The sequence below is a fragment of the Humulus lupulus genome, chromosome 2 (assembly GCF_963169125.1).
Source record: "Humulus lupulus chromosome 2, drHumLupu1.1, whole genome shotgun sequence".
Taxonomy (NCBI): Eukaryota; Viridiplantae; Streptophyta; class Magnoliopsida; order Rosales; family Cannabaceae; genus Humulus; species Humulus lupulus.
Window position 1 is genome coordinate 22,800,864 of NC_084794.1, and position 72,089 is coordinate 22,872,952.

At 34.1% G+C, this 72,089-nt stretch overlaps 1 protein-coding gene and 2 non-coding genes across 3 annotated transcripts; all 3 read right to left on the minus strand.

The window, feature by feature from the left end:
* Window positions 1–40,828: 40,828 nt before the first annotated feature.
* On the minus strand, window positions 40,829–42,300 carry LOC133817480 (uncharacterized). The gene is made up of 3 exons (XM_062250015.1): window positions 42,000–42,300; window positions 41,686–41,908; window positions 40,829–41,600 (listed from the first exon to the last, which is right to left on the minus strand). The coding sequence occupies exons 1-3, from the start codon at window positions 42,231–42,233 to the stop codon at window positions 41,185–41,187; spliced, it is 873 nt and encodes a 290-aa protein (XP_062105999.1). The 5' UTR covers window positions 42,234–42,300; the 3' UTR covers window positions 40,829–41,184.
* A 23,386-nt stretch (window positions 42,301–65,686) lies between these two features.
* Window positions 65,687–65,759, minus strand: TRNAF-GAA (transfer RNA phenylalanine (anticodon GAA)). The gene has a single exon. It is a non-coding gene; the product is annotated as a tRNA-Phe (tRNA).
* Window positions 65,760–66,720: 961 nt separating this feature from the next.
* TRNAF-GAA (transfer RNA phenylalanine (anticodon GAA)) lies at window positions 66,721–66,793 on the minus strand. The gene has a single exon. It is a non-coding gene; the product is annotated as a tRNA-Phe (tRNA).
* Between the last annotated feature and the right edge of the window lie 5,296 nt (window positions 66,794–72,089).

Here is a 72,089-nt window from a genome sequence, read left to right on the forward strand (position 1 = left end):
CCTGGCTGACTTCATTGCAGAATTCACTGAGCTTACAGATAACAAGCGGGTTGAAGAGCCTAATGAGCCTGAGTGTCAAAACCAAGCTCCCTCGTGAAAATTATTTACAGATGGTTCTTCTAACGAGAGCCACGCTGGAGCAGGAGTTATATTGATAACGCTGGATGGGCATCGATTTCACTGCGCAATCAGGTTTGACTTCACTGCTTCTAACACAAGGCCGAGTATGACACATTACTCGATGGGTTGCGTTTAGCCAGGGATATGAATATAAAGGTTCTCGACATTTACAGTGATTCTCAGCTTGTGGTGAATCAAGTCATGGGAGAATGCCAGGCGCGAGGTTTAGAGATGGTTGCCTATCTAAACAAAACAAGACATTTATTAGCTCAATTCGACAAATACAGCCTCCAGTAAGTACCTCGCGACTAGAATTCCAATGCTGATGCTTTGGCCAAATTAGCAAGAGCGAAAAATGCTGATACTCTGAATATAGTGCCATTTGAGCGGCTATCGATGCCAAGCATCCAGGCAGAGGAGACCGCTATGGTGATCCAGATGGCGGATACGTGGATGACACCATATATAGAGTCTCTGACGCAAGGCGTGTTACCAACGGACATAAACAAAGCCAGGACCCTTCAGCGACAAGCTGCTAGGTATATCCTAGTCGATGGAATCTTGTATCGAATGGGATACTCAATACCACTCCTCAGATGTAGCCCAAAAGAAAAGGCCAAAGAATTGATGAAAGAGATACACGAAGGCCTTTGTGGAGACCACGCTGGGGGGCAAAGCTTGTCAAAAAAGATACTGAGGCAAGGATACTTTTGGCCCAGGATGAACGAAGACTCGATGGAGTTTGTGCGGAGGTGCGACAAGTGCCAGAGGTTCTCCAAAATCCCATGAGCAGCCCTTAATGAGGTTAAACAGATGCAAAGTCCATGGCCATTTACAGTTTGGGACATAGATCTAATAGGATCTTTGCCCACAGGAAAGGGCGGCGTCAAGTATGTTGTGGTTGTCGTCAACTACTTCACTAAATGGGCCAAAGATGAGCCTCTCGTAACCATAACGACCAAGAAGGTGTTGGATTTTGTGATCAAAAACATCATTTGTCGCTATGGATTGCCAAGGAAGATCGTCTCGGACACCGGCACCCAGTTCGATAGTGATTTATTCACAGATTTTTGCGGACGGTGTGGAATTATCAAGAGCATTTCTTCAATCGCTCATCCCCAAGAAAATGGACAAGTTGAAGCAGTCAGCAAAACGCTAAAGGATACACTAAAGAAAAGTCTAGAAGAAGCTAAGGGGGCGTGGCCAGAACAATTGCCTAAAGTGCTTTGGTCTTACAGAACTTCCCACCGAACAGCAACAGGCCATACTCCATTCTCTTTAGCTTATGAATATGAGGCTATTTTTCCTGTTGAGTTAGATCCGCCTTCGCATCGCAGAATAATGTACGATCAGGGCTCGAATAGCCAACTACTGATGGAATCCCTAGACTTGGTCGATGAAAAGCGTGAGCAAGCCCAACTTCGAGTAGCTGCGTACTAGAAAAAAATCGCTCGGTATTTCAATTCTAAAGTTCGAGAAAGGAAATTCAGTGTCGGAGATCTGGTACTTCGAAGAGTTTTCCTGAACACCCATGACCAAACTGCTGGAGTACTTGGACCTAATTGGGAAGGGCCATACCAGATTGAAGAAGTCCTTCACCCAGCTACCTACAAACTTGCTCGCTTAAACGGAGTCTCGTTCCTCGCTATTGGAATGGAGAACACCTGCCCAAGTACTATAATGAACAATCCTTCTTAAAGGATTGGCTTGTATTAATTTTACTTTTTACAAGTTATGAAAAAGGGTTGGTCATTTTATGTGACTAATCGCTTATAAGTGTAAGATCTTTTTTATCACTCGTATAGACACGTTTTGTCCATTTATTATGAGAAATATAAGGGACTGTGCGCAGCCAGTCATTCTTGCCAATTATTGTATTCTATACAAGTATTTGCTCATTACGTGTGTTGTTTTGCTGAATTACAATTTTAATTTTTGTGCTACGAGCAGTATTGTTCAAATAGGTTTTGGTCAAGGCAAGTGACCAAAGACATAAAGCTCCTCGATCACTTAGGGGGCATATAAGGTATCTAGTAAGCAAAGCATATCAAAAGGTATGTAAACACATGAGCAAAATAAGTGAAAGCATGCTAGGGTACTAGAGTATTTTTCAAAATTTTGTATTTTGTAAAATCAAACCAAAGTATTATGCTAAGTTCGGTAATGCGAACAGATGCTATAATAAGATGCAAATATATTATAATATCAAAATGTTCCCTTTTACACCACGAGCAGTCGCTGCTCGGGTGAATTGTTCAATTAAAAGTAAAAGCTGCCCATGCAGTAATAAATAATTAATTGGAAAATAAGTGTCTTTGTACCACGACCCGTAGGCCATGTACTTGAAAAATTAAAAAGAAAGAAAAATAGCAGACTACGAGGCCGGAGGATCTTAAGGGGTGCCCTGGTCGACGACATTTGTAGTTTCATTGTCTGCCCCGTCCACGCCAGTCGCCAAGGAGATTTCGGGCGAGGCAGGTACCCTTGCCCTCTCCTCTTCTGCCAGTGGAGCAACGCAACGGGCTATCTCGGCATGCCTTGCACGCTCGGGAAGGTAACTAAAATTATCCCCTTGGTTTTGTTTCCAGAAGTCATAAAAACACTTACTTGTGGCATTCTTGTACCCTTCTAAATTGCTGGCGTTGGCCTGTTCAAGCTTCTCGATACGACCCTCCAAGGTTGTAGTCTCTTGTCTACTCACAGCCAACTCCTGCTCGAGCTTTTTGGTCTCGCAATAATTGATACGGTTAGATTCCTTTAAGTTGTCTTTTTTCTCAATGGCCTTTTCCAAAGCATTCTGCTTCTCCCTTAGCTCCACAGCCAGTTTATTCTTCTCCTCGAGCACCGCCTCAAGCTGCTCAGCATATTTTGCTTCGGCATCTTTGAGTTCTTCAATGTGTCGTTGCTCCAAAGTCCTGAACTGCTCGGTGACGACACCCGAGTGGAGCCGACCGGCAGTTTGGGTTAGAATTTTCTGCTATCAGAGCAAAGATTACACTGACTGTGGAATATAAAGGGGGTTGTCTCCATAGAAAAAGATAAATTACACTGGCAAACGCATTCAATGTGCGAGTTAGGATCTGGTCGACGTCCATTGTCTTAGTCGAAGCCATCGCCTCTCGGAAATGATCGTGCTTCACAATTTTGGCGACCCTCTCTTTGACCGATCATAAAGCGCAACTCGTTACGTCGCCCCCTGTGGAAGCAGGACCAGCCTGCTGAGTTTGGTCGGTTGGGGTAGGAGGAGACAGTGTCGACCCGACGGGAGCAGGGGGAGTCTGCTGCTCAAGAGGAGAATAAGGTGGTGTTTCATTTTCCGAGGGTCCGTCAGCTGGAGGGCCGGCAGTGCAGGCTTTCTTGGCCAAAGGCGTTTTACTGTTTTCCCCAGGATACCTCTTGCTCGTTTTATTTTTGCTCGAGGGAGCTTCAGGAGCCTCAGGGGCACTGTATATGTCGAACACATACTCGGAGTCCATGTCTGAACAAGAAACAAATACTCGAACAGTGAGAAAGTATAAACGATTGGGTATGTTATGTCAGGAAAAAGAAACAAAGAAAAATGTAAGTGAAATACCCGAGCTATCATTACTGGTCGCTACATTATATACTCTACTAGTCTTACACTCACTCTCTGGCATGAAGAAGTCTGAATCTAAATTTGGAGCGTACTTAAAATTGTTGTCCTCGTCAAATAAGTGACGGGGAATTGGCAAGCTATCTAAGAGCGAGAGATCAGTACCGTTCTCATCTGAAGATTCGTTGAGGGGCTCGAGGGGTTCGATGGCCTTCTTTTTCCCTTTTCCCTTCGGGGCGGGGGGAGCAGCAGCCCAAGGGGTGTTGGAGGGCTCCCTGATTGTTACTCCAGTGGCCCTGCTCAGAGGGGGTTGTTCCACGTCTGGGTGCTGCTCGAGAACCTCTCTGCCAGTGGCACTCCCCGCCGTTGACTCCCTCACATCATGATGAGGGGCCAAAAGGCCGACCAGTATCAGATTGTCCTCCATGACCAGCTGTTTGACGCTTTTCTCTATGTTGGTCATGCTGGCCAGGAGGGCTGATCGCATCTCCATGTCTGGAGTAGGGTTTGGTCGCAACCGTAGGCCTGAAACACACTAAATTTCTAAGGAAAATGCAACAAAAAAATAATTGAAGAAAGATTGACGACCAGTGGTATAAAGACTATACTTCCTTGAGTGAAGGCCAAGTTGTTCGCGACCATGTCAGTCGTCAGGAAATACTCTTGATGGTACTTCCCCACATTCGAGATATGAGTGGTGTCAGACAGGAAAGTGCGACCTTTCTCCTGGTGACAAAAGTGGAAAAACCTCGTGTTTTCTTGGTTGGGGTTAGATTTGAGGTCGAACAAATAGTTGACCTCATGTGGTGCAGGGACAAGCCATTTTTTGTGGCTATAAAGGATATAGAGTGTAGCAAGCATTCTATATCTGTTAGGAGTTATTTGAAAAGGAGTGACCCCAAAGTAATTGGCCAGCCCCTGGAAAAAGGATGAAGAGGTAGGGTCGCTCCTGCCTCAATGTGATACCTCGACCAGGCGCTGAAGGCGCCTCCAGGCAAGTTCGCCCGTTGGTGTTGAGTGGGTTGAACTAATGTCACCCCAGGGAGTCCATATTTTTTGATATAATTAGTGATCATCCTGATCGTTACCCGGCTGACAGGTGCGATGTACCATTCAACATCTGGTTGAACAGCGTTTTGGGGCTGAGCATGAGTTTGAATGTTTGATTTTACTCTACCCATGGCTGGAAGGTTTGTCTGAGGTCTATTGGGTGGGGTTCGAGAAAAAGGACTCTCAGGTATCAGTTGCGACAGATGCTCCTCGTCTTCAAGTATTTGGGCAAGCAAGTCGTCGTCGATAGGCTTCTCACCTCCCCAAGGATCTTGCATGAAGAGATGTGAACAGAGAAAGGGGGAGGTGAGAACGAAAAGCCTAAAAATTTGTGTTGAAAGTTAGAACCCCACTAGTGACCAAAAGGCCCAGGTGACTGCATCGTCACATGGCTAGGGTACGGAACCCACACTAATGACTCCATGGTCACTCATTTGGTTTACGTTTGTCACTCATCTGGTTTAAGCTAGTGACTTCATGGTCACTCATTTGCGAAGGGTGCGGAACCCACATTAGTGACTTACAACAGCAGTCGCTCATTTGTTTAGAACTACAAGCTCTGTATGATTATCATAATCATCACTTAACATTATATACATGCAGTAATGAGTTTTCTTGCTGAGCCTTGGCTCACGGGTGCTATATAGTGCTGGTAAAGGGAAAGAAAAGCTGACCCAGCCTTGAGTGGAGAGCTTAGGTGGCAATGTGTACATATGCGGCTGTTTGACCACCACGCCAAGGAGTTTCTCAGAGAAACTAGGGGTTAACCCTATTTTGCCGCTTAGGTTGGCGAGTTGTAATTTTACATTGTAATGACTGTTTTGGATTGTAAATAACTTGTAAACGCTTTTATGGGCCCATGTACAAATTTATGTCTTAAATAAAATATATCCTTTCATTTTGATCAAGTTTTTTCACCTTAGACGATTAATAATACCTAGATGCACGTTTATAACCAAATGACTCGATTAGCGAGTTAAGCACGGTTCAAATCTCACAGTAACTGTCTTGGAGTAACCAGGACGTTACAGAACCCCTTAGAAACATGTCTGAAACTGCTCTGAATGGAAGACTTGATAATGCGCCCCACATCAATTGTTTTCCCCTTCAAGATAGCATATAAAAGTATAGCAGTATCCATATTCACATCACTGACATGTTTAGTGGGAAATAATTTTGCATTAGTAAACTTATGCCATACTTTTTCAATAACTCCCTTCGCCTCTCTCTTAAACTTAATAGGATGATATGTTTTAGTTAACTTCCATTGGGTATTTGGCTTACACAAAAATTGGATAATCTCATTAAAATCCGGATTATCAACGATTTGGCTATACTCATCATTGTCAATGCTAGGAAGCCCATAAAATTGCTTTATGGTTGCACTTGAGAAGTTCACATTAACCCCTCGCACTGTAGCCATAGCTGTAACTTGAGAAATTATATTAGCATAAAACTCTCTTACAGTATGGATTACTGTAGCATCAGGTTGTGAACAAAATTTCACCCAATGTCTTTTCTCAATCTGCTCCGCAGTAGATGGATACCCATGACGAATCTCCTTATCAAACCCCCACTCTTCAATCATCATTTTCTGTTTCAGTACCGCATCTTGATAGTGTTTGAATGCCTCCTCATAAATAAATTTAGTGGCATCAAATTGAACCTCAGATGAGGAAGCACATTTAGTACTCTTTCTAAATCTCTTTGGTGCCATTCTTCACTTCAAAACTCAGGGATAAGCTTCCTTTAACACAAATAGTTAAGCATTAAGAGAATAATTCAAAATACCCCAAAAATATAAAGTCAAAATCCTCTAATTATTCCCACCAAATTTCTACTAAACAAATAAATACTTTCTCTCCAAAAATACTCAATCAATTCCCCTTAAAACTGAAACATACTTCTCTTAGAACTTTCATCAAACACTTAGTAGGAAAAGACTAATCCAATAGTGAAAAAGTATGTTGTAGTGTTTCAAGCTTCCCAAAATTTGAAATTCTTACTAATATAACATCATAAACACTTAATCTAAGAAAATGATCACAATATATAAATATTTCATCCAACAAAAACCATATAATCCAAAATATCCCAAATCATATTCTTGAATACTCAAAACCCAATAATCAAAGAATCAAGAGAAGATACTTACTTGTGATTGACTATAAAAAGTCTTTGAAAGCTTGATTATGTCAATGAAGTACCTTGAAATGAGTTGATTAACTCAATTGTCAAATTTGAAATTTATGGGTCTTTAAAAAAAAATTATGAAAGTGCACAGTGGCCACGGCTTGGGCTTATTGGTGGTCACGGCCACTACCCTCTGTTCTCCAGGCCACTGTAGAGTCCAAGAACTTTACTTAGCTAGTTAGATAGTAGTAATAATAGTAATAGTAGCAGTATTTTTATGACTGTGGATTTTGGTGCAGACCAGAATTTAATCAGACACTCATAGTAACACTTGTAGATTTTCTAAGTTTAATCTATAGTTTAAGAATATTAATTTTAACCTAAGGTTTGATTAATATGACTGATATTGATGATGATATTTATTATATTATAAGGTTTAGATAGACCCAATAAGATAGTAACACTTGTCATGTTTATATTTAATGATAATTAAGTATTTTTGAGGAATAAGTTTAATAAGATTAATATTTGAATATCCTAGGGTCTGTCAGCAGCTTTGAAAATGTTAGAGGACTTAGTCAAGGTTGTTTACTCAATTCAAATTAAGCTGAAATTGTGCAAATTCGTGTTTAAATATTCAGCGTATGCTGATATATCGCAGCTATAGGGGGCGATATATCGCAGTACGGGGATACGAAAAACACGTAACTTCGCACGATCACCTCGACCAGCCTCGGGCATGCTGGCCTAGGCGATTTATCGCCTACAAGGGGCTATATACCAGCTCCTTTAGGATATTTTTGAATGTTTTTGAAAACGTTCTCATTTTAATCTTTAACCTCTTGATAAGTCCAGCATCTTTCTGACCGAGTCTTCAGCCTCTGCTGAACGATAATTCAAATATTTTTCACTCAAAAAGCCATTATTTTATTCAAGTTAAATAAAGATCTTTTCATTCTTGAACTCTATAAATAGGACCTAGTACCCAGCCATTTATTCATTCATCAAGCTAAGTTCAGAGTCTGCAAGCTGCTAGGTTATTTTTGAGAGTGTAAACACTTGGGTTGGGGATTATAAGCTTAATCATTATAAGCTTACCAAACACTTGGGAAGTAAGTTTTATAGCACATTTCGGTTCAAGGTTTAGATCAGTCATAGAAGCTTTCAAGGTATTCCAAACTCTAGTTCATTTTGGTATTGTTTTCCTTAAGTTCTTATAGTTTTCTACTCAGCACCCTAACTTTATTCTTTATTCTTGGATAGGAAATCTAAGATCTTGAACATAAGGTTTTTGGTAAGCATATTCTTGATGGTATAGTTCGCCCATTATTTTCATTCCTCTTTCTTCAGTATACTCACCCTTTCATTTATGGTTTTTAGGAGTGTTCCAAAGTCCCAAACCTGTTCTCACATCCTGGTACTTTTGGTAAGGAAAATAGGATAGGATATTATGTGTTATGCCATATGTTATCTTATGATTTATGTGTTATGTTAACTTATGATTTGTGTGTTATGTATGTTTGTAGACTTGGGCATATGACCTGTACAACTAACAAGCCCCAATAAATTTATGGGCATATGACTTGCTTAGCTAGCAAGCCCCACAAATATAATGGGCATATGACTTGTTTATTTTATGGGACCCCAAGTAATAATGGCCATTATAGTATGTGTGACATATGTTTATGATATGTTTTATTATATGCTACGTTATGAATTTTATTTATGTGTTAGATTTTCCTTGCTGGGCATTAGGCTCACTCCTTTATGTTTATATGTGCAGGAAAATAGCTTTGATGGCGGGAAAGGTTCTTGGTAGCTTGAGGATGTGTATTGAGGCGGAATGGAATCGAATGACCGAGTGTTCGATTCGAGGATGAAGTCTCTTTAATTATGGTTTTCTATTTATTTTTCCGCAATTGGTTGTAATAAGTTTAAATTAAGTTTATATTATGTCAAAGTTATGTTTTGTTTCAAACAATGGGATCCCAATGTCATACGTATGAATTTTATATAGTTTTAAGCCTTTACCTTACAGTTCTGAAATAAAGATATGTTATTTCAAATGTATGTCTTCGTAAGTTTTGTATAGAAGTTAGTAATGGTCCAAGGTCTAGAGTAGTTGGGTCATTGCAATTGGTATTAGAGAAACGGTTCATTCGCATGAAGTTCTCCTCGATACACACACTCAAAGCTCTGAATCTGACCGCCAAGTAAGTATTTTTAAATTATAGTTATTATGCTTATATGTATAGCTAACGATTTTAGCATTTATGTTTTTCAGTTAAGTATGAACGGAGCATTAACCTATGAGGATATCCTAGCCATTAAGGCTTTAAAGAGAATAAGAGAACCAAGAAACACCATAGGAACACTGGAGAGAATCACTTGAAGACTGCTTTTGTTCCACAGAGAAATAGGTCACCTTCAAGAGTCTAAGCAAATCATGATGAGTGCAACAGAACAATACGTTTTAGTAATTAGAATATTTAGAGATTTTATATCCCATAATAGCAGCCTTAGAGGAGATATGGGAAACAATGAATGATGAAGATGAACTGCCAGCAGCAATGCGATATTACTTTCTTTTAATTAGGTTCACCACAAAATCAGAATTTCAGTTCACAAATGAGCAAAATCATAGGATTTTTACGAGCCTTCCTCGAGGACATTTTGAGGCGCATGATAATGAAGATTATGAAGAATTAGATGATAATATGCTAGATGAAGGATCGGATGTAGAAGATCCTGATTTTTAGAATAGTTAGTTTCATTGTTTGTTTTATTTATTATTTGTTTTATGGTTGTAATAAGTGAAAAATTCTTTTCCAAATTAATATCATGTTATTTTGTTATCATGTATGAATTTGATTTTTATTTTCGCAATCATAATGAATAATAAATAAAATAAATAATGACTAAGTTCGGTGAGGGTTGATACAAATCAATGAACTAAGTTTCTATATTGAGAGTTAGAGGGCCATAGTAGTGGGAACGATTTTACTGATCCCAGCCCTCCCTCAATATGGTTAACTTTGGAACAAAGATGAGTTTCGAGCCTGAGAATTAAGTCATATAGGATGATTAGAAACAAACTTAGAAAATAAAGATGGCTTGTTTTTCTAAGTATAGAAACCCACTCTAAATAATAAAGAAGACTTATAAAATTTTCATAAGAAGTCATAATCAATAGGTTTGAGATATGTTTGTTTTAGAATAAGTTTTGCCTTAGAGCCTAATAGGTAAAGTTCTAACATGTTTCTTTCCACTGTTAGAACTATGTGCAATGTCGCTCTGAAGATCTACACGCACCAACGGAAATGCCTCCAGCACTGCTCCAGTGAACAATGAAGCCCCTCCAGTTCGCAGAAGGGGAGTGCGTGCTACTGCCAGCCGCAACGCGCTGGCACCACCAGCTGACAACACTGCGGAGATCGCCAGACTGCGAAAACAAGTCGAGGAACTTTTGTAACAGCAACGACAATAGGCTCAGCCTCAGACTCAGCCTTAGACTCAGCCTCCGCCTCAGCCGCAACCGCAGCCACAGCAAATGGCCTCAGCACCCCAACAAGTTAGTCCATATGGGGGATGGTCAGTGGCGAACTACGCACCGTATCCAGTACAGCACATGGAGCCAGTTTATGTCCACAAACAGCTCGCTCCAAACTTCGAAGGGACTACAGACCCCTTTGAGGCAGAAGAGTGGCTAAGGAATGTGGAGCCAATTCTGACGCACATGAATCTCAGTAATGCGGACCGTATATCCTGCGTCTCGTCATTGCTCAAGAAGGATGCCAGGATATGGTGGGACTTGGTCCAGCAATCGCATGATGTTGCAACCATGACATGGACTCGATTTGTGGAGCTATTCCACAAGAAGTATTACAATTCGGCTGTGCTCGCTTCAAGAGTTGAGGAGTTCGCCAACTTGAAGCAAGGAAATTTATCAGTGGCAGAGTATGCTCGTCAGTTCGACCGTTTAGGTAAGTTCGCATCTGAGATGGTTCCAACCGATTTTCTGAGGGTGAACAAGTTTGTTAGAGGACTTTTACCGAAGATCGAGATGGGGGTTAAGCTAGCAAACCTGGGGAATGCTACGTACGCCGACGTTCTTGAGACGGCAATAGAAGTAGAGAGGTTGCAGGCTAATGTAAGTAAAGAATAAGGCAGTAAGCCTGAACCTAGACAGCAGAGTCAACCTCAGACCAGTCGGAACAACAACCATAATAGCAACAATCAGTCAGGCAACAACAGTAACGGTCAGAAGAGAAGGCATCCTGATAACAAGCAATCTGACAGCGATAAGAGGGCACGAACAAATAATGGGGGAAATAGGCCGGGTTATGTGGAATACCCGCCATGTGCTAAGTGTCAGAAGAAACATCTTGGAGAATGTCGCGCAAACACCAAGGAATGTTTTAGCTGTGGTCGGGAAGGACACCGAAAAAGAGATTGTCCTCAGCGCAAGCTAGAAGGAAAGAAAGACGACAAGACGGTTCCTGCTAGGGATTTTACCTTAACCCAAGGAGAGGCTGATGCTAGCAATAAGATGGTTATAGGTCAGGTTTCTATCCTCAATAACATATACTCTGTATTATTTGATTCGGGAGCCACTCATTCATATATCTCATTAGGAATGATAGAAAAACTAGACAAACCTTGTGAAAGATTTAGAACTAGGTTTGTAACCGAGTTGCCTTTGGGCAAAGTAGTTCTATCATCATGGATAGTACGAGGCGTACCGATCAAGATTGAGGACGTAGAACTAGAAGGAGACCTGATAGAATTGGTGATTAAGGACTTCGACGTGATACTAGGCATGGACTGGCTAGCACGGTATGGTGCAACCATCGACTGCAAACGCAAGACGGTGATGTTTGAGACTCCTAACAGCCAGAAACTTTGCTTCATGGGACAAGCTTCAGTATTACGCACCCCGTTAGTATCATCTCTCAAAGCTCAAAGAATGCTAGAAAAAGGATGTCAAGCGTTCTTAGCCAGCATCACAGATGTGGTAAAGGAGACACCACTTAAGGTTGGAGATGTCCGCATTGTAAGAGAATTCCCAGAGGTATTTCCCGATGACTTGCCAGGATTGCCACCAACTCGGGAAATTGACTTCACGATAGAATTAGTACCGGGCACTGAGCCTATCTCTAAGGCACCGTATCGGATGGAACCTATAAAACTCAAGGAGTTAAAGACGCAACTACAAGAACTCCTAGACTTGAGTTTTATTAGGTCGAGCCGTTCGCCATGGGGAGCTCCGGTGCTATTTGTGAAGAAGAAGGACGGAAGTATGCGAATGTGCATAGACTACCGCGAGCTGAATAAAGTAATGATTAAAAATAAGTAACCACTACCCCGGATCGACGATTTGTTTGATCAACTCCGAGGTGCGACTGTATTTTCAAAGATTAATTTACGGTCCGGGTATCATCAACTCAAGGTAAAGGGAGAAGATATTCCTAAGATAGCCTTTAGAACTCTTTATGGACATTACGAGTTCTTGGTTATGTCCTTTGGTCTTACTAACACACCAGTCGGGTTTATGGACTTGATGAATAGGGTCTTCAAGGACTACTTAGATAAATTCGTCGTAGTATTCATCGACGACATCTTAGTATACTCTAAGGATGAAGTAGAGCACGAGGAACATTTGAGGTTGATTTTGTCGCGATTGAAGGAGCATCAACTCTATGCAAAGTTCAAGAAATGCGAGTTTTGGCTTTCGCAAGTGGCGTTCCTCGGGCATATTATATCAAAAGATAGAGTTGCAGTAAACCCATCAAAGGTAGAGGCTGTAAAGGATTTGGCCAAGACCAAAGAACGCATCTGAAGTAAGAAGCTTTCTAGGATTAGCAGGTTATTATAGGAGGTTCATAGAGGGCTTTTCTAAGATAGCCACTCCGCTCACCAACCTGACCCGTAAACAACAAAGATTCAACTGGAATGATAGATGTGAAGAAAGCTTCCAATTGCTTAAGGATAAGCTTTGCTCAGCACCAGTACTCTGTGTACCAACACCCAACGATAAGTTCGTAGTCTACTGCGATGCATCAAAGCAAGGATTGGGTTGCATGCTGATGCAAAATGACAAGGTGATAGCCTATGCCTCACGATAGTTGAAGGAGTACGAGCAGCGCTATCCAACTCACGAAATGGAGTTGGCAGCAGTGGTCTTTGCGTTGAAAATCTGGCGCCATTATCTTTACGGAGAATGGTGCGAGATTTATACAGACCACAAGAGTTTAAAATACTTCTTTACTTAGAAGGAGCTCAACATGAGGCAACGCAGGTGGTTCGAATTAGTGAAGGATTACGACTGCGAAATCCTATACCACCCGGGGAAGGAAAATGTAGTTGCCGATGCACTAAGTAGGAAAAGTTATGGAAATTTAGCAGCTTTAGTCGGAATAGAAAAGCCACTACAGCAGGAGCTGATCAGTGCTGGAATAGAAGTAGTTGTCGGCAAGCTGGCTAACTTGTCTATCCAGTCGAATCTGCTAGAAGATATACGGATTGATCAGGGACATGACAACACACTAGCAGCACATATGGATGTATTCATAGAAGGCAAGACCACAGATTTCTCAATATCTAGTCAAGGTTTATTGAGATATAAGGATCGGGTATGCGTGCCAAATGATCAAAGGATTAAGAAGACGATTCTAGAAGAAGCGCACAGTACCTCGTACTCAGTTCACCCAGGTTCTACCAAGATGACTCATGACATAAAGGCAATCTATTGGTGGCCAGGGATGAAGAAGGACATAACAGAGTTTGTGTCCAAGTGTCTTGTATGGAAGCAAGTGAAAGCAAAGCATCAACGGCTTGCATGCTTATTGCAACCGCTTAGCGTACCAGAATGGAAGTAGGACAATATAGCTATGGACTTCGTGACAGGTTTGCCAAGGACGAATAAGCAGCATGATTCCGCTTGGATAGTAATAGATAGACTAACCAAGTCGGCTCATTTCTTGCCTGTTAAGACTTCATACACGGCAGACCAATATGCAGACATCTACGTCCAAGAGATAGTACGGTTGCATGTTATCCCCAAGACAATAGTGCCGGATAGAGGATCGGTGTTTACATCGAGGTTTTGGGGAAGTTTACAGCAAGCTATGGGTACTAATTTAAGTCTTAGTATAGCTTTTCATCCTCAGACAGACGGGCAGTCTGAGCGTACGATTCAGATTTTAGAAGATATGCTACGCGCGAGTGTACTTGATTTCAAAGGATCATGGAATAAGTACTTTCCGCTGATAGAGTTCTCATACAACAATAGCTACCAGTCAACGATAGGGATGGCACCTTATGAATTGCTTTATGGAAGGAGGTGTCGATCACTGTTGCATTGGGACGAGGTAGGAGAAAGGCAGCTTCTAGGTCCCAAAGCTGTTGGACAAGCTCAAGAAGCAGTAGCGCTTATTAGACAGCGTATGCTTGCTGCTCAAAGCCGTCAGAAAAGCTATGCAGATGCCAAGCGACGCGATGTGGAATTCAAAGTCGGAGATCAAGTCTTCTTGAAGATATCTCCTATGAAAGGTGTAAAACGATTTGGGAAGAAAGGCAAGCTTAGTCCCCGATTTATAGGTCCTTTTGAAATATTGGACAAAGTGGGAGCAGTTGCGTATAGACTAGCCCTACCGCTAGCACTAGCAGATAGTCACAACGTGTTCCACATCTTGATGCTACGCAAGTATGTGTCAGACCCATCTCACGTCCTCAAGTATGATATGATAGCACTCCAGAAAGACTTGAGTTACGAGGAACGACCGGTTAGCATCCTGGATAGGGGGTGAAGCAGTTACGGTCCAAGAACATTCGTATAGTCAAAGTCATATGGAGTAATAGTTCTAAACGAGAGGCAACGTGGGAGTTGGCGGAGGACATGCAAGGCCGGTATCCGGAGTTATTTGGTAAGTAAATTTCGAAGACGAAATTCTTTTTAGTAGGGGAGAATTGTAGAGTCCAAGAACTTTACTTAGCTAGTTAGATAGTAGTAATAATAGTAATAGTAGTATTAGTATTTTTATGACTATGGATTTTGGTGCAGACTGGGATTTAATCGGACACTCATGGTAACACTTGTAGATTTCTAAGTTTAACCTATAGTTTAAGAATATTAATTTTAACCTAATATTTGATTAATATGACTGATATTGATTATGATATTTATTATATTATAAGGTTTAGATAGACCCAATAAGATAGTAACACTTGTCATGTGTATGTTTAATGATAATTAAGTATTTTTTAGGAATAAGTTTATTAAGATTAATATTTGAATATCCTAGGGTCTGTCAGTAGCTTTGAAAGCGTTAGAGGACTTCGTCAAGGTTGTTTACTCAATTCAAATTAAGCTGAAATTGTGCAATTTCGTGTTTAAATATTCAGCGTATGTCGATATATCGCAGCTATAGGGGGCGATATATCGCAGTACGGGGATACGGAAAAAACGTAACTTTGCACGATCACCTCGACGAGCCTCAGGCATGCTGGCCCAGGCGATATATCGCCTACAAGGGGCTATATATCAGCTCCTTTAGGATATTTTTGAATGTTTTTGAAAACGTTCTCATTTTAATCTTTAACCTCTTGATAAGTCCAGCATCTTTCTGACCGATTCTTCAGCCTCTGCTGAATGATAATTCAAAAAAAATTTACTTAAAAAGCCATTATTTTATTCAAGTTAAATAAAGATCTGTTCATTCTTGAACTCTATAAATAGGACCTAGTACCCAGCCATTTATTCATTCATCAAGCTAAGTTCAGAGGTTGCAAGCTGCTAGGTTATTTTTGAGAGTGTAAACACTTGGGTTGGGGATTATAAGCTTGATCATTATAAGCTTACCAAACACTTGGGAAGTAAGTTTTATAGCACATTTCGGTTCAAGGTTTAGATCAGTCATAGAAGCATTCAAGGTATTCCAAACTCTAGTTCATTTTGGTATTGTTTTCCTTAAGTTCTTATAGTTTTCTACTCAGCACCCTAACTTTATTCTTTATTCTTGGATAGGAAATCTAAGATCTTGAACATAAGGTTTTTGGTAAGCATATTCTTGATGGTATAGTTCGCCCATTATTTTCATTCCTCTTTCTTCAGTATACTCACCCTTTCATTTATGGTTTTTAGGAGTGTTCCAAAGTCCCAAACCTGTTCTCACATCCTGGTACTTTTGGTAAGGAAAATAGGATAGGATATTATGTGTTATGCCATATGTTATCTTATGATTTATGTGTTATGTTAACTTATGATTTGTGTGTTATGTATGTTTGTAGACTTGGGCATATGACCTGTACAACTAATAAGCCCCAATAAATTTATGGGCATATGACTTGCTTAGCTAGCAAGCCCCACAAATCTAATGGGCATATGACTTGTTTAGTTTATGGGACCCCAAGTAATAATGGCCATTATAGTATGTGTGACATATGTTTATGATATGTTTTATTATATGCTACGTTATGAATTTTATTTATGTGTTAGATTTTCCTTGCTGGGCATTAGGCTCATTCCTTTATGTTTATATGTGCATGAAAATAACTTTGGTGGCGGGAAAGGTTCTTGGTAGCTTGGGGATGTGTATTGAGGCGGAATGGAATCGAAGGACTGAGTGTTCGATTCGAGTATGAAGTCTCTTTAATTATGATTTTCTATGTATTTTTCCGCAATTGGTTGTAATAAGTTTAAATTAAGTTTTCATTATGTCAAGGTTATGTTTTGTTTCAAACAATGGGATCCCAATGTCATACTTATGAATTTTATATAGTTTTAAGCCTTTACCTTACAGTTCTGAAATAAAGATATGTTATTTCAAATGTATGTCTTCGTAAGTTTTGTATAGAAGTTAGTAATGGTCTAAGGTCTAGAGTAGTTGGGTCATTACAGCCACATCCTGGAATAGGGCTGGCCGCAGCCACAGGCCATTTGGCCCAATTTTTTTTTAAAAGGAACAAAAAAAAATGTCCAAAATTAAAATTAAAACTAAGTTCAAAAAGAAACAAATAATAAAAAGCAAACAAAAATTTCTTAAAAATAAAATACATAAAATTTGAGCTAAGTTTAACGTCGCTAGCTTGACGTAAAACCTTTTCATACCTCCTGAACATATTCCGGATCGAAGAGGTGAATCACAGTAGCTTGTTCCTCCTCAAAAGACTCGTAATAAGGCTTCAATCTCTGGCCATTTACCTTAAGTATTTTTCCTGATGATGGACTTGAAATTTCTACCGCTCCATGAGGATAGTGATGTACCTCTATGAATGGTCCAACCAATCAGGACTTCAACTTACCCGGAAATAGTTTAAGGCGAGAATGATACAATAATACTTTTTGTCCCACTTCAAATGTTTTCCAAATAATTTTATTTCAGTCATGAAAGGCTTTGGTCTTTTCTTTGTAAATCTTAGAGCTTTCATAAGCATCATTACGAATTTCCTCCAACTCTTGTAATTGCAGCATTCTTTGCTGGCCTGCATCAACCATCTCCATTTTACACTTTTTCACAACCCACCAAGATTTATGCTCCAATTCAACCGGTAAATGGCAAGGTTATCCATACACCAACCGATATGGAGACATACCAAGAGGTGATAAGTCGTGCTATACGCCCATAGAGCATCATATAATCTTATACTCCAATCCTTTCTATTTGGATTCACCGTCTTTTCAAGAATAGACTTGACTTCTCTATTCGATACCTCGGCTTGGCCATTTTCTTGTGGATGGTAAGCAGTGGTTACTTTTTGAGTCACTTGATAACACCGAAATAAAGTTTCGATCGTTTTATTGCAGAAGTGAGTACCTTGGTCACTAATTATTGCCCTTGGAGTACTTAATCTCACAAAAAAATTCGATCGAATGAACTCAACCACTTTTTAGAATTATCCGCTTTAGTTGCTTTTGCTTCCACCCACTTAGACACATAATCCACCGCTAAAAGAATATACTCAAAACCGAATGATGATGGAAACGGTCCCATAAAATCAATGCCCCATACATAAAAAATCTCGATAATAAGTATGGGAGTTTCGGGCATTTGATCCCTAGCAGTAATATTACCAACTCGTTGACAACGGTCACATGCCTTACAATATGCATATGAATCTTTAAAGATGGTAGGCCAATAAAAACCGATGTCAAGTACTTTATGGGCTGTTCTTTTTGGTCCAAAATGACCTCCACAAGCATGAGAATGTGAGAAAGCAAGAATAGATTAAAATTTAGAATCGGGAACACATCTTCGAATGACTTAATCAGCGCAATGTTTTCAAAACACTACAACAAAAAAGGTAATTTGCGTCAGTTTATAACTGCCACAATTGAGTTTTTGCGTCAGTTTAATATGTGACGCAATTGCCCATGACGCAAACCAGAGGAGCATTTGCGTCAGTTGGGCACTGTCACAAATCTGGTATTTGTGGCAGTGGAGCACTGTCACAAATCTGGCGTTTGTGGCAGTGCCCCACTGACGCAAATGTTTGGCGTTGTCCTCAATATACCTTTGGACCTGCGGCCGCAGAACACTCTTCCTGCGGTTGTAGGATTGCTCTACTTTCGCCCAGATCTCTGATCCTGCGACCGCAACATGCTCTTCTTGCGGTCGCAGGATTTCACCCATTTTGCCCAACTCTCTGGTCCTGCAGCCGCAGAAGGTGATTCCTGTGGTCGCAGAATTGCTCTATAAACCACACTTTCATCACAAAAAAAAATTGTCTTCTTTGTTTTTTTATTTTTTTCTTCTCCCCCAACTGACGCAAATGCCTGGCGTTTTGCGTCAGTGGCCCACTGCCACAAATGTTAAAAACGGGTATTTTTAGCGTCAGTTGGGAACTGTCACATAAAGTATTAACCAGGGAAATTGCAAATGTTTATGCCAATTTCCCTGGCCTATTCTGATTAAAAAAACAGCAGCAGAAACAGAAAGACAACTGTATAAATTTTTTAAACATTTATCTAAAGTTAACTTTTCTGTTCAAATCTACAAAAGTAATTCACATTTCAATGTTAATCTATGTATATAGAGAGACTTGTGTTCTAAATCTCTAAGTATTAAACCTCATTTAACTAAAATTTCCTCACCAACTTGCTCATTTGCTAAGCAAGACACGCCAAAACTAATTCAGCCCACTCATCCCGTACCTCATTGATTTCATTAGCCGAATATGGTGCCGTATTCGTAAACTAATTAGAAAATATTAAAAATAATAAGTTAGAAATCATCCAAATAAAATCATGAACGATAGATTAAATAAAAATTAAAAGGTAAAACAATACCTCATTTTTCAAGTAGGCCTTCGGTCTAGGCTGTGAAATCAACTCACTAGCAAACTTCATAATGTAAAAGCCACACTCGGTTGGCCCAGTTTGGTTTCGACACTATTACAACATAGTTATACAAATTTAAGTATTATATTTAGCAAGTGATTAAATTAAAAATATGCCAAAAACTTTAATACGATAAGTAATATAGTTTACTTACCTTAGGAACACAAACTTTAAGATTGATTGACTCTTTTTGTCTTCGGTGAGTATCATATAGATCCAATGCCCTGCACAAAATATTAATATTTTCCCAATTATGAGTTTGAAATGAAATTATAAATTAATTAAGTAATATGTATAACTTACATGATAATTATCTTCTTGATTTCTGTGCGAAAATGTGAGTTTACAGGATCCAAAAAAGCTACCGAATGACTATGTGGCTGAATTAATATTAACATCCAATATAGCAACAATAAAAAAACTGGCGTAACATATTTATCAATAAACAAAATGTATAAATATAAAATTAAATTGACTTACTTGTTGTTCCAAGGACAAATTAGAAACTGTGTCTCTAGCTCCATCTGTAGAAACCGATCGAAAAGATTTTTAGCACGTATTTCATTGGTTCCTGCATTAGTGGACACTAAAGCAGGATGCATGAAAGTGTACATGTGGTTCAACCCCTTCGATTGCACTAAATCATTGAGCATGCTACATATAATTAAAAAAATCAATAAACTATTAAATTTCAAGTTACACTAAATAAACTAAAAGTTTATAAACACCATTGTACCTCATATATAATGCTAGTTCAGTCTGCCCGATCATCTCATAGTTGCAAAAGTGGAAGATCTCATCTTTCCCTAACATAGCAGTAGTTTGGAATCCAAATACCCTTTCTGCAATTGGAATTTCTACCACGTGGTCAGCGTTCCATTTATCAGTAAACTTCACCAAACACTTAACAATTCTTGGCATAGGCACTTCTGTAGGCTCCTGTGTCAATGCCTCTATTCTTTTCTTTGATTGTTTTGGCTATTTAGTAGAGGGCGCAAGTGGCTCTTTTGTTTGTTGATTAGCAAGGACCCAATGTTGTGGCCATCCAACATCGTACCCGACTGCTTGTCCAACCAATGTTTAACCTTCCATTGTAACAGGATATGGTAAAGTAGCGTTCTCTTGAATGGCTACCTCAATTCTCACACGATAATTTCTAGGAGGCAGTTGAACGCTATGTATTTCTGTGCAACAAGTACATATAAGTTTCCCCTCTGCAACTATATTTTGTGTCGAACCAAGACACAACTTACAATTAATCTGTTAGATTTTTCGATAAACTAGTTTATTTTTTCTAGGTCAAATATATGAAATAATGAATTAATAAGAAACTATTACCTCATCAGGAAAATTTGACTGCGGTGGTGGGGGAGCACATGGTGCCTGTGTCTGTGGTGGATGAGCATATGGTGACTATGAGGGTGGTCGGTGAGCATTTGATGTCCATGTCGGTTGTGGCGAAGCATATTGTGCCTGCGTCATCGGTGGTGGAGGGGCATATGGTGCGTGTGGCGTGTTTGAGTCTCCTCCTACACCCGAACCAGAAGCATTTGATGATCCAAACACACCGCTCTGTTGAGATGCAATATACGCCATCAACTAGTTTAACTTTTCCTCCTATTGACGTGACCTTTCTTCAGATTGACGCCATTTCTCTTCAAGGTTTTTATAACGAGCATCTTCCACATCTTTTTGTTTGACTTTTTCTTCTTGGCGGTGGGACATGAAAAAATTGATGAGGAGCGACATGTGCACCGACCCCCCTAACACGTCCCCCATGCTTCGGAGTGCCTAATGCCATTGTTAGTATATCGTTTGAACCTTCCTCCACCAACTCACCTTCTGCTACTTTTTGCCTGTATTCCGCCTATATACATAGTAAATAAATCAATTATAATTTAACACACACATTAATCATTAAAATTATTTCAAAAAATCGAAGAACACTTACAATCTTCTTCACCACCTCTCGAGCTTCTTCACTAATGACTTCTCCTTTCTTATTCATTCGTGCCCGTGTCCACATCTCAATTCTGTCATATTCGGTCAACTCATGACCTAATTCTCCTTCAATTTGTTGCTCTACCAGTGCATAACCGCCACGCCCTGAGTGATGTGGATACTTGTTCTGAGACCGAGCATCTTGTTTTTGTTTTCTCATCCCTTCCCAATCTGGAGTTAGTCTTTTTGCAACAATTTTTTTCTAATCTTCAGGGTCGTAATATTCGATGTACTCTAGTGGCGAATTGGAAAGAAGCTCAGGAGCTACATTCTTATATACGTAGATAAGATATTTTGTTAGTCTTGTTTTCCAATTTCTCCATGTTTTTCCTGCCTCTTTTAGTACGTCTGTTTTAGCAGAATTTGGAAGTTTGAACGTAGTCTGTACAAACGCCAAAAAATATTAAACTTTTTTCAATATATTAATTTGTTAGGATAAATTTAATAGTTAACACCATAACTTACTTGTATTTGACCCCATAAAGTCTCCTTTTTATCCTTCGGCATTGGTTTCCAATTGTTGATATCTAAAGGAAGGGTTGTGCGTGATAGAAGGTCGATGGTGTTGTTCATCTTGATCCCCCCTTTTCCCATCGCTCGACCAAAACGATTGTACTCGACCTCATAATTACACCCCTCACTTCTTGCTTTGAATACATCACTGCAAGTCGATTTGCCCCTATACTTCTTATCTTATGTATTTGTTGGTGTGGTAGCATTAATCCCCTCAAGACCAATACCATCATCATCAACAAACGGATCACCCTCATCAGCATGTGATGGATCCATAATCAATAAATCTGCAATTAAGTAAACAAAAATATTATCTAGTATAAACTTCAAAAAATACATAAAAACAAAATCACAAAATTAATATATATATACATTTAATTATCTACCCACAACCCTTCACCATTCTTGCGTATATAGTCATCATCATTATCAATGGTGACATCAATAGGCGGTGAAGCAATGGTAAATGTTTCTTGTTCAAGTATAATGTCATCGCTCCCAGACTCTTTGATCAGATAATCTTTCGGTTGACTTGTTAGAATAACTGACCATCGAGCATCTACTAGATCACTCACATAAAACACTTGCTTGGCTTGTGATGCCATTATAAAGTGGTCAGATTTATGTCCTATTCGGTTTAAGTCCACCAGTGTGAATCCTAAGTCATCTGTTTTGACCCCATTATCACTTTTCACCCAATCACACAAGAAGACAGGAATTCGAATAGTCACATAATCTAGTTCCCAAATTTCTTTGATCACCACATAAAATGTCATATCACAATTTATGGGATTTTTATCTTTGGAACTAGATATTTGAAAAGTCTGGGCGATAATAGTAACACCACCATTTTGTGTCTTTATAATATTATCATGTTCCATGGTGTTGAATTGAATACCGTGAATATAATAAGATTGATACTTAATTACACTCATTGAAGGACCTCGTGTTATCCATTTTAGTGTTTCAGACACTTTGTTTGTGGTGTTATTCAGAACCTAGAATACAATAAAAATTAAACAAAGTATATTAAATTCTAACAAGCTAACATACATAAATAACACTCAAACAAGAACAATACAAGTATTTTACCTCATTCTCGAACCAAGTGCTGAAATTTCGATAATGTTCATCTTGTACCCATTTTTTATTCCGAGACTTATTGGGATAAGTAGTCTTGATCCCATTGAAATGTTCTCTTCAAGAAAAATTATTTATATCATTGTCAATATAATGAAAGAGAAAAATAAGATTGACCATGCATATGTATGGGAACTTACTTGATGTATGGTTGAACATCATCAATATTTTGTAAGACTAGGCGATGTGCTTCATCTCTATCAGATTTATTTACTTCAGAAACAACACCACCTCTACCACCTTTACTTATTTCAAACTCAATTTGAGAAAAACATAGTCCAATGCTCGCAACACCTGATAAGTATTCTGAGCAAAACTCCATTGCTTCTTCAACAATGTAGGATTCAACTATGCAACCCTCAGGTCTACTTCTATTTCTAACATAACCTTTTAGAACCTTCATATACCGTTCAAATGGGTACATCCATCTCAAGTATACTGGTCCACACAATTTTACTTCTCTCACGAAATGAACTATTAAATGAACCATTATGTCAAAAAATGAAGGTGGGAAATACTACTCCAACTCACACATAGTTACCACGATATTTGTTTGAAGATTGTCCAACTTCGACACATCTACCACTTTACAACAAATGTATTTAAAGAAAAAACATAGTTTGGTAATTGCATATCGAACTTTTTTGGGTAACACAGAACGGATAGCTACCGGTAGAAGATGTTCAAGTAGTGTATGATGGTCATGAGACTTCATTCCAACTAAATTCAAAATTTTCATATCTACCAGAGAAGAAATATTTGAAGAATAACCTTCCAGTACTTTCACATTCGACAAAGAATGACATACAATTCGTTTTTCTTCTTTAGACAGGGTATAACACGCAGGTGGTAAATAGGTTCGTCTTTCACCAACCTCTGGTTGTAACTTACTGCGTATACCCATTACTTTTAAATCCAACCAAGCTTTGATTCCATCCTTACTCCGACAAGGAATATTCAGCAATGTACTAATTAAGCTATCTGACACGTTTTTCTCAATGTGCATTACATCCAAGTTGTGCCACAAAACCAAATGCTCCCAATACTTAAGCTCAAAAAAAATAGATTTCTTCTTCCAACAACCTGACGCACCATCTACAACCTCCTTTGTTTTTTCACGTATAACATTTTTTCTCTTATTTGTAAAATTTCTAGGTTTTCCAAACTTGCATTGGACTTTGTTCAACTTTGTTAACAATTGTCCTCCAAGTAAAGGTGGTGGAGCCTTTCCAAATTCAGGTTTATCATTAAAGGCATCTGTCAAGCTTCAAAATTTATGTTTTTCGGATAAGAACTTTCGGTGTCCCATATAACAAATCTTTCTAGAATGTTTTAAATATTTAGAATGAGTCCCTTCTTCACAAATGGGACATGCCTTGTACCCTTTCACACTAAATCCAGAAAGATTACCTAAGGCTAGAAAATCATTAATAGTCCACAACAACACTGCTTTAAGATTAAAATTTTCTTTCTTATAAGCACCGTAAGCATTAACCCCCTCATACCACAATGTGCTCAAATCATCAATTAAAGGAGATAGGTATACATCAATATCATTTCCAGGTTGTTTAGGACCAGATATCAACAAGGTCAACATGGTAAACTTCCTCTTCATACACAACCATGGCAGTAGATTATAGATGACTAGCATTACAGGCCAACAACTATATTTACTACTAAGGGAATTGTGTGGATTAATTCCATCAGCAGAAAGACCCAAACGAATATTCCTCGGTTCGTTCCCAAATTTTGGCCATTTAACATCTACTATTTTCCAAGCTGGCGAGTCAGCTGGATGTCTTAGCTTTCCATCCTTTACTCTATCTTTAGCATGCCAAATTAAATTTTTAGCATGATCATCATTTCGGTACAACCTAACCAATTGAGGTATCAATGGTAGATACCATAAAACCTTTGCAGGGACACCTTTTCTAACTGCATCTGAATTTTTTTTCTTTTTCCATCTAGACTCGCCACAAGTCGGACATGCAATTGTATCAACAAATCTCTTTCGATATAAGATGAAATCGTTAGGACAAGCATGTATTTTTTCATATTGCATGCCTAACGAACTCAATGTCTTCTTCGCTTCATAAAATGAAGACGACATTCCATTACCTTCGGGTAATAATTCTCCTAAAAATGTTAACAACTCTATCATTCTCTTATCACTCCACCCATGTTTGGCTTTTAAGTTATACAACCTAAGCAGTGCTGATAATTTAGTGAACCTTGTACAATTAGGGAAAATAGGTTTCTCAGCATCTTCTAAGATTGACTTAAATTTAATTGGATCCACATGTGATTCATATTGTGCAACATCAATCATCTCTGCAACATCATCAACTTCATAATCAACATCAAAATACTTATTATTCTTAGATGGTCCCTCATCAGTCCCTTTCATTCTTTCACCGTGCAAAAACCATACTTCATAACTTTTGTCGATTCCATTCCTAAATAAGTGGTCTTTTATTTTAAAAATTGGCATCCTCACAACGTTACCACACTTAACACATGGACAGGGAATACTATTAGGAGATTGAGTATTTCTTGCACAAAATTCCAAGAAAAACTCAACTCCATTCCTATATTTCATGGATAACCTATCCGCTGACATCCAATCTCTATCAATTGTCAAACTTCACACAACAACAAAAAACAAACAAACAAACAAAGCAACAAACATTAACAATTAAGTTCGTGGATTACTTAATTGACAAGTAAATAAAGGAAACAACATGTCCAAAAAAAATTCGGCAGCATTTCCCCTATTTCTATCACATTTCCCAAATTTAAAATGTGCATTTATATAGCACATGGTATACACAAAAATATCCAACTAATCAATAAACATGCATAATTCTCAAATTACTAAATCCTAAAAAAAATTGACCAGCATTTCCCATATTTCTATCATATTTCCCAAAATTTAAATAAACATATATTCATCACATAAACACAACAAATCAATTAATCAATCAAACATGCATAATTCTCAAATTACTAAATCTTACAAAAAATTGGGCAGCATTTCCCCTATTTCTATCATATTTCCCAAATTTTAAATAAACATATATTCATCACATATATACAACAAATCAAGTAATCAATCAAACATGCACAATTACAGCCTTATATCACCGCAACACACAGTCTCAGATCCTATCTCCACTATTTTATAATTCGTACATGCTACTAAGTTCAATATATTAATTATACATTAAGGTTTAAAATATTACCTCTAATATAAAATCCTCCAAAGCCTGATCTCAACAACAACGTTGTCAACAAAATACCTACTCAAATATAACAATATAAAAAAAAAAAAAAAGTTAACAAAATATAAAGAAAAATATCATAAAGCTATATTGTAACTAAATAAACAATAAAATGCTTAAAGAAAACAAATAATTTGTTATATGTACTCATTTGTTTACTTAAACCCAAAATAATTTTTTTTTTTTTAAAAAAAGTTAACAACTCACATAAATAAAAATCGACTATAAATATCCTAACTAAATCAATAATAAAATATAACTTAAAAAAACAAACAATTTTAATATATACCTATTTTACCAATTAAACCCAAAATTTAAAAATAATTTTAAAAAGTTAACAAAATATAAACAAAAATTTACTAATAATAATCAAACTAAACAATTAATAAAATGAAACTTATACAAAATATATACTCATTTATATAGTATATTCGAAATTTAATTAAATTTAAAAAAAAAAGTTAATAAAACTATCTAAAAATTAAAAATCCGAAATATAGTCAATTTATAAAAAAAAATTCACAAAAATTATATTTAAATCATAAAAATTAATAAAATTACACTTACTTGTGGTAATTGAGCAATGTGGGTTCTTGATGTAGAAAACCCTAAAAATCCAATAAAGATTATGGGTTTTCAAACTATAATCTTCAAAAAAACAAAATCTATACAAAAAAATCCAAAAAAAACCATATATAAGTTTCATAAACATATATAAATCATTATTTTAACATTAAAACTGAAAATATATATATATGGCTAAAAACGTACCTAAATGTGGAGAACCTCGGTTGGGCGCCGCTGGTTTGGGAAGAAAATGCAGTCTGAAACGGTTTGAATGGAATGGGGCTCGGCTGGGGACGAAGAGGGTTTTAATATTGAAGACCCAGTTGCGTCAGTGGCCCACTGACGGTAACAGAGCGTTTGCGTCAGTGGCCCACTGACGCAAACGGCAAAGTAAAACTGACGCCATTAACGCCCCGTTTGTGTCAGTACCCCACTGACGCAAACGGTCCCATTAAACAATGTCAGTGTAAGTTATGACGCAATTGGAACCTCATTTGTGGCAGTGTCCAACTGCCACAAATGCTAATTCTTGGTCAACAGCGTCAGTCAACTGCGTTGACTGACGCGTTTGACTGACACAATTGCCCATTTTTGTAGTAGTGAAAATAAGGCTCATTCCAAATATAAAACTTAGCATCATGCTTAATCTTGTTCTTTTGAGCTTGTGTAAGGTCTCCTGGTAACTCTTTAATGGCTAAATAATTAACAATATCAGCAAACTATGGAAAACCTTCTGTAAGAGCCAGGAGTTGCTCGTTCGGAAATTTTTCATTTAATTGCAAGTTATCTTCATACCGAATAAGTTTACTTAAATGATCAGCCACCAAATTTTCTGATCCTCTCTTATCTTTTATTTCAAGATCAAATTCTTGCAGAAGTAAAATCCACCGAATAAGTCTGGGCTTCGCTTATTTCTTAGCTAGTAAATATTTAAGAGCTGCATGGTCAATGTAAACAATAACTTTAGTTCCAATCAAGTAAGACCGAAACTTTTTTAGAACAAAGTTGGTCGTTAAAACCTCTTTCTCTGTAGTAGAGTAATTCCACTGAGCATCATTAAGAGTTCGAGAGGCATAGTATATAACATGAGGCACTTTACCAACTCTTTTCCCAAGAACCGCTCCTACTGCATAATCACTAGCGTCACACATTATTTCAAAGGGTAACTCCAAGTTCGGTGGCTGAATAATAGGTGTTGATGTCAAGGATTCCTTTAATTTATTGAATGCAAACAAACATTTATCATTAAATTCAAATTCCACAACCTTTTGAAGAATATAGCATAAGGGAGAAGCAATCTTTGAGAAAACCTTTATAAACCGCCTATAGAATCCTGCATGACCAAGAAAGGATCTTATTTCTTTCACACTTAATGGTGGTGGAAGAGAACGAATGAGATCAATTGTTGCCTTGTCCACTCCAATCCCTTTTTCTGAAATAACATGCCCCAAAACAATACTTTGCTACACCATAAAGTGACACTTCTCCCAATTCAATACAAGATTAGTGTCAATACATAGTTTAAGAACTAGAGTTAAATTGTGGAGGCACTTATCAAAAGAATCACTATAGACACTGAAATCATCCATAAACACTTCTATGATATTTTCAATGTAATATGAGAAAATAATAACCATACATCGTTGAAAAGTGGTGGGAACATTGCACAACCCAAATGGCACTCTACGAAAAGCAAATGTGCCAAATGTTTGGTGATGTCAATTGGATTGACTAATGCCCCAGCATCATTTATGGATCTTATGAACAGGGTGTTCAAAGATTACCTGGATTAATTTGTGATCGTCTTTATCGATGATATACTCTCAGTCAGAGACAGAACACGAGCAGCACCTCAGATTGGTACTACAGAGGTTGAGAGAACACAGGCTGTGTGCGAATTTCAAGAAATGCAAGTTCTGATTGCCATAGGTGACTTCCTTAGGTCACAGAGTCAGTAAGGATGGAATTATGGTGGATCCAACGAAGATTGAGGCGGTCAGAGATTGACCAAGACTGAAGAATGCTTCAGAGATCAAAAGTTTCTTAGTATTGGCAGGTTATTACAAACGCTTTGCAGAGGGGTTTTCCAAGATTGCGTCACCACTGACAGAGTTAACATGCAAGAATCAGAAGTTTATATAGTCAGACAAGTGTGAAGATAGCTTCCAAAAGCTAAAGAAGAGTTTGATCACCGCTCTAGTTCTGAGCCTTCCTACAAATCATGACAAGTTTGTAGTTTATTGTGATGCCTTGAGGCAAGGCTTAGGTTGTGTTCTTATGCAGACAAGGAAGGTGATTGCCTATGCATCACGTCAGCTGAAGGAATATGAGTAGAGGTACCCCACAGATGATTTAGAACTTGTAGCAGTGGTCTTTGCACTGAAGGTGTGGCGGCACTACATATATGGTGAGAAGTATGAGATATACACTGACTATAAGAGTTTAAAATACTTTTTCACCCAGGAGGATCTCACACATGAGGCAAAGATGTTGGTTAGAGTTGGTAAAGGATTATGATTGTGAGATCCTCTATCACCCTGGGAAAGCCAACGTGGTAGCATATTCCTTAAGCCGGAAGGTTCTGGGACAGTTGTATAGTGTCAGGCAGATATCCAAGGAGTTGGCTGACAATATGACTAGAGCAGGAATTGAGTTAGTGGTGTATCAGTTAGCCAACATCATCCCAAAGTCTACTCTTTTGGAGAGAATTAAGGAGAAGCAGTTAGATGACCCACAGTTGGGGCAGATTAAAGGGGACGTTCTAGCTGGAGTAGCTAAGGACTATGCAGTGTCAAGCATGGTCTTGTTGAGACACAAGGATCGGATCTGCGTTCTGATGGACACTGGGATCAGACGGGAGATTCTTGATGAATCTCATACTACCTCTTATTCTCTACATCTGGGCACCATGAAGATGTACCAGGATTTGAAAGCTTTATATCGGTCGCTTGGGATGAAGAGAGACGTGACTGAATACGTGGCAAGGTGTCTGACCTGTCAGTAGGTCAAGTGATGGACCCAAAACGGGTTTGTTTTAAATATTTATATCGCAAGCGCACGAATCGTTCATATAGAATAGTGATTGTGTAAGCAATGATGTCGAACCCAAAGGAGTTGTCTAAAATCGAAAAGAAAATTATTTTAAATCAAACTTAATAAATTATAACCTAGCTCCAAAGATTGATGAGAATTTGTAACAATAAAAATAAAATAAAAGATAATAATAAAGATATTAAAGACAATATATATAACATAAATTAATAATAGAAATCAAGATGGTAAAAGAAAGATTATTAAGATAATAGTATCCACAAAATATAAGTTCAATAATATTTAAAAGTACATTGATTCCCAAGTTCTAGTAATAGTAGAAATTAATCAAACCATCACTTATTCAAATTAGATATTCTATTTAAGCACAAGTTTTTATAAAAATATAGCATTTATCTTCACTTTTAAAATTATAATTTCAAACCATTTAGTGTAAATCAATCTAATGAAATAACAAATAAATCAATGAACATTATTTATAAGACAAAACATAATATTTTTGTTCTGAGCATTGGATGTGTACAATTTAATGACACATCTTACACAAAGAATATTATGTTTTTGCACTAATGAAGAACAAAGTGTAAATATGTGCTAACAATCACAAATACATGATATTTAAGATGAAAGAAGATATTTGAAGAAGAAAAATCCATAAACTTTGTTGCACAAAAAGAGAAATCAACATACAAAATAAATATTATCTAGTTATATATTGTTTCATCAGCACCTTAATAATCTTAAAAAGATTAGAAACTCATAACTAGAATAGAAAATACAAACTAAAAAATTACAAACATAAATAGGAAAATTTGGAGGATGAATCCCCAAATTTTTCCTCTAAAAACTCATAGAAAAAATGACCAAAACGAAGAAAAAGATGAAGAGAATTGAGAGGTTTTGAAAGTGTAGAACTTGTGGTATGGTAACCTCCCTAAAAAATTAAGCACCCTATATGGTCTTGAAAATTTCCTATTTATAGCCAAAATGAGAGTATTAAAATAATCAATTTAAATTAATTAAATTAATAATATGGAAAATGGGGGTAAATTATATAGTGTAATGATGATATTTTGGGGTAAAATGTGTAGAAAAGTTTGGTAAAAATGTGGCATTTTTTGGCATTGTGGGACAAAGGGACAATGTTGAAATTGTTGGGCTAAAAGAAAACACAAAAGGGCTGGTGGTGGCTGGGACAGGCAGGGGAGCGGCTGGGCGAATTGGGCTGGGCTGAGGCAGGTGGGCTTCGCCTGGCGTGGTGGGCCGAAGTGTGCTGGCGGGCTGGAGCTTGGCTGGCCCGTGGAGCTGCTGGGGGAAATGCTTCAGGAGGCACGTGAAGGGGCTTCTTGCTGAGCCTGGGTGATAGCCGAATGGTGGTGTACGGCTGGGACTAAAGTGAGGTGTTGGAGGGCAACTGGTAGGGGAGGCGTTGGGTGATTTTGGTGGTGGGCCAAATGGGCCTGGTGCCAGGCGTGGCTGGTGGAGCTGCTAGGAGCAGCTGGCTGGAGGAGACGGGCCCAGGTTGGGCTTGGGCTGGTGGTCTTCATAAATGCCAGCTTTTCATTTCTTTTTTCTAAAAAATGCCACTCTTTATCCTTATTTTTATTGCTTTTCAAGAGGAAATAAATTACAACAAATTCCCTATAAAACAAACATAAATTAAATTAAAACTAAATATTTTCAATAATAAAATATACAACTAAAGTTCCATAAAAATATTAATTAAAACTTAATTTACTTAAACATTTAAGCTCAAAATTGCATCTTTTTACTCCTAACTTAAAAATATTAATTTTAAATAATTAAAATATAATATTTTACAATAATATAACTATAAAAATACACAAAAATCTATAAAATTAAAATAAACCTAATAAATTCAAAATTACTTAAAAGTTTAATAAATCAATTAAAAATTCAAGAATTAAGCAACAATTAACACATAAAAAGTGGTAAAATAACTCTATTTTGTAGAGTTATCATCAAGGAAGAGCATCAGAGGCCAGCAGGGCTGTTACAGCCTTTGGATATCCCATAGTGGAAGTGGGAGGATATCACGATAGTGGGCCAGCATGATTCAATTTGGGTCGTCATGGATTGATATACAAAATCAGCTCACTTTCTACCAGTGAGGACGAATTACACGGTTAATCAGTATACAGATCTTTATGTGCGAGAGATAGTTCGCCTTCATGGGACTCTGAGGTCTATCGTGTCTGATAAGGACCCTATCTTTGCTTTCAAGTTTTGGGGAAGTTTACAGAGGATGATGGGTACACAACTGAAGTTCAGTACAACTTATCATCCTCAGATTGATGGTTAGTCTAAGAGTACTATCCAGATATTAAAGGACATGATAAGAGCATGTGTATTGGACTTTTAAGGGTCCTGAAGTAAATACTTACCTCTGATAGAGTGGTACCTTATGAGATGATGTATGGTAGGAAGTGCAGATCGCCCATTCACTGGGATGAGATGGGTGAGAGGAAATATTTGGGTCCTGAGGCGGTTTAGAGGACCACTGAGGCTATTGAAAAGATTAGAGCACGGATGCTCGCGTCTTAGAGTAGACAGATGAGTAATTCAGACCCCAAGCAGACGAACGTGGAGTTCCAGGTGGGAGACTATGTCTTCCTTAGGGTTTCACTGCTGAGGGGTGAAAAGATTTGAGAAAAATGGCAAGTTAAGCCCTAGGTTTTTGGGACCATTTGAGATCCTGGAGAGGATTGGTCAAGTGGCTTACAGGTTGGCCTTACCCCCTGCACTGTCTAGTGTGCACAATGTATTCCATATTTCCATGCTGAGGAAGTATGTATTACATGAGACTCATATACTGAGTTATGAGGATCTGGAACTAGAGGCAAACTTTTCCTATGAGGAGCAGCCAGTTCAGATTTTAGACAGGAAGGACAAGGTCCTGAGGAACAGGACTATACCTTTAGTTAAGGTATTATGGAGAAACAACAAGGTTAAGGAAGCGATCTGGGAGCTGAAGGTAGATATGCAAAATTAGTATCCCGAGTTGTTTAGGTAAAATTTTGAGGACAAAATTTCTGTAAGGAGGGGATAGTTGTAACGTCTCAAATTACCTAATAAGGCTTAGGGCCTTGATTAGGGGGCCAGGATGGCAATATATGGAATTATATGCTTATATGATATATTTGTGTATGATTATGTGATTATGTGAGTTATATGATAATATAGCTAGTTATGCATGTTTAGGAATATTAAATATGCATGTGGACCCGTTTCTTAATAGAATGGCAATTTTCGTAATTTGGCCTATTATGAGCATAATTGTATATATGTACATATATATGATATATGTGAGAGACCACATTATTATGTGGGTTAATTTGGGTTACTCATCATGAGATGATCCTAGGGAGCAAGTTAGCGGGAAAGTCACAATGGGACCTAATACTTGACTCGAGGTGAGTCAAGGGGTATTTTGGGTATCTAGCTCAGTATCGGGTTATCAAGTAACGGGAATGAATAATTAAGGATATATTTTGAGTTAGTAAGATTAGGAGGGAATACCAGGGATTTTGATCATTTTGCCCTCGGGGACGTTTTTGGTACCCCCGAGCCTCAGGATTAGCTTAAGATTACTTAAGCCTTAAGAAAACAAACAAAACACTCAAACACTTAGCTTCATCTGTCACCCAACTGAATTTCTCTCTCTCTCTCAACTTTCCTAAGTAAATTCTATGAGAATTAAGGATATTTTTGGGCTGAAATCTTGGGAATTGAAGGCCTAAAATTGGGATTGGATTAGCTACAGCTAGGGGGAATTTTTGCCAGTTGAGGTAAGCTTTGGACCTTGATTTCCATTGATTTTCTGTTTAAGTTTGGCTGTTCTTGAGCTTTGAGGCTCAAGGTTGTGAATTTAGGTTTTGGGTGGAGTTTTGAGTGTGTTGAACTGGGGTTTTGATGTTGGTATTATGCTGATATTGTTTTGAGTATTTAATTGTTGTTTTAGGATTGATTTGGTTTTGGTAAGTTTTTGGCTGGAGAAAAACAGAGGAAATCTGGGTTCGCAAGGTCAAGTCGCAGCCTTGCTCTTGGGGCGCCGCGACCCAACCGAACCCGGGGCTAGAGGAAGGTTCTGCTTCAGGGGCGCGCCATGACCCTCTAGGCCAAGTCACGGCCCATGTCCAGGTTCCAGGCAGGAGGGGGCCTCTGACCTAGGAGGCGAGCCACGGCCCTTAAGGACAAGTCGCAGCCTGCCTAGGTGGTTTTAGCCACCATAAGTCTTGAGTGGCGGGAATTTAAACCTAAGGGTTCGGGATTGAATCTACCCTGTTTAGTAGAATTCGAGGTCCCAGAGGCTGGGACTAGGTCCGAAAGCCTTTATTTTCTCGTTATTGATGGAATCCTATGTTATGGTTATGACTAGGTTATCCCTAGGGTCTCAGAACCAGGATTGTGCTCGAGGGTCGTTCTTATTTTACGCTATACTCGGGCCTGAGGTAAGAAAACTGCACCCAATACGCTATATATGTGATTAGGGTTTGGCCCGATTGTTAGTTATAATTATGAATAGGGCTTGGGCCCCTGAGAATGTACGTGTTTGATTTATGATTGCGCTTGTTGATTAAACATACTTGAATATTCTGTTGCTGGCTAAGTGTTATATGATTATTTGCATGGCCTGCGTAACTAGGGCTCGGCCCCATTAGGGAACATGGTTATTACTATGTTTGAATTTAATTAATGGTGTTATATGATTAATATGTAATCATGCTTGTATTTTTTAAAGTATGCTTATTTGCATTTGTCTTGAATACCTGGTTCAGGGCTTGACTTATTAGTCAAGGGCGGCAATAGCGTGCTGCGCATTGGTCGAGAGGCTTAGACCTAAATCAGCAACGTACTATTATGTTGGCCGACCTTATGGTCGTTGGAAAAACAAAATGTTTAGCTACGGATAGTCACTCAGAACTAGGGGCGAGGGCCTCAGGTGACTCTATGGTCACATAACTAGGGCATAGGGCCCGAGGTTGACTCTATGGTCAACTATTCAGGGCAGCGACCCCAGAATGGTCCAATGACCATTTAGAAATCTGTATTTGTGATTGTGTGCATGCGTGACTAGGTTATTACTGCTGGGCATGCTAGATAACTATTTGGAAATCTGTATTTTCTATTCATGCCCATGTTTAAGTTTTCTTGTTGAGCCTTGGCTCATAGGTGCTATGTGGTGCAGGTAAGGGAAAAGGAAATCTTGTCCAGCCATGAGTTTAAGAGCTTCGATGGCGGCATATACATATGTGACTGCTCATCCATCACGGTCGAGGATATCTCAGAGGAACTAGGGTTGTAGCCCTAATTTTGCTGCTTAGATCGGTCGGTTGTAACTTTTGATGTATATACACTCTTTTAAACATTTGTTTGTAATATTTTGGGATCCCATGTATGCATGAATCGTTTTAAATGAAAGTCAACAGTTCCCTGACCAAAAATTTTAACCCTAACCCTTGACGTTAACCTTAGTTACATGTTTATAACCAAATTACTTTATTAGTAAGTCTAACACTATTTAAAGTACACAGTGTAATAGTTCTGGATTAGGAGGACGTTACATACATTATATGTATGGGTTATTAGAGTTGAAAAGTCTTGATCACACTTTCCGACTCTCTCTCTCTAACCTCATTCTCTCTCTAGCTTTTTAAGACCAAGGTTTTCTCCAAGAAACTCATCAAGCATTACTTTACTTGCATGAGTTTTAAGGCTTGTTCAAACCCAAATCTCATTCTACTTAGTTGAAGCTTCAAGCAATTAGGAAGGTTTGGAATAGAGATTTTGGACAACAATATTCATATTGTGTATAAGCCTTAGAAGTTCCCTAAGTTTGAAGATTCAAGTAGCTCAATACAAAGGTTGTATCTCTAACCCTAATCTTGTATTTTTTAATTCTATTATGTTTTTCATTGTTAGCATTGATGATTAAATGTATCTAAGTTCATATTATCATCATTTAATAATTTAGTTTCTTATATTCAAGATTAACATTCATATCATGAGCATGTTTATTTGATTATCAAGAATGGCATTCATACTTTGATGAAGAATCTTGATTAACATCTAGGGTTTGGAATATTGCATTATTATCATTATTTATTATTGATTTCCAAAGAGTAAAGTCATATATTCCCAACAATGTGTTCTATGTATTTTATTTGCAAAGAAGGGGAAAAAATATATAACTTGGTCATTATTACCATCAGTAACCCAAGTAGCCTTTATAGTTGGACATTGTACCAATCACAATAGCAAATGGAAAATGGGGGCAAAAAAATGTGTCCTTTAGTACCTGATTTATATATATAGGAGAATTCTTCTATAGGGGCTTCACTTTAAGCCTTACTGGTGAGACTCTCAGTGTTCTCGATCCGTGAATAGTTTTTGGCGCGATTTTTTTATGACCGTGTATATTGTAGCTATTTAGAGCATCCTGCAAATTTTCAGAAAATTCTGAATAGTTTACAGTACCGAAAACTAAGTTCAAACATGTTGTTGTACACATGACTAATTTTTTTATGCGCGTGGAAAACAACATGTTTGAACCTAGTTTTCGGTACTGTAAACTATTCGGAATTTTCTGAAAATTTGCAGGATGCTCTAAATAGCTACAATATACACGATCATAAAAAAATCATGCCGAAAACTATTCACAGGTCGAGAAACACTGAGAGCACCACCGGTAGGGCTTAAAGTGAAGCCTCTATGAAAGAATTGTATATATATATATATTGGGGAATTCTCCTATAGAAGCTTCACTTTAAGCCCTACTAGTGCAAATCTCAGTGTTCTCGACCCGTGAACAGTTTTCGGCGTGATTTTTTTTTATGACCGTGTATATTGTAGCTATTTAGAGTATCTTGCAAATTTTCAGAAAATTCCGAATAGTTTACAGTACCGAAAACTAGGTTCAAACATGTTGATTTTTACGCGCATAAAAAAAATTAGTCACGAGTGCAACAACATACTTGAACTTAGTTTTCAGTACTGTAAACTATTCGGAATTTTCTAAAAATTTGCAGGATGCTCTAAGTAGCTACAATATACACGGTTATAAAAAAAATTGCATCAAAAATTTTTCACGGGTCGAGAACACTGAGAGTCCCACTGGTAGGGCTTAAAGTGAAGCCCCTATAGGAGAATTCCCCTATATATATATATATATATATATGCTTCACTTTAAGCTCTACCGGTGGGGCTCTCAATGTTCTCGACCCGTGAATACTTTTCGGCGCGATTTTTTTATAACTGTGTATATTGTAGCTATTTAGAGCATCCTGCAAATTTTCAGAAAATTCTGAATAGTTCACAGTATCGAAAACTAAGTTCAAACATGTTCTTGCACGCGTGACTAATTTTTTTATGCGCGTGGAAAGCAACATGTTTGAATCTAATTTTCAGTACTGTAAACTATTTGAAATTTTCTGAAAATTTGCAGGATACTCTAAATAACTACAATATACACGGTCATAAAAAAAATCGCGCCGAAAACTGTTCACGGGTCAAGAACACTGAGAGCCCCATCGGTAGGGCTTAAAGTGAAGCCCCTATAAAAAAATTGTAGTATCTAACCAAAACAAAAAATGTAATAAAAGAAATAGTTTTAGATTTTGTTTTTTTTTTATATCTATTAGAATGTAACTGAAACAAAAAATGTAATAAAAGAAATAGTTTTAAGCTTTGTTTTGTTTAGATCTTAGGATTTTAATGAAAAAAAAAAGCCAATTTTTTAATAAGAAACTTCTTTATAATGTTTTTTCTTTTTAAATATATTTACTGTTATAGAATAGAATTTATAATACTATGCTACATTCAAGCTTTATATTTTAATATTATAATTAATCTTTTCTCCATAAAGATACAAGATTCAAAATTGTACATTCCCATGTCGATCTCAATACTTCCTTTAGATTTTTCCAGATAAAAAATACACTTAACTAATCCACAAGTAGAATTTTATTTAAAAGAAAAGAAATACAATTTATCAAAGTTTATTGAATGTATTCAGTCTTTACAAATTCAACAAAGATAGTAATTTTCAAAATTTATCAAATGTTTTTGCGTTTTAGTTCTCATTTCCTTTCGGTCAATGTTATTGTAATAATACAGATAGAGTACATTCACTTTATGAGGAGGTCAAATTATCCATCAAGAAAAAAAAATGTATTCCAGAGCTAATAACAGTGGTTTGCACAATCAAATTGGAGTTGTTATCAAGGTATGAAAATTGATCAATTAGGCAAGTGTAAAGAAATAATCAATTCGGTCCATGAAGGTGTAACACAGACCGCTATTTTTTGCCTATAAAAATAATAAATAAATAAATAAATAATTATTTACAACAAAAGTATTGTGCTGAAGTAGTACTCACGCTATTTTATCTTTCAAAATATATCACAAAAATCTTATTTTTTTTATATTTTCATCAATTTTTTTATATCAATTCATACATGAGTTTCCCTGTATTTTTATTTACATTATTTAAATATTATACTTTTAAATACTATTTATTCATTTAAATAAAAAAAAATACTACACATTAATTAGAAATTTTTTAAAGGATAAAAACAAAAGTAAAAGTATTAAAATATTAATTAATTTTTTTTTAAGGAGCTCTGATGGATGGCGATGTTAACTTGTTTCTTCAAATATCATAATAATTCTCTCTCTCACGAGATTGCTCTAAGGCTGCAAATATTATCTTTGGAATGAAATCCTTATTCCCCAAGTTCATGTCCCTCTATTTGTCCTTCCATTACATGATTGACACCTAAATTTCAATTAAGTGTTGTTTCGAACTACAAGTATCTCACACTAACCCATTAAATAATTATAATATTTATATTATTAAAAAAGCTTATCTTAAATACAGATATATATAGAGAGAAAAAAACGGTCCCCTACTTTTGCACTCTTCAACATCTCTTCTATATAATAATTGTGTAGATAACGAAATTTTTTTGTTTTAACGGTTTTTTTTATTTTTTTAATGTTAATTTTAACGGAATATTCTTATATTTAACAGAATATTCTTATACTTAACGGTAGTTTGTAAACACTTAAACTTAAATAAAATAAAATAAAATAAATAATTAGAAAAATTAAAATAAGATATTTTTGAGATATTATACCATGATAATTATTTAAAAATAATAAATAATTAAACAAATTAAAATTTGACATTTTTCAGATATTTTACAATAATAATTATTTTAAAATAATAAATAATTAAATAAATTAAAATATGATATTTTTGAGATATTTTACAATGATAATTATTTAAAAATAATAAAATCATACATTTTATAACTTAAATAAAATTTAATTAAACTTAAGCTCACTTAATAAACTAATATCATATTAAACATATAATATAATCTGTTATCAATTAGCAACAAATTACTTTTTAAAAAAAATTAGCCAAAAATTTAAATTTAAAATCCACGTATAATATTTAATATTACATTAAACATATAATATATAATCTCTTGTTGTCACTTCCAAAAAATTAGAACAAACATAAACTTAAACAAAAATAAATAAATAATTTAATTAAAATAAGATATTTATTTAAAATTTATATGATATTAATATAAATTTAATAAAAATAGTTAATAAATTCTATAAATAAAACTAAATAAACTTACCTTGCAAGTTAATTGTATCTAGTATAAAATAAAAGCAATTACTTTTTTAAAAATCTTATGCATTTTTCTTTTAAATAAAAAATATATAATTCAAAGTTTTAATCTAATTAATGTAATGTAATGTAAATCAGTAATTCTTTTCCTTTCAATAAAAAAACAGTACTTCTTTTTCGCTTATATTGTTACTTATATAACAAGTAGTGATGATGTAAAAATAAGTTTTTGGGTCTAATTTAAAATTAAAAAATATATATATATAATTTAATTCATAAGAAAATCAATTCAATCTGTTGTTTTTATTAATTTTTTTTTCCAAAAAACAGTTATGTGTTTTCTATTAATAAATAAGTACTTCTTTTAATATATATATTAAATAAGTTATTTATAATTACTTAATAATATAAATTTTATTATTAGTTAATACACCGTGTTAGGATATTTAAATTTCACCACTAACATATACTCTTTTCATTTTCTTCCATGACTTTTTGCTTCCTACTGACTAATATATAACTCAGAAAGTTCAGAGTATACAGTATAAAAATGCAATTCGCAAGATTGTGGAAAACTATACGGTGAAATTTTTAAATTGGAGAAAAAAAACTGCTATTTGATTTAATATATACTTTCAAAAACTGCAGATATATATTTTCTTTATAGAACATATAAACAAATTTTTTTAATTCGAATGAGTCCGCGGCAGATTCTTTTAAAGCTACGAGGAAAAATGAGATCCTTCACATATTAACACAGCAAAGCGAAAAAGATGTCAGCAAGGATCAACGCAGAAGTGAAAAATACCACACTCATGCATAGACATACAAAAACCTATGAAATCAAAGTACCTCTTCTGAATAAACATGTAGGCTCACGCTCTTGGAGAACTCAAGATTTATAAGAAAATCTAGAATACTGAAATACCATTGTGTATCATGAGTCACAGGATTCTGAAGTTTGATATTTGATTGCAAGATATTTGGTGCAATCATTGAAAAAATGAATGACAAATCCCCGTTAAAGCTAAAGAAGACTAAATTAGGTGTGTGGATAATAGCTTCCAATGCATGACAGATTTTGTTTCCTCTGAAAACAAAGTGTTTCAGGTGCTCACTCAAGATTTTGATATGCGAAAACCTAGTCACATAGACTCAAACTCTCAAGAAGAGGCACTTCAAAAGTTAGGACTTCCAACCACTGATCCTTGAGCCTCATGTTAGATAGTGAAAGATGTCGAAGTGCTCCACAAGATGAAAGATTGAGGTCACAGTAGTTAGGACCTCCATCCTACACAAAGGACTACAGATTCATAGCTTCGACTTGAAATGTTACTTCACAAGACCCTTGAACAATTTCCAAATACTTAAGGCTCATATTTGAAACTCTAGGATTCAGCAACTTCGTGCATTCCTTAAAACCCAATTTCTCAAGGAAACAGCATCTAGTTAATATATTGTGAAGTATACGATCATCCAATCCAACACTCTCTAATGACAAATATATCAAAGATGGTACACAGATAGGAGCAGAATTTTGACCGTCCAACATGATACCACACAACTTTACAGAAGTCAAAGGGCTGCTTGAAAATATACAACGATGCAAGAAGTACAACTTCCGATCACAGAAACTCATATTTTAATCTTGATTCTACCAGCAAATTCAATATATAAATACACATTAGAATATTAATTAATTTTCTTCATGACAAAATTTGTTTATTTTATGTTGTGAAATTAATTATAATCACACAACTTGAACCAGAGCACTCATGGGCATAGCCTCCAAGAGATCAAAGGTCAACATGGAGGCCCTGGGCTTGGTTGGGCGGTCGGAGTAGCTAACCGGCAGCGGCGCCGGCGTAGACCGCTCACACTTTCCGAGCCACTTAGCCTGCATATACTTGTACTTCCTCCATGGCCCCAAGTGCATGTTCTTCTCCTTCATGCACTTCTTAGCCGCCGAGCACAGAATCTTAATCACGTTCCCTAATCTCTCCGTTTTCCCCACGAACACCTCCGGTAATCGACTGATTAATCGATTGTAATCTTCGCTAGCCCTAGCCATCTCAAACTCTGCTCTGAAATTTAGCTCTATCACCACTCTCATCTCCCCTCTCTTCGAACTCGATCTGTCTACAACTTCCAAGTACGTATGTTCTCCTGTCAAAAGAAGAATTCAAAATTTAGTCATTTGAAGTAAATTCAAATCGTTTTAACGAACAATTCAATTTGAATTTGTGTTTACCTGCGGGGATACTAGAGGAGCTTCTCCACTTGGATTTGCAAAGCGAACAATCGTAGCCGAGATTTATGAGCCGATTGCAGACCTCTCTTCGTAAACAATTCCGGCAAACTCCTCCCACCGTCGATCTTCCGCACGCACAATGTGAGATTATCGTCTCTTTCAAAGCTTCCTTCGTAGCTTGACGTATCTTCGATTCGATTGAATTGGTTCTGCAAATCGTTGCCTGGAAAACGAAATTAACAATTTGTTAATACTATTTTCAAAAGAAAAATATAATGAAATTGAAATTTTCTACTAAAGAAGACGCTTCACACCTGAAGGAGATTGATTTGTTCTTCCCAATACGCCTTGTTCTCTTCGACATCGCAACTATCCTCCTCGTCTCCGTAATCACAATCGTCGCCGGAGCTGAACCTACTTTCCGGCGATTCGTCAGCGTGATCTTCTAGAAATCCGAATACCATGTCGCTAAGAGAGCTCGCCGGTCCCACGGCGCTAAACTCAAGAATGTTGTTATATCTCCGGCGAAGGGAAGGGTTTCCGGCCATGATTCTATTGGTCTGAGCTAGAACTGAAAGGCACGTGGATTGAGATTTTGGAATGTGTAGCGACCAAATATGGGGAGCGAATTTATAGTCAGAATTATTGGAAACAAGTACGAAAGATTGGGACTCACGCGCGAGCGAGCGAGCTGGTCATAAACGAGACGCCGCGAATATCAATATCTGTTTGGTTGCTTACGTGGAATGTTTCTGTGTGGTTAAGTAGATCAAACAGCTAGGCTCCACGTCACTCTGACCAATAATTCGGTGCTTCACATTTTATTTGGATATACTCGAATATCCTATAATTACTATTTTTTCGGGTTTAAATTGTACTAGGAAAGGAATGCACATTTTTTTTTCCTTTTTAGTAATTACCTTCTTCATGGTTATTGATTATAATAAAAGAAATAAATAAAACAAACGATAATTAAATATAACTTTCAACTGTAATAAAATCATATTTTGACAAAAATGAAATTTTAACAAATAATTATTTACATTATTGTTAATAAAATTTTCCAATCATATTTTATAAATGAAACCAACGCGTTAATTAGTTTATTTGTTATCGAATGTAATGGAGGAAAACGTAGATTGTTGATGCATTTTTCTTTTTCTTCTTAGAAACAATTAGATATTGTTGTACAACATGTGCGAGTACTAATAAATTAAACAATATTAGTTAAATATAACTTATTATAACGCTTTTTGCTTTTTTTGAATGATATATTTAGTTATAACCATACATAAACAAGAACTATTTTTGGCTTAGAAAGGGGGGTTCAAAATTCAAACCCAATAAATGGTATCCTACTCTTGTTCAAATTAAAAAATAATTAAATTGTACTAGGAACACATCAAATTTATCCAAAATAAAAATAAAAAATTAGAAGTGGATTGTATTTTAAGTATTAAGTACATAAAAAGCATGCCCATAATAATAATTTTGGGTATCTAAAGCTCATTGATTAATGATTATATAATTTTGAATATTATAAATTAGGGGTGTGAGGCTTATCCTAATATGTGGACCAAATAGGGACCACAAAGGGGTAGCTGGCATAATAAAAATGGCAAAAGGCCCAAGTATCTGATGTGTCACACATGATATTTGTGTAAGCAAAAAGAAAGCATATTGATAAATTATTAATTTATGGAATGGACTCATTCATTTCATCTTCTTGATCTTCCTATGAAAGTGGGACCCACTGTCTTTGTCTATGTCTCTCTAAAACCATTTTAATTTTTGGCATATTCTATCATTGTGCTAATTTTTTAAGAGAACAAATGGATAATTAGCATAGTATATTCTAACAACCACTTAAAAACCATGTATTGAATTTGAAACCATGGCAACCTTTTAATATACCAAAATACCCTAATTATACGACCAACTAATACCACATATCTCTCCCAACCATGGATGTTGTACACGATTTTTGTCACTAAATTAGGTATCAACTCATTTGTTCTATTGTATTAATTAGTGTTGGGGGATCTTCAAGAAAGAAAGAAAAAAAGGAACCCACAATTTGATGCATAACAACAATAGTTAGTAATAGTTATCCTAATATTATTAATTATTTAATATTAACATAATATTTAAATAGAAATAGAAATAGAAATTTAGTCAATTAATGACTTTCTCTGAATTGAAAATTTTCCATTCTCAATTGGTTTGAAGTTTATAATTCTGGTAAATTATATACTAAGCTTACATTTGTGGTGTTTTGAGTTGAACAAAGAAACTTTTACATTCCGGCTCCTACAATATTTTTTTATTTAAAAAAAAACTGCAATTTTTTTTTCAAAAAATCAAATAGTCTTAAATAAAGTTTACAGTTTGGAAAAGTTCAAATTTTCTTCACATGTTCGATAGTTATTAAGAGCATATTCTGTTATAGGCTCAATTTTATGTGTGTGTGTGTTTTTTTTTAAAGCTGAAGATAACAAAAGCATATATAGTTTATGTGTGTGTGTGTGTTTTTTTTAAGTTGAAGATAATAAAGCATATATAATTTATAAGAATATAGTATGCTCCACAAAAATATTTTAATTTTATATCTGCCATGCCAGCAGAAGAAAAAGACATAAATAATGAGACTAGTTGAAAATAAATGAGTTGGAAGATCTCCAATAATCTTATGGGGATGAAAATAAGACCAATCAAATGTCCTCATATTAGTGATAGCCAAGTTAAATATTAATTACTTGTAGTTTTTTCTCATTTAATAGAGCGAACATGTAGTGATCAATTTTTGTCAATCTACATTTATATCTCTTTTATATAATAAGTGTTTTATATAATAAGTGTGTAGATAATGAAAATTCTTAGTTTTAACGGTTTTTTATTTTTTTTAATGTTAACTTTAACGGAATACTCTCATATTTAACAAAATATTTTTATATTTAACAGTAGTTTGTAAACACTTAAACATAAATAAAATAAAATAAATAATTAAAAAATTAAAATACGTTATGTTTGAGATATTTTACCATGATAATTATTTACAAATACCATGATTTGAAGAAGAGAAGAAGAAAAAAAAAACTAAAAGTTGAAAACGGTTTTAAAAAAATTGAAAGTGAAAATTTTCGATTTTCAAAATTTAATAAATTTTGTATAAAATTTAAAAAAATAATAAATAAAAATAGAGTTACCAAACACTATTTTATGTTTAATCAAATTTTTAATTAATTAAATAAAATCTATTTTTTTAAATTATTATCAAACAACACCTTAGTGTTTCAGTGCAAGTTTCAAAGGAGTGAGTTTTAGAAAAACAACACAAAGTTTGCAATGGAAAACTTGAGTCCCAGACTACTGAGACAACTTTATTTATATTGATGCTGTTACAACACAAGAAAATAAAAGTGATACAATCTTGATTCTAATAGATTACCTAAGTCATAACAACCTGAACAGAAAGCTAACTAATTAATGACAAGCTAATTACAAAAGTTGAATACAGGTAAAATAAAAACGCAACAACTCTTTTAATCATATTGATTATCACTTAGTATGGTAAAGTTCGGATATATTTGGTTCGACGAAGTAATTAACTTACTTCTTAGAGGCGGCGATAAGGAAAATGTGGTTATTTTTATTTTGTTATTATTATTGTTCATTATAATTATTGTCTAGATTAATTATAATAATTAATTATTATTTATATTATAGTTATTTATAATTATAATATTTATGTATATTTAATTTAATAGATATAAAATATTGTATTTATTATAACGTGTTTATTAATGTTATATTTTTTCTCATAATATATTTAAGTAATTTATTAATAAATAAAGATTTTTACTTATTATTATTTGATAGATCAACTTGGAGTACTAAAAAGAAGTAATTAATCTAATGTGATAGGCTGCTGGGTTTCATGATTATATAAAATTGGTACCGAGTCATTCACCACTCATATATAAGAAATTAGTATATATTATTAGCGCCTCAACTTGAAACTGGTGAGGCTATAATCTTAATTTATTTACTATCCTTATATTAATTTTAAAAGTAATTATATATATATATATATAAATCCCTCTCTAAAAAGGAGAAAGAAATATATTTAGTACAAGGATAATTTTAGTAGCCTTCAGAGATTAGTGCTATTATGGGTAAGTCATATCATTACTCTTTGAATTCACTATCTTATTTTTTTGTCAAAAAGAAATTACTCTCTTAATTTGCCTCTATCTCCCTATACACTTATTATCATACGTACTATTAAACCCTTGAAAATAAGCAAGAAATTAAAAGTGTAATATATATATATATATACATATTATTTTTCGTCATAGATCAAGTAAGAACACTCACAATCAATGATATAAAATAGATATTATTTGAAGAAAACAAAAAAGTTAAAAAAAAACACTCCAATAAATATTCTATTTTACATTAATTTTACCTCTTGTTATAATATTTTTTTTCTACATTTAGATAATATTATTCATCTTTTAAATATTTTTTAATAATATCTCTCTCTTCTCTAATTTCTCATTGTATTCTATTCTCTTTATTATTTTATATTTAAAATGAATTAAACAATATAATGTTTAGATAATAATATAAAATAAAAATAAATAGAAATTATTAGAAGGTATGAAGTAAAATATACAAATGTGATTTTGGTGATATATTTTTAAAAAATATACATAGAGATACGATTTACAGTGCTCTAAGTCGAGTCTATTATATTAATTGATGTTATATATTATCATCTTTTATATATATATATATACTATATATAAACAACGTACATTATGCACTGCTTAATTTTATTTATATAGAATTTATTAATTGTTTTTATTAAATTTATATTAATGTCATATAAATTTTAAATAAATTTATATTAGTTTTATTTTTGTTTAAGTTTATGTTTGTTATAGTTTTTTAATTTGAGAGTAACAACAAGAGATTATATATTATATGTTTAATGTAATATTAAATATTATACTTGGATTTTAAATTTAAGTTTCTTGCTAGTTTTTTAAAAAAATAATTTCTTGCTAATTCACAGTAGATTATATTATGTGTTTAATATGATATTATTCTAATAAGTGAGTTTAAGTTTAATTAAATTTTACATATGATATTATATGTTTAATAATTATCATTGTAAAATATCTCAAAAATATTATATTTTAGTTTGTTTAATTATTTATTATTTAAAATAATTATCATTGTAAAATATTTCAAAAATATTGTAATTTAATTTGTTTAATTATTTATTATTTTTAAATAATTATCACAGTAAAATATCTCAAAAATATCATATTTTAATTTTTTTTAATTATTTATTTTATTTTATTTAAGTTTAACTGTTTACAAACTAACGTTAAATATAAGAATATTTTGTTCAATATAAAAATATTCTGTTAAAGTTAACATTAAAAAAATAAAAAACTGTTATAAAACTAAAAATTTCTGTTATCTACACACTTATTGTATAGAAGAAATATGTACATTTCTAAAAGAAGCAAGCTAATAATTAAGATCAACCACTTCTCAAACAACGATGATAATAATATAATCTTACTATAATCATACATATATAATAGAGCTAAGGTTGCATAATTAACAACCGGTGACGTTAGCATGTATATTTTAAAAGACCATTAATTAATATAATGACCTCCCATGTTACAATATAGGTCATTCTCATTTCTCATCTCATATATATATATATATTCTATATAATAAGTGTGTAGATAACGGAAATTCTTTGTTTTAACGGATTTTTATTTTTTTAATGTTAACTTTAACGGAATATTCTTATATTTAATAGAATATTTTTATATCTAACGCTAGTTTGTAAATACTTAAACTTAAACAAAATAAAATAAATAATTAAAAAATAAGATATTTTTGAGATATTTTACAATGATAATTTAAAAAATAAAAATAAATAATTAAACAAATTAAAATGTGAATTTTTTTTAGATATTTTACAATGATAATCATTTAAAAATGATAAATAATTAAACAAATTAAAATAGGATATTTTTTAGATATTTTACAATAATAATTATTTAAAAATAATAAAACTATTTTAAAAACTTAAATAAAATTTAATTAAACTTAAACTCACTTTGAATAATATCATATTAAATATATAATATAATCTACTGTCAATTAGTAACAAAATCTTTTTTTTTTTAAAAACTAGCAAGAAACTTAAATTTAAAATACATGTATAATATTTAATATTACATTAAAAATATAATATATAATTGTCACTCCCAAATTCAAAAACAAGAACAAACATAAACTTAAACAAAAATAAATAAATTATTTAATTAAAATATTATATTTATTTGAAATTTATATGACATTAATATAAATTTAATAAAAATAATTAATAAATTCTATAAATAAAACCAAGCATATTTGCATATTGCACGTTGCTTGTATCTAGTATATACCTATAGATAATAAATCAAGGTGATTGATCTGTTTTTCCTAGATCGGAAAAAATAACTATATTATTTTTTTGCTGCATGCCAACGCATCATCAACATTAGTTTCTTTTGCAGTCCAAACAAGCGGTAAAAAGGGCATTGCCAATTTTTATATTATTACTTTGAACACTTTATTATACAACCTATATATATCTATACATTGATTTATATAAAGAAAACAAAAGAAGAGTTGCTTTTTCACTTTTGTTATGTGAGCAAAACACAACACAACACAATTAAGAGTACGTGGAAAAACAAGTTCTATCTAGTTTGTTGATAAGAAGAACTTGTATTTAATGTATAAAAATCATAATGATTATTGACTAAAGCCCATTTTTATATATTTCCGGAGATCACAATGATAATAATCTTGTACATATTATAACATAGTATACTATATGATAGCTACAATTTTACAGATTAATCAAAATCAGCTTGTCAACTTAATGTTTTAATACTCATATACATATTTATATATGTGTGATCTACTGCAAAAGCACCAATTCAATATTAAAAAGTGTTACCCTGAAAACGATTTTCTCCATTTTAAATTAAAGAGATTCTGGCTATTTTACTTGCTCAAGATATAGACTGACAAAATACTAACTTAACATGGAGACAGCTAAGTTTTCAGTCTAATGATATCACAAAAGATCATAAGATACCAAAAAGTAATCTAGAAATAATAATTCACCAGGTATAGTATGGGAGTTATTTCCAAGAGAATAAAAGCAAATAAAGAAAAAAAAACCTGAGGAATATTCATGGCAGACAATAAGTATTAATTACATGTACTGCTATTCAACCCAAGAAAAGAAAAAAAAAACTTTAGTAAAATCTCACTACAAAAAACAGGTGCTATGCAGAGAACAAACGTCGCCGGTAGAAGTCTGGATGTTCTCAGATTTTACAGAGAACATATTCTCAGTACATCCTCGTCGATAGAGGTAACTTCTACCGAAAACATAAAATATGTTCTCGGTATAGCTTATACCAAGGAAAATTGTTCTCGGTATAAAGGGGACAATATCGTCAATGGAGCATGTCCAATTTTGTCGTCTGATGGGGTAATGTCCTCGATATAGGTTGAACCGAGAATTTTTTATTTGTGCAATATATATTTATTTATTGATTTAATTTGAATTAAATCTAAAACAATAGATTAAAATTAAAACACTTATATTAAACATAAAAATATGTTTGCTCAATCAAATAAAGAGTTGTCCTAAAGATGAAAATATAATAGTCTATAAAAATAAAACTCATACATAAGTCCTACTGACTTGGTGCTCCAACATTGGGATCATCAGGTGATAGTGGGGCACATTGAGATCTTGAGGTGATACAATGAGTCCAGATGTGCTCATTTAATTGTCGAAGATGCTCTCTCATCTCTTCATCTCCAGTTTGTGGAGGATCAATAGTAAATGAAGTTTGGTCCCTTATTAAGGATACAACCATATACTTTTTGGTGGCCACGTCGTTTTCTGAAGACAGTTTGTACTAAAGACAAGTAGTCTTCTTCAAATGCGCTCGAAACTGGTGTAGAACTCTCAGTACCAGTTGACTGTGTCTGCTGTGTATCACAATATGCACGCAATTGATCATATGATACAATATATAATGTGATTATGTATTGTAAATAAACAATTAAAAATTTGAAAAATGTTTAAAAAAAATTAACATGCCCATATTTTTTTTGGCTATTTCTGTCACCCACACTCATAATATTGTTACATATTTGTAAATATTTTGGCAGCACCTCCACATAGTTCTCATAAGTGCGCAAACTAAAATTAAGTCTGCCCACTTACAAGAACAAAAGAGATGCATGCATACCGAAATCTCTACAAATGAAACAATAAATAAGTAACAGATCACACTATAAGTATGCAGTAATCTCAAACTCTCCGAATTGGATAATTCAGAAAGAGGCAAATTTAAGAGTCATTAATGACTCACCTTCTCCGAACAAGTCTAAGGCTTTTAGTGAAAATATAAATAAATAAATAAAAATTTATCACACTATGTGATATAATAACACACTATCCTATCTTTGGTAATGAAACATATAGAGAGAATTATTGTCTTACAATATCTTATGATCTTTTCAATGAATTATAATGTTTTTATGATGTCTAATTGTAATATGTTTAAGTCTATATTTAATGTGTTTAGTAATTATCTTCATTTTTTTATATTTAATTATTTTTATTTATTAATAATTATTCTTATCATATGTGAGTTAAATATTAAATTTAGTAATTTTAACAATTATTTAGATTAGAATAAAAATTATTTTATTAGTTTAGGCTTACTTTTTTTCTTCTAAATTAAACTATTTTATTATTTTAAATTAATTATACAATAAATTTTAATTAGTTTTAATTTTAATTTTTGACATGAAAATGTTCACTAATATTTATAAATTTTATTTTCATCTTAATTAACAAAATTATTAAATTTATTGTTAACTCACTAATGAAATCAATTAAATGTTTGTTTTATTGAAAAATTATTTTATTAAACATTTTAGTAGATATCCTAAACCTATACAAATAAATCGGCAGCATAACAACTATATTTTCATCTATCCTAAAAATAAAAAATATGTAAACAACACGCAGAAAAGACCCATAACCAACAACAGAGCATTGCAAACACATTTTTATAACTAAATATCAAATTACACACCAAAAATATACTATTAAAGCATATTAAATCTAACAAAAATATACTATTAAAGTATAAGAGTAACTAAAAATAATTAACTTAAAGGTAATCTAAAATACAAGTTATAAGTTCTATAATCTACTAAATTTAATTTTGTATATATTTTTTACCAAAACAACAAAGAATCCATTTTAATACCCAAAAAATACTAATTAATCATCTAATTTGGTAACCATTTAACAAATTTCTAATTTTCTAATCCCTAATCCCATTTTCACTAATAAAATATTTTAAAAATCTAATTATAAAAGCATTCATTCCCTAATATTTATTTTATATTTAATAACTAAAAAATAAAAATAACATCCAATGTAATAACATATATTATTAAAACTAACATTTATTTATATATGTAAAAAATACAAATATTAAAAAAAAACAAAATTATAATCTCTATATAGTAAAAAAAATTACATAAACATATATATATAGGACAATTCTCCTATAGGGGCTTCACTTTAAGCCCTACAGGTGGGACTTTCAATGTTCTCGACCTTTGAACAGTTTTCAGCGCGATTTTTAAAAAATTCTGAATAGTTTACAGTACCGAAAACTAGGTTCAAACATGTTGCACACGTAACTAATTTTTTTTATACGTGTGGAAAACAACATGTTTGAACATAGTTTTTTATACTGTAAACTATTCAAAAAAATTTGAAAATTTGCAGGATGCTCTAAACAACTACAATATATACGGTCATAAAAAAATCGCGTCGAAAACTGTTCACGAGTCGAGAATACTGAAGAGCCCCACTGGTAGGGCTTAAAAAGTGAAGCCCCTATAAAAGAATTCTTATATATATATATATACAAAAAACAAAATCCTAATTTGTATGCAGAAAAGAAAACAAAGTTTACATAAATATATATACATAAAAACAAATAAAATTGGAAAAAAAAATCCTACAAATCTAAAAAATTAGAAACAACTTACCCTTGAATCTTGAAATAGCCTATAAACTTGAAATCGTCCACTGAAAGGAGAAAATCGCACCTAAAAAACCTTCAAATAAAAAATCCCATAAACAAAAACATAGGTTAGAAAGTTATATAGAAATATATATATATATATATAACTTAACGAAATAGATATTACCTTCATAAATAGAGAAGAAAACTGAGTTTGGTGAGAGATTTAGCACTTGGAAGTGAGATTTTAGTGAGAGAGGGAGCTGGAGTTTAGTGAGAGAGAAAGGTTGCAGAGGAGAGTGAGAGAGAGTCTGTCAAGAATGAGAGAAAGGGGATGAAGAAGTGGTCTGTTCGCTAGGTATATGTTAAGACCCTATACCGAGAACATGTTCTCAATATAAGAACTTAATATTTTCCCAGCCCGCGAACTTCTCCCGAGGACATGTTCTCGGTATTGTGTCCTCGGTACTACCTGCTTTTTTTTGTAGCTTCTTAGACCAATCTTATTCATTCTACAAAATTATTGATATTGAATCGGTTATTGTTATTGATAATTTCTAATTAAATTTGTCTGAGCTAAAAAAAATCAACATTTATTAGTTTAATTTTTATTTGTATTATATGTAAATATATATATAAGGTGTACAATTGTAAAAGTGGGGATTTAAAACTAATCAAATTCAATTCTTACAAATGCCATTATCCACACTTTACAAATTAGATCGGTCTGATTTAGCATGGAATCACTTGTTTACTATCTTTTTAATATGGAAAAATACTAGTTTGGTTCTGTGTTTTACTTGAATATTCGATTAACCCTATTGTTTTGTTAAATGACAAGGCGAACACTATGTTTTGTAGAGTAGAACAAAATAATACTCTAGACATGATTTTGATCAAAATATTTTTCTATATGACCAAAATACTCTCATGTGTTTTTAATTAATGAGTTAAATTATATAAAATAAATCATTATTAAATTAAAAATAATAAAAATCATATTTTAAATAATTAAAACTTTATTAAACGATTAAAAAAAACAAAAATGAATCTAAAACTTAAGACTTAGATTTAAACCCCTAAATAGGGCTGGCATTAATATCACTGGGCCGACCAAACCGGCCAACCTAACTTGCATAATGGGCCGAACAACCCGAAATTGAGCAGGCCAAAAATGATTGGCCCATTTTTGCTACAGGTCGAAATATAGTGGGTCGGTCGCGACCCAAAGAATTCCAAACCCTATTAACCCAACTCGGCTCAGCCCAAAGACATACATCATAACCCTAAAACTTATACATCATATATTGATAGTGAAACCTAATCTCCCATTCTGCCTCCCTCTACTCATTCTCTCTCATTATTTCTCTTCTCTCCATCTCCAAAGACATAGGCGCCGGTGGTCTTGGTATTGGTCTTGGTCTTGTCGCTGCCTTTACTCTCTCTTCTCTACATTCACTCACTCATCTGCGATGGCAGCTCTAGGCACAGGCGGAGGCAACTCCAGCGGTTCCAGGGAGAGGTAGCTCCAAGCGCAAACAGAGATAGCTCAGCCATCAACAATAAGTTATTGTGCTATTATTACTCTCCAATCAAGTTTTTTAAAAAAAGTTTGAATCTTTGATCTATTAGCTTTAAATCTTCTCTCGGTATCTTTGGATTGACTCTAAATGTTATGTATTTATTTATTATTTTTGGAAGATGACATGACAAAGGGAAGGAAGTTCCCAAGGCAACAAAACACAAATGAGTTCATTGGGTCTTTTATTTTTTGTAACTCATTTTATGGTTGATTTCTGATTTTCGACTCTTTATATATGTGAGTTCTTGTTTTCCAACTCTATTTACATTGGTTTTAGTTTTTTGTTTTCTTGTTCTTGTTCTCAACTAATGTTTATTACTGTATTTTTTTGGGGAGGATTTTTTTTAGGGTGTTGGCTGGGTTTTGGTGTTTGGATTGCACTAGTCAAAGCTTTCATACTTGGTGAGTAATGTCTAATTTTGAGTTTGAAGCTTCATTTTGGTCATCATAATTCTATGATAATATATATGGCTTTTGTTTCTTTCTATGCATTGTGCTTGACAAAATGTCTCTATGAATTTTGAAAAAAAAAATAGCGTAACCATATGCAGCTATTTTGACTTTATAGCTTTATTTTGATCTTTGTTCATTAAGACACATTTAGTAATTCAATAAAGAAGTTTGAGTTACGGTATTTTTAGCATGGACTTCTATACTCTATTTTTCATTTGTTATTTTGACTATCTAAATTCATTCTGAGATTCATTGGATTCAGGGAGTCTCAAAATTCCAGTGTTGTATGAAAGAATTGTTGAGAATAATAAACTATTGAAATGCGTTGATTCATCATTGGATTCTAGGACTTTCGTTCTTTATATATTTTTTTGTTATAGTAACTAAATTTCATGTTCACTTTATGTTGCGTATAAAAAAATTGCATTCATGTGTATTTAAAAATTAATGTTGTATTTTATGAATTTTACTTAAAATATGTTAGATAATTTCATGATCATTCACTCTTTGGTGTACTTGATCATTCTATCTTCTCATATGTTTTTGTTTAACCAATAACTATGTGCTTTGTTATATACTCAAATCTAGAGCGGTAAATGTGGGCCGGCCCGGCCCACATTTTCGTGCCTCCAATAAATTCGAGTCCGGGCCCGGGCCGGCCCCGTATTCAATTTGTGCCGGGCCGGGCCGGCCCACTTTATTATTGCCAAAAAATATGAAGATGGTGAATTGAACCCTCCATCTCCTCTTTAATCATCAATGGACTTACCACCAAACAAAATACATTTCTTTGTTTAAATTATAATTTTAGATATTTTTATATACTTTTTAACAATATTTTACACAAAATTATATCAAAGATAATTATTAGAATTTTAATACCTACTAATAAATGCTAAAAAATTTAACTCACAAATCTTAAAATAAATTAATATAATTATAAAAATATAAACATTGAGAAAAATAAGACTTCTATTATCATTTTAATTTATTAATAATTGACAAATAAAAATTTATTATGATTATTAATGTCAAAATATCGGGCTTTTTTATCGTGTCGTGCTTTCGGGCTAGTTTGTTCGTGCTTTCGTGTCGTACATTCGGGCTTGTCGTGTCGTGCCATGCTCAGGCTCATGTCGTGTCGTGTCGTGTCGTGCCAATTTTCAATTCGTGTCGTGCCTAGCCCAGGCCCATATTTTTTCGTGCCGTGTCGTGCTCGTGCCGGTTTTGTGCCGTGCTAGAAAGCCCGGCCCGTATTTACAGCTCTACTCAAATCTATTCTTTATATGTTATTTTAGCATCACTGTTTTTTTCACTAAAGTGTGTAACTTTAGTTTTTTCATTGTAGACAATAAAATTAAGGACAAGGGCAACAAATGAGAAGACCAAGACACATATTGCCATTGTTGATTGATGAATTCAAATTTTTTATTTTGTTTAAATTTCTATGAATTATCTAGTTGCTATAATGGATGACTGTAATAATTTTAGTGATTGTGTTTGGAATTTGGATAATTGTAATATTTGGCGGTAGTAGAAACTAGTAAAACATGTTTTTCTTCATTTTAGGTTTTAATTTGATATAGATTTTTTTAAATGGGTTATAACTCAACCCAACCCTTAATCTAATTAGTAGGGTTGGGTTATATGTAAAAATATTTTAAATGGGTTAGAATTTTCTATAGGCCGATGTAATTGGGTTGACTCGTTCAAACACCCTCAACCCGGCCAATCCAACCCATGCCCAGCCCTACCCCTAAATCTAACCATAATTAATCCTAAACATGATAAAAAATAGAACAAAACAAAAGTTAAACAAATAAGTCTATCCTAAACAAAAATTAGAAAACTAAACTCAGATTTCATCTTCTTCATCACCTATCAAACTGAAACTCAAATTTCCCAAAATAAAACAAAAAATACTACAACTTTCCCAAACTTATATCATATATTGATTAAAAACCAAATGTAACAATCGAAATTGATACTACAGTGAGCAAATAAACCTAGAATTTGAAACTAAAGCCAAATTTGTTTCAAGCTGCCTGGAAGAATAATTTAAGATTTGTCATTCTTAAGTTGATGTCGTACACTGTCTATGGTTGCCTGGAGAGCTAGGAGAAATCTGGAATCATCAAAGATCCATGCTGTCATATTGCCCAACTCCTTCGTTCACCCCAAGTGTCAAAGCTCAAACTAGCGACTTCTATCCCTACTCAGATCCTCTAGTGGCTTCCACAATAGCTCAAATTGAAGCCCTCTATCCATCATTATCTGACATTTAGTCATTGTGATTCGCCCATAACCCATCATCGTTCAACCTTCGCCCATAACCTATCATCGTTATTCGCCCACAGCCATCTCCCTCAGGGGTCAGAGAGGAGAGAAAGTGTCGTCGTGACATCGTCGATCTATTGTCGTGGAGGAGATGCATAATGGAAAAGATGGAAGTGCATGTAATGCAATGGAGAGTTGCTAGGGCGGGCTAGGTACAAAAGAAAAGAAAGGGAAGAAGAAAGAGAGGAAGGAGAGAGAAAGAGGAGAAAGAAAAATATATTTAAGTAATTTAATTTTGTTTTTGTTATGTTAAAGTATAATTTTTTATTTTAATTTAAGTCTAAGTTTAGATTTAATTTTGATTTTCTTTATTCTAAGTATTTTAAAGTTTTAATTTGTTGACTGCATTTTTCGCTATCAACCTTAAAACGAGAGATCAAATAAATAAACAACAAGAACACAAGGTTTTTTACATGGTTAAGGCTATAAAAGACCCTAGTCCACGAGTCTCTGGTATTAAGAGGGTTGGAAGCTTGCTATGGCAAGTTCCATTGGTGTATTCTTAGGCAGCGTTTAGATTGCTCTGAGTACAAGGTGTTTTCTCTCTAAAAAATTGAACCCCTTACAATGAGAATCCCAACTCTATTTATAGAGGTTGGGATAATTAAAACTAATCATTCGTAATTAATATACATTCTTCCTGTTATTGGGGGATTAATACAAATTCAATGCGTTGGGCTGCATTGAATAGAGACAACGGTTCAAGCAAGATCTACGAGGCCCACTGTGGATGTAATGCCCCAAATTTCCTAATAAGGTTTAGGACCTTGATTAGGAGGCCGGGAGGGCCATAATTGATTTATTATAATATTTAATGATTATATGCATGTTTACGTGAATTATATTATTATATGATGGTGAATGCATGCATATGGGCTCATATGTTAATTATGAGGGTAATTTGGTAATTTGGTAATTTGGCCACTGTGGGCGTAATTGTATAATTTGGGTGCATGATTGTGATTAATTAATATAGCCACATTATAAGGTGGATTGGTTCGAGCTATTCGACACGAGACGGTCATGAGATGTAAGTGTTCGGTCTAGTCATAACGAGTTTAAGTTCAGGGCTCGGGGTGAGTCTCGGGGTGAATTTAATGATTAGAGCATTACCGGGAATTAAAGGGTAATGGGATATGATTTATTGGTATTTGGGAATATTGAGATTAGCGGGAATTGGGAAGCATTAATTATGATTAACGGGATTAGTGGAATGTGCCAAAATTACCCTTGAAGTGACTTTAGAAGCTTTAGAAGACCTAGGGGTATTTTAGTCTTTTGGCTTGGATATATGTTAAGCTTGGAAGGCTGTAGATTAAATAGAGTAAAACAGAGGCAATTCCCTTCTTCTTCCCGTACCTTCTCTTTCCCTCATCTTCCTTGTGTGATTTTGTGAACTTGTTGAGGATTTGAGCTTGGGAGCTAAGCCTTGATTCTTTGGGAGAGTGTTCCACTGTTGAAGAGCACCATAACCTGAACTTAAGGTAAGCTTTTAGCCACTGGTTTTTTATATGTATGCTCTGTTTTGGTTGTTAGTTTCAGCCTTAGAATTTTGATGTGGAAAGTGTAAATCAAAGGGAGTTTAGGTGTTGATTTGCTTGGGATTTGATGAGGGTGAGCTAAGGGTGTTATTTGGGGGTATAATTGTATGTTAGAAAGAGGTTTTATAAAGGTTTGAAGGACTGGTTTGAGAGGAGATCGCACAGGGGAAAAACTGGTTCGTTAAGGGTGTTCTAGCTGGTCTGGGCTGGGCGCCGCGGCGCAGCAAGGGTGCGCCGCGGCCCTTGGTGTCTGTCAAGAGGGAGCCCTTCTGTCTGAAGGGCGCGCCGCGGCGCAACAAGGGAGGGCCGCGGCCCTTAAGGCCATTTTGACCAAAAACATGTTTTTAAGCTTGGGGATTCAAGCCATAGGCCTCGGGGTTTTACCTAGTGCCCGGTTAAGTGGGGATTGATGTCCCGGAGGCTAGATATTGATTTGGGAACTTATGTTGATCATTTTTAGTGATGATACCTTATATTTGGTTATGACTAGGTGACCGCTAAAGGACTAAAAGTTGATCGTTCTCAAGGGTCGTTCTTTTGATCGTTCTAGCTCGACTTTGAGGTAAGAAAACTGCACCCTGTGTATATGTGACATGCATGGCTATTATGATGCATGTTGGTTGATTACTGAGTATGACATGCGTGGTTATTATTGATGCATGTCGGTTGATTATTATGTATGAAATGCATGGCTATTCTTGGTGCATATTGGTTGACTATTAAACGTGACATGCATGGCTGTTATTGGTGCATGTTGGATTGTTGGATATATTGCATGTGATGCATGAGAAACATGTGATTAGGACATGCTTTGTATACTGGGTATGATATTGTCCAGATCTTGAGCCTCTGTGTTGTGCATGGTTCTAATGGTGCTAGTATCTGTTAAGTAAGCATGTTGGATACCTTGTTTATGGATATTGAACATGTGATATATGTTTGGTGGCATGGCTTACCTGTGTATGGCGCTGACTTATTAGTCAGAATCGACAATGGTGTCAGATCCGTCTGTGAAGCTGTGACTTATAAGTTAAGTTCACCACGGGCTGAGCACTGGTCTTGTTTTACCGACCCAAGGGTCAGAAGTGGCAGTGCGTTGTGAACGCCGGGCCAGATAAAGATTAGATCTAATCGAGGTCGGCATTGAATGACTCATATGGGGTATTAATGCTGGACCGACCAGAAGGTCAATGAGAACTTATAAGCGCTTGCCTGGTCTATGACCAGATGTTTATGGCCAAGGTATATGACCCCGGTGACTGTTTGTCACACGGCTAAGGGACGCTGTCCATGGCACGACTCTAGAGTTGGGAGGAAGGTTATGTTGGTGACCATTCACCATGCACCTGTCCTAATCAAACTTATGAAAGGATCACTTATCAGTTAAGCCCTGGTGACCCTATCGTCACATGGCTAGAAGGAGCGATGCTCATTATTGTGACTTTTGGCTATTGTCACCTATTTGCTTGGACTGATAGTCCTGAATGGTTATTATGATCGTTGTTGATATTATATCATGCTTTATTGTGTTTTCTTGCTGGGCTTTGGCTCACGGGTGCTACGTGGTGCAGGTAAAGGCAAGAGGAAGCTGGACCATCCTTGAGTTGGAGAGCTTAGGTGATGATGTGTACATATGCAGCTGCTCGTCCGCCACGGCCGAGGTTTAAAGTGGAACTAGGGTTGAACTCTGTTTTGCCGCGTAGAACGACCTGTTGTAAATACTTTCTGTAATAAACTCTGAAACTTTATTTTCGGGATCCCAATGTATATATTAAACGTTCTAGTGAAACGTTACATCTTAACCAAGGTTTTAATCCCTAAACCGCTAATCATACTTAGTTCACGATTTTGACCAAATGACTCGGTTAGCGAGTTTAGCACTGTTTACAAGGCACACCGTAACGGTCCCTGGAGTTTGGGGCGTTACAGTGGAAGGTTACCTACTTTATGGGGAACATGCCCCAGGTTCTGTCAGGGCATGCTGTACGTATCTCTGTGTCAGACGGTGTAGTGGGAGTGTGAATTGTCAAGTCGTACAATCGACAACACTGTGGACGGATCGCCTAAAAGTTTGTCAGGTACTCTTCTACTGTTGCAAACCCGCATTGGCTGACACCTGTCTTATCTTTTAGATCCCAAGGACAAGGTCCTCGGCTTGGAAGATAAATGATGGCAAGAAAACCGTGGACTGCCAAACAGCTCTCGGGGCATGGCCTCGGAGAGATGTTCGTGTCCTACATTTATCCAAGGGGAGTAATCTCTAACTGAGGGATCAACCCTCCGAGGATTGATCCTCAGGGCGTGGCCTCATCTCAAGAAGTACACGTCCTTTTCCACATGTCCTACTCAGACTGCCATGTGTCATTGGGTGAAAATACGAACAAAATAATTAATTTAAATATGATTTTCTATCATTTGTTAAATTTATATTAATTTTTAATTCAATGATGATTTATTTTGTATAATTTAATTCATCAATTAAAAAACATGAGGTTTTTTTTTAAAATATGTGGACCAAAATCAGGTCCAGGAAATTTTTTTGATCAATTTTACAAAACACAGGATATGATTTGTCATTTAACAAAACGCAAGGGTCGATCGAGTATTCTGACAAAACACATAGATCAAACTGATATTTTTCCTTTTAAAAAAACTATATTATAATTAACTACAAAAAAATATGATTATGATTCTCTCAATTTCATCAACTTATAACACTTAAAAATCTATTTAAAGAAATTTCTATATGAACTTTTTGTTTTTCAAAATGTAAAAATAAAGTCAACTTTTATCAGTCAATGTTGTATTTTATTTTTAAACTAGAAAACATAACCGCGCTTCGCGCAATCTTTTGTAATTATTAAAAAATATACATATTTTAAAATACTTTTAGGAGAATGCTACGACATAGATTCTTTTTCACCATACTCGTACAACATGTTCCTTATATGGACACGTGAGGACGTATTAAATATAATTTTTTTTCATAATAGTGTCCATTGTATATCAAATCTCTTGCAAGTTTTTGAAAAATTCTGAATAATTAAAGTACCGAAAACAAAGTTAAAAAAATTTGTTGTACGTGTGCATTTATTTTTTATTATTATTATCATTATTATACGCTTTGCGTGATTTTTTTTTATAAAAAGTCTAAATTATGTATATGGAAATTTATGTTTTGTGTAAGACTTATTTTGGGCGATTACCCGTTTGAATCTTTTATTTTTAAAAATTAACTTTTAGAACTCGTATTTTATCAAAAGGTTAAATATAGGATTGGATAGATCGATTATTTGAACATTGTATTTTGGCCGATTACCCGTTTCGACCCTTTATTTTTATAAATTAACATTTGGACCATATATTTATTCAAAAGGTTAAAAATTATTTATAAAAATTAAATTATATATAATTTATGTTTTTTTGTAAGAGTTCACATCATTTTGAACATTGTATTTTAGCCGATTACTCGTTGGGGTCTTTATTTTTAAAAATTAACTTGTGGACCTCAAGTTTTGTCAAGATGTTAAAAATAGGAATAGATAGATTGGTTATCTGAACACTATACTTTGGCCGATTACTTGTTTTGACTCTTTATTTTTAAAAATTAACCTTTGGACTATGTATTTATTCAAAGTGTTAAAAATTCTTTATAGAAAGTAAACTATATATACACACCATTTTGAACTTTGTATTTTAGCCGATTACCCATTTGGACCCTTTATTTTTTAAAATTAACTCGTGGACCTTGTGTTTTATCAAAATGTTGATTACTCATTTGGATAATCTTTTATATACCGCTTCAAAGATGTTATTTTATTAGTATATTATGTAGTATATATTTGTAGTTTTTTTTATTATTTTATTTTTTGTTAGTTCATTAGGTATTTAATTAAAAAATATCTTATTTAAATATCTAAAAAAATAACGTTTAATGTAGTTTTTGTTTTGTTTTATTTTTTGTTAGTTTATTAGGTATTTAATTAAAAAAAATATCTTATTTAAATATCTAAAAAAATAAAGTTTAAATAATTATTAATAAAAATAAATAAAAAAATAGATTAAAAGAGAAAATAGAAAAAATAATTTGGAGTAATTTTATAATGACACATCATCTCATTATTAATAAAAATGAATTAAAAAATTAGATTAAAGGAGAAAATAGAAAAAATAGTTTGGAGTAATTTTAGAGTGTCACATCATCTCCTTGAAGCTCTCATTTATATATAGATATATAGATATCACCGTGTTACCTTCAATAAAATTACTTAATATATATTTTTAAAAAATATCAAAATTTTATATAAACTTAATGAAAATTAATAAATAAATAACCCAATTTTTAATTTGGATTTAAAATTTATTTAAATAATTTTACCATTATAATATACTTTCTCCAACTTCTAAACCATGACAATGATAATAATGTTATTTACTAATAAATCATAAAAAAAATTTATAAATTTTATAAATTTTTAATTCTAACGTCTAATAATATTATGAGTCATTACTAAAAAATTAAGTAGTATTTATAAATTAAATCATTAAATAAGTAATTATGCACATGAGTCACATTTGATTCTCTACTATTTTGATACCATTTAGGTGTATACATTATTATAACATCTATATGTTTATTGGATCTTATTAGTGCCGGCCACCAATATTAGAATCTTAATAATATTCAGAATCATAATGCAAGAGAAAACAATATAGTAGTTTATTACCCGTGAAAGATGAAAACCTACACCAACATAGATAAGATTAAGAGATAAGAACAAAAATATAATACATTATTATTGGCAATTACATCATAATTAATAAATAAACAAACCCCAATGGTAACTTATTAATTAAAAACAATATTGTGCATCGTAACAATATATTATATATATGTAACACATGTGGTTTAAAAGTCCATATGAAGAGATAGTGACAACTTAGAAGTCTTCAATAATGACATGAAACGTCATAGAAATAAATGTATTTAAAAGAAGTCTAGTGTTGTTAAAGAATCATTTTCACTCATTTTATAAATGTGGAAAAATACTAAAAGTGAACACAATTCGTCACATATAATAATAGCACTTTAGTTTAGTTATAGTGTGTGAAACTGTAGATTAAACTTGATGATGTTAATATTTGAAACTTCCTTTCATACTAGAAAAGAAAGGCAATGATTTTCCAGGAAATATTAGTGTGACATGTCTAATCTGAATCTAAGATGACCTAGAAATAGCTACGAGATTGAAGATTCCCTTGATGACCGGTAACTCTTTGTTTAGATTTTTTATTTTAGATAAATTCTAAAAAAATATATTTTTTCTTGTTTGGATTCAAACAAATAAAATATTGAGAATTCTTTTACAAATTAAAAAAATAAATAAAACTTAAAATAGTCTGAATTTACAAAATTTAGAATAATTATAAATATATTTAGAAATAAAGCCTCTTATTGAATTTTAAGAAATTACTTACCTCTATTTTTCTTTATTCTTTTCTCTCATAAAATTTGTCTTGAGTAAAATCTAATAATCCAAACATAAAGCGTCACTAAAAAGAAACTTAATTATCTCTCAAAATAAGTTATTACAAGACTTGTAACGTTGCCAAAGTTAAAACAATAGCAATATTTTCTATTTTGAGAAAAAACAAGAGCAATATTTAGATGAATTAAGTTAGGAACTAAACTTAATATCTGATCTTTACCCTTTTACTCTTCAATTTGCTTTTAACAAAAACAAAAATATGAGGAAGAATATAGTATAGGAAAAGGAAAAGGAAAAGGGAAAGTTTGGGATAGAATATTACTGGTAAGATTGGAAAAAAGGGGAAAAAGTGGTGAGGATAACACCAAAATGTTGAATCATGAAAATGATTGCTGGTAAGGCAAAATGTCAAGTGGGACGAAAAGTGTTCATCCATCGAGTATGCATGCCACTAATTATATATTTATATGTATATATATATATATATTATATGTGCTCACAGACTTGACAGTATTTATATATATATATATATATATATACACTTCATACAATCAAGGTGCATATTAGATATTTGCTTAGTTTTATTTAAAAAATTTATTAATTATTTTTATTAAATTTATATTAATATCATATAAATTTTAAATAAATATCTTACTTTAATTAAATAATTTATTTATTTTTGTTTAAGTTTATGTTTGTTCTAATTTTTGAATTTGGGAGTGACAACAAGAGATTATATATTATATGTTTAATGTAATATTAAATATTATATGTAGATTTAAAATTAAAATAATTATCATTGTAAAATATCTCAAAAATATTATATTTAATTTGTTTAATTATTTATTATTTTTAAATAATTATCATTGTAAAATATCTCAAAAATATCATATTTTAATTTGTTTAATTATTTATTTTATTTTATTTAAGTTTAAGTGTTTACAAACTACCATTAAATATAAGAATATTCTGTTAAATATAATTATATTCCGTTAAAGTTAACATTAAAAAAATAAAAAACCGAAAACAAAGAATTTATGTTATCTACACACTTATTAAATAGAAAAGATATAATGCATGTCGATGCAACTCTACTTGGTAACAAATGGAACTTAATTCATTATTACCAAAATGCAAATAATACGCCATGAACATGTGATATAAGACTTTGTCAATAGAAATGTTTTTATTATATTAATATTAGGATTCTTAAAGAAAAAAATTAAGAAAAAGTATTACATTAGATAAATGTCCCACTAGCTTTAAATTTTTGTAATCTAAAATGAACCACATAGTTTTATATTGTATTTGTATGATTAAAAATCAAAAGAGTGCTAAACAAAGTCTATTTTAGTGAGTGGTGTGAACTTAATTAGCTCACTTGGCCTACATGTCTCTTCTTCGTTGAGAAAATAGAGGGTTCAATCCTTATTTTTCGTGTTATCTAACAATTAACTTAACACACTAACAAACCAATTAGCAAAAAAATATGGTATATTTTTGTGAATTTGAGCATCTAATTGGGATTATAACTTTCTTTATTCTCTTTAATATGCGTTTAAGAAAGAAACAAAAAACGATGTGATTGTGTGAACTTAGCTCACTTGGCCTACACGTCTCCTCTTCATTGAGAAGATAAAGGGTTGTATACTCGTTTTTCATGTTATCTAACAATTAATTTATCACGCTAACAATCAAATCAGCAAAAAAAATGGTCTCTTTTAGTGAATTTAAGCATCTAATTGGGATTATTACTTCTTTATTATCTTTAATATGTATTTAAAAAAAAAAAAAAGAAATAAAACCGATATGATTATGTGAACTTAGCTCACTTGGCCTACATGTCTCCTCTTCATTGAGAAGATAGAGGGTTGGATCCTCATTTTTCATGTTCTCTAACAATTAAGTTAACACACTAGATTATTCGTACCTTAGTTCTATTATTAGGGATATCATTGTCATTTGTAATGAGTTTATTGTTGTTTCATTTAAATATTGTCTTCGAGTCTCAAATAGTGTGACTCATTTCTTAGCTAAGTTAGCTCTGTCTAAAGAATGACATATGTTATGGCATCTCAGGTATCCTTATTATATTGATTCTTATATTCAAGTTGATGGTTATTATTAATGATATTCCCTTTACACTCTTTTTCCTCTTGAGCTTTTTCCCAAAAAAATTTTGCTATTGAGGTTTTAACGAGGTCATGTCTTTCCCTTCAAAAAAAAAAAAATTCTTAACACACTAACAAACGAATCAGAAAGAAAAAAAAGTCTCTATTAGTAAATTTGAGCATCTAATTGGGATTATTACTTCTTTATTTCTTTGATATGCATTTAAGAAAGAAAAAAAACCGATATGATTGTGTTGTGAGAAATTATATTACACTGTACAACTTTTGTATAATTTTCAAGTTACAGAAAGAATAAAATAAAGAATGCGGTGAGCGTGGATCGAACACGCGACCTTCAGATCTTCAGTCTGACGCTCTCCCAACTGAGCTATCCCCGCTTTATGTTCATACCCTTATAAATAAAAATCTAATACACAATATCATACTTGTATAAACTTAATTATATAGCTGCAATATAAAACCGATGGTGGAGAACACGAAGATAAGTTTAGAAATTAGAGCATGGTTAAAACTTAGATAATAATACAATAATATAAGAATCAAATATGCCATGATACAATGTAATGTGATGAAAAAAGTTCACTGCGGTGTGTTGATTGTAACTTTCTTTTGGGGGGATAGAAATTCTATCCAAAAATTATTGGCATGATGACAGCCAAATCTATTCTGTGCCATCTTATTTTGGTTTTTGTTTTAAGTTCAAGCTTAACAACGATAAGACTATATCACCATGATGATGATGATGATATTAATAACAATAATATAAATCTCACACCTAATTTTTTATTTTTATTTTTTTAAAAAAAGAAGGGTATCTCAATGTCCAAATGATTGACCATACAATAATGGAGAAAATGAACTGCCATTCTGTCATTCAGAGACACCAAAGAAAAAAGGTCAATGTCTGATCTCTTAAAACTCAATATGTTTCCCCAAAACCGAATTCCAACTACAACACTGAAAAACTGCTTTCATCATCTCTCTTTTACATGATCACATCATAACATATGGAGTCTTATTATTTTTATTTGAAAGAGAAAAGAATCTCGACTATTATTATTATTATTATTATTATATAGAATTGGTGTGCCTTGTTTTGTTTTGATCAGTGACCATGCATATGTAGTATAGTCTCTATTATTATCTCTCTGGGCAAATTGTTCTGAAAGAAGCTCCACTGTTTATCATCATTTTGAGAAGAAAAGTACATTGATTTCAGAGCCCATGTCTTTAAACTTATATATACAATACACACAAAATATGAAGGTGTGTGAAGTTAAAAGTTGATATAAATTCAGAAAAAGTATATCTGATAGAGAAAAAGTAAAATTCAAGGATTGCGGTGAGCGTGGATCGAACACGCGACCTTCAGATCTTCAGTCTGACGCTCTCCCAACTGAGCTATCCCCGCGATGATGGTAAACGTAACAATACAATTATAGATCGTATAGTCTATAATGTAAGACAAAAATTTATATTATTACTTGAGATTCTCAACTGTACACTCTAATCAAAACATGGAAACACTATGTTTGGCAATTGGTTAGATAATCAAGTTCCCAAAAGGGTTTCCAAATTAATTTATATATCTCTTTTATATAAAAAGTAGGTACATAAAGTAAATTATTGAATTTAACCGTTTGTTTTATTAACTTTAATAGAATATTCTAAATATTTAGCCGAATATTCATTTAAAACTAACTAATATAGATATTTATTAATTATATTAATATAAATTTAAATATTATAAAATATCAGTATTATAATAATATTTAATATAAGACTACATATATAATAATTATGTTAAGTGTTTTTTCAACTGCAATCTCTATTCTTTACACTTTATAACACTTAGGTCTCAAAAATTGATTTTGATCAGTTAGATCCCAACATTTTCAAATCGTATCATTTAAGTCCCTAACTGATACAAAATCAACTTTTGGGACTTAAGTATTACAAAGTGTAAAGAATGAGGACTGCAACTGAAAAACCCTTATATTAATATAAATTCAAATTTATAAAATATCATTATTATAATAATATATAATACAAGACTAGATATTTAATAATTATATTAATATAAATTTAAATGTTATAAAATATTATAATGATAATAATATACAATCTTAATTTTTTACTAATTATATTGTGCATCCTAAAGTTCAGCACGAGTCTTTTATTTAGCTCGTGTACATCTAGTGATAACTCTACAAAATAGAGTTATTTTACCATAATTTATATGTTAATTGTTGCTTAGTTCTTGAATTTTTAATTGATTTATTAAGTTTTTAAGTAATTTTAAATTTATTAGTCTTATCATGATTTTATATATTTTTGTGTGTTTTTATAGACATTTTATTATAATATGTTGTAGTTTAAATTATTTGTAATTAATATAGTTTAGTTAGAAGTAAAATAAAAGTGCAATTTTGTTTATCTTTAATGATAAATTAAATTAAGTCTTAATTAAGTATTTTTAAATAATTAATATGATTTATTTATAATTGAAAATATTTGATTGTGATTTAATTTATTTTTTATGTTGTCTCTTTTTTTTGTGTTTGAAAAATAAAGAGAAAGAAAGGAGAATGACATTTGTGAAGAGGAAATAACAAAAATTGGCATAAGGTCATCTTCCTTCAGCAGGTCCACGCCCAGACTAGGCCCAGCCTCATCAAGCTTCAGCTCACTTCTCCTTCAGCAGCCACACGGGCCCAGGCCCACCGAAGCACCCCAGCCCCTTCACGTGCCCAGCCTTCAGCCGTGTCCCTTCAGCAAGGCCCAACACCCCACACCACAACAGACCCACGAAGCAAGCAGCAGCCAACCTCCTTCAGCTCTCACCTCCTAGCTCACCAACCAGCCCAATTGGGCCTCCGAATCACCCCAGGCCCGAGCCCAAATAGCCACCTGCCACCAGCAGCCACAAGCTGCCCTTTTGAGCCCAACAATGTATCTTTGTCCCCTTTGTCTAAAATGCCACATTTTTACCCGATTTTCTCACATATTTCACCATAACATCATTATTATACCTTATAATTTACCTCTACATGCCATATTTACTTTATTTAATCACTTTAATTAATTTAAGTTGATTATTTTAATGCTCTCGTTTTGGCGATAAATATGGAATTTCAAGACCATTTTAGGGTGCTTAATTTTTGGTTACCATCTTCTTTCTACCATTCTCTCTTCCATTTTGAGTTTTTCAAGAGCCTTTTCAAGTATGTATCTCATTTATTTTGTAATTTCTATTCTAGTTATGTGCTTCAAATATTTTTCATAAGATTATTAAGATCATGATGAAGCAACTTGTAACTAGATAATATTTATGTTGTATGTTGATTTCCCTTGTAATGCAACAAAGTTTATGGATTTTTCTTCTTCATATATGTCTTTCATTTTTAATGTCTCATATTTTGGATTGTTAGATAATATGCATTTTGTTCTTCATTTTGCAAAACATAATATTCTTTGTGTAAGTTGTGTCATTAATTTGTACACATCCAATGCTTCGAACAAAAATATTATGTTTTACCTTATAAATAATGTTATTTGATTTTTTTTTTGTTTCATTGGGTTGATTCACATTAAATACTTTGAAATTATACCTTTTGAAAAAGTGAAGAAAAATCCTATCTTTTTAGAAGTAATTTGTGCTTAAAATTATAAATCTATTTGAAAAATGATAGTTTAACTTATTTTAACTATCACTAAAACTTGGGAATCAATATACTAATATTATTAAACTTACATTTTGTGGATTCTAGTATCTTAATAATCTTTTTTTTAACACTTATTTTTAAATCATTATTGGTTTATTTTTATTCTCTTAAATAACTTTATTTTCAATCTTTTATTTTTATTCTCATAACATTAAAACTCATCAATCTTTGGAGCTAGGTTAGAATTTATTAATTTTGGTTTAAAATAGTTTTCTTTTTTATTTTAGACAACTCTTTTGGGTTCGATCTCGTACTTACACGAACAATATATTCCATATACGATTCGTGCGCTTGCGAGTATAAATTTTTAAAACATACCCGTTTTGGGTCCATCAACTAATGAGTAAAGAACTGTAATAGATGATCCATAAGTCCGTATTTTCTCCACAAAAGCAGCACGGTTTCCCAGGTCAATAACACGAGCTGGGGAATGCAAAGCAATAAGCATGAGCTTGTAATGATTATAAGGCATAGTATCTGTGACACGAGCTCACGGTGCATTCAGCTCGGGGTATGCTAGAGACCTGACGTATCCTTGGATCCTTAGAAACCCGGATACGTTATATAGACGTGCATGGTTAGACATGGCATGTCCGCGGATCCCTGAAAACTCGGATACGTTATATAGACGTGCATGGTCAGACATGGCATGTCTGATGATCCCTGAGGGTCCAAGATCAGTTTTACCTAATGATCAGACCATGCCTTAGGATGAATTGTAATATTTATAATTAGTGTGGCACAAATAACACTGGGGGGTTAACTCACGTGATGACCCCAAGGCCTGTCCAAGGATTTTCTCTATAAATACTAAGATCTTGGATAGGGAGTAAAATGGGGTATTCTGTAATGGAAAAACTCTGTCAAAATTTAGAGAGAAAAACAATAATAATATAGACTCATGGACTAGGTGGATTTTAACCACTGAACCACGTAAAAAAAACGAGTGTTCTAAAGATTTCTGGAGAATCTATTTTCTTATTACGGTTTATCATTAAGCATTAATTCATCCCATCTATTTTCATAATTCATTGTTGGCGAAAAACTGCGTCAACAGTTTGGTGATTTCATCAAAATCCCAATCAAAGTTCATCATGGTGGTCACTCGATCGAGGCACAGCAATGAAATGGAATAGCCTGGTGGGCCAAAAAGTTCACCATACTACTGTTTCTGATGAGCATAGCCCTGAAGTCCAGCAACGATCGAGAAAACAACTGATGGGCCACGGTGACATTGGGAGTTCGTCATTATTGCCGCCGAATCCGAACCCAGATTACTTGACTGCGGTAGAACTGGAAAACATGCAGTTAAGAAGTCATTTGGCCAAAGCAAACAAGCAAATAGAGGAGGTTTTGGCTCGGCTACCCCCTCTTGCAACCGACGTTAATGTCAGAAAGAGGCAAGGTGGGTCTCATAAGTCCTGTCGAAATGATCGATCTAAACCAAGTCGATTAGTTAGGATCTCGACCCCAAGTTCTGCGCCCATGGCATAAGATCACCAAGATGTTCAGCCTAATGCCCCTCCCAGGGGTCATCGGCAAGTCAGCTAGTCGGTTAGGACCTCGACCCCAAGTTCAATACCACTATCGTATGCGCCTGGAAACGCCCATGGACACCCACGGGGAAGGCCTAGGGCAAACTCACAAAGACAGCATGTTCCAGCCAACCCTCATGCGTCACGATCAGATCACCAAACGCAAAGAGTTAGAAATGGTGGAGCAGAACGACCGTGGGCTAATTTGGTTCGTCCTAACAAGACAAGAATTGCCTCGAGAGGGAGGTCCTTTCGAAGTACGTGATAATGGGAATGTCCCACCAAACCAAGCTCGAACTTGGAGGGACAACAACCCGCTGAACGCGTACAGTAGGACGGGAGTTGTGGAACAGCCCCAAAATAACCAATGAATCAAAGACCAAACCCTCGAAATGCTAGCCCGGATGGAGGAGCTGATGAAAAGACTCATATCAGAAAAGGAAAAAGATGAATATGATTCAGGGGATGAGCTCGAGCTTTTCGCCCCAAACATTGCGGCAACTGCATACCCACCGGGTTTCAGGATGCCCCATTTATCCAAATTTGATGGAGATGGAGATCCGTCCGACCACTTGGGAATGTTCAACACCCTAATGATGACCCACAACATTGGACCCAAGCTAAAGTGCCTAATATTCCCCTCGACTCTAATCGGGCCGGCTAGGCAATGGTTCAAACAGTACTAAAAACACTATATCAGCTCGTGGAAGAATTTCTCTACTGATTTCAAGAGAGCTTTCAGGGCTTCTCAGGCAACTCGAATTAAGGCCGACTCCCTGGCAAATGTAAAGCAGCAGCCCGGAGAACCTTTGAAAGCATACATGAGTAGGTTTGCCAACGTTTTCGCACGAGCTATAGACGCCGACGAGAGTTCTAAACTCATGGCAATGAGGACGGGGATCCTTGTGGGAGGCGACCTATGGCAGGAACTACAGAGAAAGGGAGTTAGCACTGTGGATGAGTTCTTGAACTAATCTCAAAGGTGGATTAATCTAGAAGAGGTGCGAGCTTCTGTTGTAGGAGCCAGCCAAGCCCCTATTCAACCCGTTGGAGCGATAGCAAATGTGGTTGGTGCTACAGCTCAAACCATTGCCCATAATAACCAAGGAGGTAGTAAAAGAAAGGGAAATGGTGAAGCCAGCCAGAGTGGGTTAAAGAAAAACAAGTCCGTGGAGAAGTTTAAACCGATCTATGCAACTTATACCGACCTCACGGATACTAGAGAGCGCATTTTCTTGGCGAATTATGCCCGCCTTCCGTGGAAGAAGCCATAACCGTTAAAGAATCAAAGGGCAAAGAGAGATCCCTCGAAATTTTTTCGATTCCACGATGATATCGGTCATAATACTGATGATTGTAGACAATTATAGGATGAGATCGAGACTCTCATCAGGGAGGGACCTTTGGCTCAGTACGCTCAGAATCGAGGAACTCTCAGACAACCCGC

Excerpts from the sequence above, each read along its gene's own strand:
- LOC133817480 (XM_062250015.1), bottom strand. The coding sequence starts at position 42,233 with ATGGCCGGAAACCCTTCCCTTCGCCGGAGATATAACAACATTCTTGAG. Across the intron at positions 41,909-41,999 it reads AACAAATCAATCTCCTTCAG|GCAACGATTTGCAGAACCAA; the intron begins GTGTGAAGCGTC and ends TTCGTTTTCCAG. Across the intron at positions 41,601-41,685 it reads CTCCTCTAGTATCCCCGCAG|GAGAACATACGTACTTGGAA; the intron begins GTAAACACAAAT and ends TTCTTTTGACAG.